Here is a 72089-nt window from a genome sequence, read left to right as displayed (position 1 = left end):
AGAGGTTCATTCCAGGCAAAGAGAGTGTGGAGGTGGGAGGATTCTCCCCTACCCATATAGGTGTGGGGGAGAGGTGAAATTTCCTCTCCAACCCTTGGTGGAGGTGGTGTGTTAAGCTTGTGGCTCTACTCGCTCATCCGCTTCGACATAGTGGTTCCCCTGCTTTTGCAAAAAATACAGTACGTGGAAGGATATATAGCTGGTTCGAGACCTGTGCGCGTTAATGCTCCCGAAGGCCCCTGCGCGAAGGGTTAGCTCTTGAGCGAAGCCCTAGGCTGCTGATTCCGAAGCCCAGGCGCCAAGGGTTAGCCCTTGTGCAAAGGCCCAAGCCACCGCGTGGAGCCGCTCACCCCGCGAAGGCTCACGAGCGGTGACGAGGCCTTCCAGTTCGAAGACCCATGCTCTTGGGCGAAGGCTGTGTGTCCGAAGGCCTATGCGCGGAGGCAAAGCCCAGCGAAGGCCCAAGCGCCAGGTGAAGGCTATGTGTCCGAAGGCCCATGTGCGATTGCCAGAAGCCTGGCAAAGGCTTACGCGCGGAGACGAGGCCCGAGGAAGGTCCACGCGAGGGCAATACTCTTTGTTCGAAGGCCTACAAGCGCGGTGCCCGGCAAAGGCTCACTTGCTCTCTGGAACCGGAACCCCACGGATGGTGCCAACTGTTCGAACGATGTCCAGCTACAGTACCAAAGAGGTTCATTCCAGGTAAAGAGAGAGAGTGGAGGTGGGAGGAATCTCCCATACCCATGACCCCTTGGGTCCTTTATATAGGTGTGGGGGAGAGGTGAAATTTCCTCTCCAACTCTTGGTGGGCTACAAATATTACAAGGTAGCCATTGAACCTTAATATGGGTTGTCTTTCTAGTGGGTCTCTTTGTAGGCCTGGGCCTTTTCCCCAACAACTGGTATATATGCATCTAGACATCTAGTTACTGAATTCCAGGTGTTAACAACAGAAGCCATGGGTTTTATAAGTGAATCAATTCAACCGTGTAAACAGTTTGATCTGCTTCAATTGGTTCTTGGTAGGGAGACACAGTTCTGTATAGATAGGTCGCATTTAGATTAACCATTAATTTAGGCTGTCCAACGTCTTTGTACATAGTGACAGTGTTGTCTGTCATGCAATTCTGGCACTTGTACAGATTTCATGGAAGCAGCTGGAAACTAAAGTAGAAAAAGGGTCCTCTGAACTTTCATACCAACTAGTATTTGAGGTTTGGACAAGGTTAACTGATTGTGTTTTCTAGCATCGAACTGATCTGCTGGGAAGATTAGGAAATGCAACTGCAAAGTCCAAATATTTACACACTTCTCATGTTCCTTATACGCTTGTTCTTCCTGCAATTTGGGAATCTTTTGCCTCACGCACATTATTTTGTTGTCTGCTTGTTTAAATAGCACATATATGGGCTTCTTTAGTTTTATAGTCAACTTTGTTTCCTTAAAAATCGAATCTTTCATGTCACACTGATTTGACCTTACAATCTGTTATATGCTTCTATTACCCTGACCTAATTTATTGTCTTCTGCGGTTATACATTTATGCCTTTTTTATGCCAATTTTGTTCAGGGGTTTACAAATATTTAATATGGCATGTCTGTTATCCGGTCAATTGAATTGATGAGGTTGATTTGCTGTTGCAGCTTCCGCCCACCAGTGTACCAGTCATTGTGAGAGAGTACCGCAAGGAGAAGCTGTGGATATAGGCACACTGCCGTATGATAGCATTTTTGGTGACTATTGCTGCCTAACTGCGACGTGTTGATGTTTTGCACTATCAGCCTCAGAGGTTGTTTAATTGGTCTTAATTGTTTTGTTTACTAGAAATGGTTCAGCCAGTTTTGCGATCACTTGTATGACTTGTTAACTCCATGAAGAACTTTTTAAAGATTCAACTTAAATCGAACTGAATTCTAATGACTGCGATCTAACTCCTCCAAACTGTGCACAAGTGTTCATGGCTTAGCTCCTGATGAAGAGCTCGGGTTGAGCTCATACCAAGTTGTCGTTGCTAAAACACCTCACCCAATTCATCACCACCAGTTCATTGCTACCCTCAATTCATCACCACCAGTTCATTCCTGCCAGCTCACCCTAGCCCCGTAAGGTTTCACATTGTTGACCTAGGGAAGCTAAAACAAAGCATACGACTTGCCTTGAATGTACTGGAATTTTCTGCCAGTAATGACATGTTCAGACCATAGCATTCAGCATAATATAGCCTAGCTACAGGGCAAAATGAACAAACAGAAAGCTTTTTTTTTGGCAGCAACGATATAACTCGACAAGGCGAAGACAGTCATCCTATTGGCATATGTGCTCGACAGCAGCCACGATCTGGGCAGGCTGCACAACGGTCGCATCCTCCAGGGTTGCAGCGTATGGCGTCGGCACATCCTGTGAGGACAAGCACATGATGGGGGCATCAAGGTAGTCCCAGAAGTTGTCAATGATGGCCGATCTCAGGCTGGCGCCAATCCCACCAGTGCGCATGCACTCCTCCACAATCAGCACACGGTGGGTCTTCTTGATGGAGTTGCCAATCGTGTGCAGATCAAATGGCTTCAACGACCTGATGTCAATGACCTCAGGATCGTACCCTATGTTCACTAACGTCTTTGCAGCCTGCATCACATGGTACCTCATACGCGAATATGTGAGGATAGTCACATGCTCGCCAGGCCGCACCATCTCAGCCTCCTCCAAGCATAGCACATATTCCTCGTCAGGAATTTTCTCCTTCAAGTTGTACAGAAGGACGTGCTCAAACAGCACCACAGGGTTCTCACTCCTGATGGCAGCTTTCATTAGACCTTTAGCATTGTAAGGAGTAGAGCAGGCAACCATTTGCAGGCCAGGGATTGACTGGAAATATGACTCCAGCCGCTGTGAGTGCTCTGCTCCAAGCTGACGACCAACACCACCAGGGCCTCGGATCACAATTGGGATTTTAAACTGTCCGCCAGAAGTGTAATGAAGCATGCCACAATTGTTTGAGATCTGGTTGTAAGCAAGGAGAAGGAAGCCCATGTTCATGCCTTCAACAACAGGCCTCAGCCCTTTCATTGCTGCTCCAACTCCCATGCCAGTAAATGAGTTCTCAGCAATAGGGGTATCAAGGACTCGAAGGTCTCCAAACATCTCAGCCAAACCTTTTGTCACCTTGTAAGAACCACCATAATGACCAACATCCTCACCAAACACACATACTGTTGGATCCACTTTCATCTCTTCTATCAAGGCCTCGCGAAGAGCCTCAAACAGCAAAACCTCATGACTGAAAGAAAAGGTAGATAAATTAAGAATTTGCAGTCGAGCACAAAAGAACTCATATTTATCAAAGATCAAATGCAGTCAACAATAAGTTGAACTGTCAGACTTACATACTTTCAGTTCAATGAATAGATGTAATTGAAAGACAAAAACTTGATTTGCAGGGGATATCATCATTATGAACGGGGTAGCCAAATATTATTCTGGTTTAGAACATACTGCTAACTCTGCATGCTGATGTGTGCTGAATGTGTATTGTACTTTGATATATCTCAGAACAGGTTAAATAATTTCATGCAATGAGCAAACTGTAGGCTACGAGTTAAGAACTAAATCACAAAAATCCTTCCATGGACTCCAGTCTCCCACTGCTTACAAGTTTCACTATGGCTGGCACCTATAAATTTGGGCCTGAGATGGTAAATCTTTCTCCTAACTTGGGGAACTCAGTAGTCAACAATATACAAATGTTTGTACGGACTTCTGACACAAAATTTAGTGTGTATAGCTTTAACTCTTAACGATTGGGCTGGTTCTAACCTCGACCTAAGGCAAGACCTAAAGTTATCAACTGAGATAGTGAGATTATAACTTGGCTGAGCAGGGGTTAATCCCTTCTCTAAAAAAAGATATAACTTGGCTTGTACCATTTTCCATCCCCCTTGCCATTAGCACAACCAAGCAAAGCAAAAATTTAACCATACATCCACAAAAGCTATAGAACCAACTGAGCAGGGACCGGCAGTCCTATCAGCATCCACTAGCAACTAAATGCACCATCTGTTACAATGAAGGATGCACACTGGAGTAACTCACTTCTAGTAATGATACACGCAAAGCCACTTCTAGATGGTTAACTCGTATCTGAGACAACTACCAACTCATTGACAATGGCTCTATGGCGATCCCACATAAATAAGGGGTTGCCACGTTTGATACCAAAAGTTAACCATCTAGAACTTGTATCCCTCTCCCAAGGCCTCATGTCACTCAAACAGATGGATTGTTGATGCAGCCAATGAAGAACGCATGGTAGCCACCAAATGAGGATTGTCCACATGCAAATCACCATGGGCTGTATGTCTCACACAGAGGTGACATGACTCCAGAGTATGACAGATTCTGGGGAACTTTGAACTAATTTAACAGCCATATATCATGTATTGCAGAATGAAAGCAACTAATTGCCACGTAAATGCTAAATGACTAGATCTACTGGATCCTGGAGAAATTAGTATATTATATGGTTAAATGGGTAGATTACGATCTGTTCTGACTATTGCAAGAATCTTGTACCGTTTGCATAGGAAAGGCATAAAGGAAAGTACTAATAACTTAAGATCTCCACAGAACATTCTGATGATTTTCTACGGTGCCTAGCTCTGGCGACTTCGATACCCCACTGATTGCCCAGGTGGGCCTATCAACATGTGTGGTTATTTGTACTGGTTAATTTCAAGAAGAGATTACGTGGACTGGGAGCAGAGGAAACAAGTAATAGAAAATCTACAAGAAGGAATAGTTGGTTATAGATGATTGACCAAAAATATAAAAACAAGTGCAACATCACTCCATTTGTCCTGCGTATATTAGACGCAGCTTCTTTTGTCAGGGGGGACGTTCACATATAAAACAACTACGTCGTGGTAACCACACCTAACGCACAAAACTACACAGCTCGGCGACTACGAATCAAGTCCAAACTGGTGCATGGCAATTGCCTATCAGTCAATCACCACAGGTGAGAAGGCGTACTACAACCTACAAAATTCCATATCACCTCACGTAAACTGAGTGCTGGTTTTGTGTGGATCGTGAAGCATCAATGAACTTAGGATACAGTTACACATCAGTATATCAAGGTAAATTTGCTACATTCAGTTTTTACCCGTCGGACTTGGAGGCTGCCGCGCTCGAGGGCGCATCCGCCTTCGCCTGCACAACAAAACACACGCAACAAAACAGAGTAGTTCAGTACACCAGCAGAGGCCAGCGCGCGCCACAGGCAAGGTAAGAAACTGAGTTCAGCGCAGGGGCACGCAACCGCAACCGCCGCACGTGCCACAAGCCTGCCGCGTCCTGCCCGCGCCGCCACCGCCGTCGCCACGCGCGCGCTCCTCGAAGCTGCAGCAGAGAGCACACAGAGCGTAAGCACAAACTCATCGGGAGATCCAACGCGGATCCTGCGCGCGGGAGTGCGCACCCGTGGTGGATCTGGGGCCGGAGCAGGGGGCGGCGGCCGGTGCCGCGGCGTGCAGCGAGGATGCGGCTGCCATTGGGAGGGTCGGTGCTTGGGATCTCGGAGCGGAGAAACGGTGTTGGTGGCGGTGGGGTTTGGGTTCCTATAAGGAGAAGGGGAGGTGGGGTTTGGTTGGGGCGTTGGGGCGTAGGCGTTGGTGGTGGATGAACGGAGGCGGCGGCGGCGGAGAGAACGAGGTGTGTGTGGGGCGGAAGGGACGAGGACAGGGAAGAGGCGGGGGGAGAGACCGGTGATCCGTAGGATTCAATTTAAACGGTCGAATACTCCATAATAGTTCAATCAGAAATTAGGCTCCATTCGGAAATCGGAACATTGTAAGTCCCTCAGATTCTATGGCCAACACCACATACTGAACTTCTCTAAATTTATATAAAACTACTACTCACGGAGGCTTTTAGACTCGAGACCCAACGCCATCTGCAACGGAGCTTAGGGCTCTTGGGAACGCAGCAGTGAAAAAAACGTAAGAATAGAAAAAAATATAGGAATAGAATATGATAGCAGGTGAAAATAGAGAATTAAATGTTAGAATATATGAGCTTAGCTTGTTATATGTGTATAATTCAAAATAAATTTTAAAGGTCTACTCATGTTAGGGAAGTGTGGTTTTTTAGTTCCACGTTGCTAGTGGATGTGAATGAATGCTAATTTAAAAGAGTTTCTCTCCTTCAATTATTTATCATGTGTGAAAAAGCATGCACACGCTCGCTCACAGAGGGTCCGTTAAAATCGGGTTTGTTGCTTACATAGCTCTAGCTTTATTATTTCGTTTCATTCTTTTTGTTATGTGAACAAAAGGATAAATATATGAAAATCGTGTCGGTTAAGACTCTGATCGTGGCGGCGTAACCGACTCCGGTTGTGATGTGTTTTAACCACGCGACTCTCCCTCTATATATATCTGACAGCCGCCGTACAAAAGATAGACGCGAGTTGCAAACACGCAATTAGGGTATTACTAATTTCTCTCTTTTGCACCATCGCAAGTAGTTTACTCCATCCTGCTACACCGACATGCACCGACGAACGGGAGAGCAGGTCTTCGAAACCGTCGCCCTTGGTATCCTGCATCGAGAGAAGGTAAATAAGATTTTTGGAAAGCGCTCATCGCGACTGCTCATGATCTGCTTCCTCTACATCATCGTGATCTACTTCGACTACTTCGTCTTTATTATCGCCTATTGGATTGACATCACGGTGACCTCTGCATCGACTACTTCATCTTTGTTATCATCTACTGCATCGTGCATCGACATCACAAAGGCGTCTGCATCTCACACTGCCATCTGGTACGTACGCAAATCCTACTCGAACATCTAGTCGAGTACTGCTGATCGAGTACCTAGTAAAATATCTTATCGAGGACATACTCTAGTCGAGGTTTGTTGGGACTTATCGAATCCTACTCGAGGCTAGTCAAATTTAATCAGAGCTAGTCGGAACATAATTGATATTGATTTTTTTCATCTGTTCTTGTTTATGCTATATTAGGAATTAAATTAATTTTGAAAGTGATATTATTCCTAATATTTTAAAAACTTTATTGTAGACACTTTGATTTAACGATGGCTGGTTTTATCGATACACTGAGACTGGATAAGTTTACCGGTGTGCACTTTAAGAGATGACAGATCAAAGCCACTATGTAGCTTACGGCTATGAACTGCTACTAAGTTGCATTTGGCAGGTCTGAAAGAACTCTTTCCTCTGATGAGAAGAAAAAGTTTGAGAAAACCAACACTCTTTATAGGATATGTTCTTAGCGCTCTTACTGGTTATCATTATGATATATACATGCACATAAAAAACGCAAATGAGTCGTGAGACGGTGAGAGAGTGCTCGGATACAACAACGTAAGCATTTGCTCTGGTCCGAAGAGAGAATGATAATGAGAGAAAATCGAAATACATGCGGATGTATTGCCTTTTTTTTACGGTTATAATATAACACATAAAAAATAAACCCTTACAACATGACTATATATTTTATCATTTTAAAGTGGCAAAAATGCAAAGGAGATAACATACGTCGGTGTATTTACCAAAATAGACAACAGACCGGCGTATTTGCAAATCTAGCACCTGTATTCAGCACTCAAAATTCGAAAAGTTAATTTTGGAACCTGAAACACCGAAAAAAGACTGGTCCGACCGTATTCGGCATCTCAGGTGCCGAAAATGATAAATAGTATCGTATTCGGTACCTCAAGTGCCGAAAATGATGAATAGTACCGTATTCGGCACCTCAGGTGCTGGATACGACCTGTGTCGTGCGCTGCGCGAGAAGCTAATCTTAATTCATGATTTTTTAGTAAAAAAATAGTCTAAAAATTCTAAACGTTTTCATGAGAAAATTAGAGATCACTAGCAACCCATTTTAATTGGTTTGATCCAAAAATCCTAACCCAATATTTAATTAAAATTCTCCAAATAAGCCAACTTTTATAAATTCTAGTAATATTTAATGCCTCAAATAAATTCTCAAAAATCTAGAAAATTCACTAATATTCTTCTCATGTGATGTACTAATTTATAAAAAAAATTCAACCCTATGTTATTCGGTGAAAAAGTGAATTTCTTTGTAATGCTCTATTTATATGCAATTTTATCATTTTATGTGATATTCTCTTCTTAATTCAATTTGAATAAAAATAATTTAACATGCACAAAACCTTGGTTCTCATATTAATATTAAGCTTTTGTAATGCCCCATTTATATGTATTTTTATCATTTCATATTAATATTAAACCTTGTTTGAAAGAATTCTACAAGGTAATTTTGTAGTGAATTAACGTTGGGATGATACAAATTCTAATTTATCGAACATTAATAGTTGTGAAAAACAATTATCATATAACCCGGCATATATATTACATACGCTGATAAACCTTACATTTGATATGAGTTTTTTCGTCGGTGTGTAAATAGACACTAACCATAAAGAGATGACGACAACAAATATTAGCATGTACGGTACGCCTAACGACTAACTTAATAGCGTGCCGCTGCTATACCTAACATACCTTAGAGAATGAAAATAGACCGGGTTACAAACGATGGTCTCTACTGAGTGCACCTGGGATATTTGCCCTTCCTCAGAGCATCGGGACCCGAAGCCTTAGCACTACGGACCCTCTCCCGCTTCCTTTCCCTCTCATCCTCGCGAGCTTCAGCCGCGGCGTGCTCCTCTGTTGCATTCTTTATGCGCTCCTCCTCCTGACACTTAAGTCTTAATTCCTCATGCTGTTGCTCGTACTCCCGGTGTTCGTACGCTTCCCTCCTCCACCGCATGCTTATTTGGACCCACTGCCTTTGGTCGTCATTTTGGCGACAAACAAATGTTCGTGCCAACAAGGATGATGATGAGTTGGGCTATGAACCTCGCATCAATGGCGTGGCTCACATTCCTAATAGCCTCTTCGTTGCATGTATGTGGATGTGTCTACTGATCACAAAATAGTTCTCGTATTTCGGCTTATGTGCTCGTACGAAGTAAGGACAAATTGAGTGTTTGAAACACCTGACCTCATACTTGTGGTCCCTTTTTGTCATTACAGCATAATTGCTAATAAAGTGAATGACCTCCCCCTGTTACAAAATTGTTGTCCGACCTGGATGTCCCTATTATGGTATCCCTAGTTAGATAAGATGTTATATTTAACGACGGCACAATCCAGCAAACCAGCACCACGAAAGTACTGAATCGCTGGTACCGGGTCATCATTGTCAGCATCTTCTTCATCCCCGCTACCACCGGCTTTATCATCCATGCATCCTGCATCTATATCAGAATAGCCCACTCTAGCTCCATCTCTACTGGAATTGCTCTCCCCGACATGCCCTCCATCCTCTTTATGCATCACCTGTTGGTCTGATCCTTTCACATTACTCACTGCATCACCATGCAACAGTCATGGCATTATGTTTACGTACACCCACATATCAAAGTTCTACTCCAATGTCTTGCATGAGTACAAAGCCCATATGTTGTTCCTTCTCATCTCGAACAACATATAGACAATGACCAAACTGTTTGAAATAACTTGTGGCCACACACCTTTTAGGACAATAGTATGACATTACTAATTTACACGTAAAAGGCTCATAATATGTGATTTCAAGTCATCTAGGTCATTATGTACCTCAACCGAACTCTCTATGTGCTGACAGTTTTTAATTGTTACGAGTCTCCCGTGCAAAACTGCGTGACATTCTCCATAATAAATATGGAAACTCATAATGTATCTAGTAAACAAAGGCACATCTAATAAAATTACTACTTATATGTTTGCAAGATACACATGCTAAATATGTAAGTAATTAACTATGCTAATTAAATCATCATTATTGAATTAAAATGAAATAATTAATATTCAATATTGAATTAAAATATTATTTAAATTAACATGAAAGTTACATTGAGCAAATATTTAATCTCATTATAAATTGACACTGCACTATTAACTTATTCATAGACTTTTTTTTTTACTGAGTGAGCTGAGTTGAGGTGCCCGAGTTTTTTTGACTAATCAATTTTGCGCTAATTACTATTATACAATCTACTAACCTAAGCAAATAATTACTATTACATAACAACATGCTAATTACTATTATACAAATTCACGCTAATTACTATTATACTACCTAAGCAAATAATCAGATTCATATAATCAAACTAAGCAAATAATTGAACAAATATAATTGCCAGGTTAAACACTCTAATTACTATTATTGCTGCAATTACTAATTAAAAACATAATTTAAGTACTTATTGTATCTCGCGCTGCTGCTCCTCCTCGCCTCGAGCTGATTCTCCTCTCCCCGCGCTGATGCTACTTCTCACCTCGCGCTGCTTCTCCTCTCCTCTCTATGCGCTGCGCTGCTGCTTCTGCTCTCCTCTCCTCCTTTGCGCTTTTGCTCTCCTCTCACACTGCAGCTCATGCATGCACATCAGCTCTTATTTTATAGCGAAGAGTGGAGACAAAAAGTAACAGCGACATGACACGATTTGACCGGGCGTTGAAAGCAGGGATAACAGCATATGCGCCGAAAGCATGCACATCAGCTCTTATTTTATAGCGAAGAGTGGAGACAAAAAGTAACAGCGACATGACACGATTTGACCGGGCGTTGAAAGCAGGGATAACAGCATATGCGCCGAAAGCAGATAGGTCGTATTCGGCACCTGAGGTGCTAAATATGGCACTATTGCATATAAATACAGGAAATATTCAGCACCTTATGTGTCGAATATGGCACTGTTGCTCATATTCGGCACCTGGGCCCATGTTTTCCAAAATTTAAGTATCAAATATGAGTGCTAGATTTATAAATCTGCCGATATATTTTCTCTTTTAGTAAATACGGTTACATATATTATCTATTTTTTTATTTTTATTTTTTAAAGTATATATTGTCTCATTTAGTTAATAAATGAGTCGCACGTTTTTCTTTTTTTCAAACTTCCTCTCCATAAAATATAATGCAAAGGATATTATTTTTGAAAAACAATTCATATAAGGTCTTAGAATTGTCTTTGATTTTTTTAGAATTTTTTTATGATTTTTTTTAATTTTTAGGGGTTTTTACAACAAAGTCAAATTTTTAAGGATTTTTTTTAATAAAATAACTTATAGAAAAATCAAAATTCATGTGACTTTTAAGGAGTTTTTTTTATTTATTCCAAAAGTAAACCCTTATAACACGACTATATATCTTATCATTTTAAAGTGGACACGGATTCTCTAACATATTAGATGACTATTGTATGTCGGTTGGTATATAAGTTCAGACCCTATGTATCGGTGACCGTGCAGAGTACCATACAAGACGTGAGAGGATCCGTACTGACTACTATTTCAGCAGGTGATTCCAAGGCGAATGGATCCTCCAGTGAGCTACATATATAAGGTTCATTTAATTCAATTTTGGGGCCAATGCGCCGGGCTAAGCGACGGCAAAAAGTTGTACTGACATGTCACTTCTGGTCTTTCTTACACTGTTAATGCTCTACGGTTTGCACTTTAGGTGATACTTCCGACAAAATGTATAGCTATGCACGTGCTGGGTAAAAAATATCATTAGTTGTTTCTCATCTTCTCAATCTTAGGTGGTAATGACATGTCAGTTTGATCCTCACACTATCGACGAAATTTTTAGCCATGCAAGCGTCGTACTGAGTCGCAAACATTGTCGCTCTGCTTCGCATCTCTTGGCTGCCATCAAATCTAATCCTCCGACTCCCCTCTGAACCCTTTGTCCTACACAAAACTATCTCATATTTGTGTTGTCAGGCTGCTGTTCTCTTTTCTACAACGACGAACTTGAAGATAGCTAACTCCAAGATAATTCTTACCATACAGGCAAATCCGTTATCATAAGTGATGGCAAAAATATTGATTTCTGGAAGGATAGTTGGTGTGAACAGTCTCCTCATAAGTGCATGTTTCCTTAGATGCGCCAAGTTTGCAATTAGCAAACACCAGTGTCCCTTTTTGGCCAGAAGGGCATGTGCTATGCTTATTCTCTCTTTTTTTAAATACCGGGCGGGATTCCACAAAGAAGAACTCAAACAGTTGTTATTTGTTGGTGCGGAGGTCCTCCAACCCTCATCACCATCCCTGGCCGTAGCAAATTAGCCATTGCTTGTAGCACAGCCGCTTCTGAGTCGAGGTGGATTATTCCGTAGCTGCGAATAGGACTCATTTGAAAGAATCATTCAGAAGTGTTTTGCCCTAACCAATCCTGTGTGCCACTTAGAGTACTTTGTTTTGTTTTATGGTGTCTAAACCTTCGCTAAGTTCACTACGTGAAAAATACGAAGTTCACTACGTAAAAAATAAACAAAGTAGATATAAAAAGTGACAGGTCGTAATATGATGCGTCACTTATGATAATAGTGACGAGTTGTAGTTATGATAGTTATAGGTGATGGGTCACGGTTATGATTCACCACTGACGAGTCATTCTAACTAGTTATTAGTAATATGTCAATTTATAACTTATTATTAATGACAAATCCATCAGTGACGGGTCGTTTTAGACCAACCATTAGTGACGTGTGACATGTCACTAATGACAGTATTCTTCTTTTTTTTCTCGTGTTGTACCAATGACTTCATTGGTGACGGGTTAGTAGCGTCACCAATGACTTATGACATCAATATTTTTTATTATTTTTTTATTTTTCTCTTATTTTTTCTCACCTTAGCAACACCAGAATAGAAACTATTGTATATTTCTGTTGTGCTTTGATGCAAGGGATGACAGTTATGGACATAAACATGTGTTCCAAAAATAGTGCAGAAACTTTAGAGGGCGAGAACTCAATCTTCCAAGCCGAATTTAGCCTAAAAAAATTTCCAAAACCGACATAGTCGTAAGCAATGGATGTAACTTTTTCTGTAAATGTTCGTAAAGTAAAAAAAAAATCGAATGATCCACTCATTAGTAATGGGTCGTCCTATGCCAGTCATGTTCGTAAAGTCATCAGTGACAGTCGTTCTAAACCAGTCATTAGAGACGAGTCAAGTTGTGACCCGTCACTAATGATAAGGTTATCAGTGACGGGGCGTCCTAGGCCAGTCATTAGTGACGAGTCATAACTTGACCCATCATAAATAATCCACTCGTTAGTGACGGGTCGTCCTATGCCAATCATTATTGATGGATCAACTTAATCATTATTGATGGATCAACTTGTAATCCATCACTAATGACTAACTTCAGTCACTAATGATAGTTCGCAAATATTTTTATTTTTATTTTATTTTTCTCTTACTTTTTCTCACCTCAGCAGCACTAGAAAAGGAATCATTGTACATTTCTACTCAAGTTTGATATAAGGTGTGACAGCTATGGACACAAACGCACATTCCAAAAACGATGCAGAAACTTTCGAGGGTGACAACTTAATCTTTCAAGCTGGTTTTTGCCTCAAAAAATTATCCGAACCCGACAAAGTAGGGTAGAAATAGATGTAACTTTTTTGGATATCTGTAGAGTCAAAAAAAACATCAAAATCGGAATCCATATGCAAAAGTTATGCTCGTTTTACCGAATGCACTCCGGATCACCTATCAAATTATAACCCTCGACGAAATTTTCCAAAATTAGTCATTAGTGACAGGTCATGGTTATGATGCGTCACTGATAACTTTCGGTAAAGAAGGTTAGAAGGATGAAATATCCAGTTTCTATCATAACTACATGATAGCAGATGTGGTAAGTTGGCTACACACACGAGGAGGAGGTCACGGGTTCGATTCCCATAGAATGCTAACTTGAAAACAATGTGAAAAAAGCGTGGTTTGTGAGGCATATGTGATGGGCTTGCGTTGGGATGGCTCAGGTGAAAAAAATATTTTTTTAACTTTTTTTTTGTCAAAAAATACAAAAATATTCATCGGTCATTAGTAACGGATCAAGATTACAACACATCACTAATGTTCAGTCAATAGTAACGGGTTACGGTTATGACCCGTCACTAATAACCTTATTAGTGACGGACCATCACCCTTTACTAATGACCTATCATTAATGACACGATAAGAGTAACGAGTACAGAACCTATCACTAATACCAATTATCATCCGTCACTAATAATTTTTTTTCACGTAGTGTGTTACACCATATGAAATGTTTTCTACTATATCCTAACCATCTAGTGGTTTAGAACATAACTTTAAATGTTCACTGTGAACTGCAGTACTATAAACTTTTAAAGAGTACGTTATTGTATCTAATCTAAGCTCCAGAATATAGGCATGAAATCAAATTCTCTCCATTTTAATTTGGGAAATTTGTCTATAGGGCACTAAAAGAGTGTTGTTTGGTCTTCAACACATCACACTTGTCGATTTTACCTGCCAGACACTAAAAAATATGACTTAGTCTATAGGACACCACAGTGAATAAAATATTCATTTTCAGCTAATGAGGAGAGAGAATAGTTTGAAAATGACACAAATACCCTTGTTCGTTGATGTCATAGCAGGGGCGAAGCCGGAGGGGAGGCTCTCGGCGGCGGCTCAGAATCGAGCGGCGCAGTGGAGAGAGGGTCGGGCGGCGGTCCTGCCCTGCCCGACGTGTCCATCACAAGTCGCCGCAGGTCCTCGCTGCGCCATTATTGTTGTTCTCAGCCCCGACGGAAAATGCCGCTGCGACAATTGGTTATTCTTGCATCCGGTGAAGTTATTTCCCCTCTCTTTCCGGCATCTCCACTACCTCACCCACCTTTTGCCCCACTTGATTGCAGCAGGACAATAGGCATCTTGTCCGGTGCCAATGCGCATGCAACGTCGCCGGCCCTCTCCGTCGTCTCATCGATTCGCGGTGTCTCTGGCCAATTTCCCCTTGCATACAACCGTTTGGGTCCACCGCCGCCCAACCTCCTTGACGCCGCTGCATCAGATTCGCCGCCTTCCCGAGCTCCACAGTGACCCACTGATGTTGACGTCGTTGCCCTCTTCTCGTGTGCCTGCCCCAGCGAGCTTGCGCCATGAAGACCTTACAACCAGCGCGCACGAAGCGAGGGTGGGGAAAGCTGGCCAGGGCGGAGGGATCTCCGGCGGTGGCTTGATGCACGAGCGACGGGCGGAAGGACGTGCGGGCGCGGTCGGGACAATGTGCGTGCAGGCGGCAGAGGGTGTGGGCTAGCGGCGCGGCGCGTGCAGCACACTCGGCGGCAGCGCGCATGCGAGCGGCAGCGTAGGTGAAGCAGCGGCGCGGTGGCAGCTGCGCGCGGAAATGGCGCGTGCGAGCGGTAGCTTGCACCGTGGCGGGTTTAGCTTAGCGCCGGGTGGGTTGGCGCGCATGAGCAGCATGGCCAGGCAGGATGGCGCGGGCGACAATGACTTTTCACTCACCTTATGAATATTTTATTCGTTGCGGTGTCTTGTAGACCAAGCCACGTTTTCGTAGTGTCTGACAGGAAAAATCGATGAGTTTGGTATGTTGGAGACCAAACAACACTCTTTTAGTGCCCTGCAGACAAATTTCCCTTTTAATTTAGGTGCCACAATAATGCATGTCCTCAGTATATTAAAGAATATTTAGTTATAAAAGTTCTCTTTGTTGCAAACTCCTCTGAAAGCGTGAGTATATGTTATGACATCTCATAAAGATTATTAAAAAGAAGCATCCAAAAAGCACCATATCGTCTACAAACTTCCCAACCATTTCATGTGAAGTCCATGGAATATATTTTTCTTACTTCTCAAAATCTTTCCTTACCATGAAATTCCAAGTGTCCCATCCCCAAAAAATTATTTTAACAAAAAAAAAATCTAGAATACTATTAAGACAAAAGCAATGCATACTTATCAGACTATACTCTAAATTGCAAGAGTATAAATAGAATTATCTAAAGTTTGATACTTTTAGTAGATGCTTTTAGAGAAAAGATATTTATGTGAAAGAAAGTTGAGATATTGCTAACATGCAGGGACTAAAGTATGCTACATATACAGGGGTGAGTGACACTTATGTAGGCAAAGAATAGGCTATTACAATGCACGTAGAGGTTTAAGATACTAGTTGTTTCTAGACATAAGCACTAATAAGAACATCCTAGTACTTCTATTTCACTATTGTGTTCCTAGAATTTTCTACTCATTCTTTGCAAAACAAATTATATTCACAAGTTATTTCACAAGAATGTACACATGCAAAAACCAGTATACCAGTATGCCAAGTGCCACCTACAAGCATCTTCTATCAGTAAAATGCACAATTAGTTCCAAGAATGACCTGGCTCGCGTGTTATTCCAACTCAATCTGAGACAAATGTCCTAATGAACAAAACTACCCTAGTCCTATCTAAGGAAGTCCAAACTTGAGTTACGAAATCAAATCTAACTTAAGCTTAGTCGACTTGTAGATTCCTATGAAAACAAGAACCAGCTGAAATGTTGGTACTACGTAGTATATGTGTAATGGATCTTGAATCATCCTTTTGTTTTAAACCGCTTTTAACACAGTTACAATTGGCAGTAGCTGAGATGGCACGGTGGGTTGGTACGGTATTACCCGCCGGACTTGCAGCTCACCGTGACCTGTAAATCCGCCATCCCCGGCACGCCAGAAACACATGTGCCACAAGCCCGTGCCTCAGCAACGCGCACGCTGCTCAAATCAGGAAGGTGTGTTTGATTGAGTGAATCAGAGATGTCATTTTAGTATTAAAGGTGTTTGTTTGAATGGATAGATGAATAGAGTGGTCAGCAACATGAAATATATCCTAAGGATGCTGAAAGGGAGATCGAGCAAAACGGTCGGACCGAGCTATCTAGGTTTAAGCTCGTTGTATGTACTGTGTTCAGGTTTCTCATTTAACTCTCGATTTTATTTTAAGTATCAAAGTAGTCTAAAAATTCTAAATATTTTTAGAATCAAATTAAAGCTTATTAGCAACCTACTTTAATTAGTTTGATAAAAAAACTGAACCAATAATTAATTAGAATTCTTAAAAAAAACCTTACTTTTATAATTTTTAGTAATTTTTAATGTCTCAAATAAATTCCTAAAAATTAGAAAAAAAAACACCAATATTCTTCTCATGTGATGCACTAATTTATAAAAATATTTTTAACCCTATATTATTTGGTGAAAAAATGAATTTCTTTGTAATGCTCTATTTATATGCATTTTTACTATTTTATGCAATATTCTTTTTAAATTTAATTTGAATTCAAATAAATTCAAACATACATAAATTCATCCAAATGCTGCATAATCAAGGGGTAATTTACCAAAATATCATCATAACCAACTCAGTTCATCCAATCCATCAAACTATACAGAAAACCGACTCATCGTATCCACTCTAATACCATCAACCAAATAGAAAATCGACTTATTCCATTCATTTTAACTAAAAAAATGAATAATCACATCTTAAAAAATAAAGATAATCCTATCCTATCTAACCTTATCTTCTAACCAAACTCACTGAAAAGGCTAGCCTCGCTTGCACTAACCGTAACTGTAGCGATTCCGGGGCCTGTAGATTCCAAGCGCCGGGGACGAGTGGCAACGAGGTGATCGAGGTTGGGGCTACGAACTTAGGTTTGGACCAGAGAGCGGAGAAGAGGAGGTGTTGTTGGGTGTTGTGTTACGAGTAGATGGTGTGTTCGGTGGAATGTAGGTGGTAGTGTCGGCGACGAGGAGGAGCGAAGGGACAATGAGGAAACGGAGAGGAGATCGAAGATTATTGTAGAGATCCGTCACCTATTATCTATTAGCTGTGATAGTTAAATACCTGATCCCAATCTGAAGCGACATAAGTGATGGGTTGTGTATCTGTTTACTTTGTTCATTTTTCACGTAGTGATTGTAGAGAAAGGCAGCGGGAGTAGGGTTTATGCTTCCTATTTTTGGGAAAATCAATACATGACTTTAAAGATGGCTCGAATTTACTTTTTTTTTACAGAGAGGCTTAAATTTATTTTGAGCGCGCTTGACGGTAGACACATCAACACAAATGAACTTTGAAGAATAAACATAAGAATACATATGTCGCTTTTTGGTTTGTATGGATGGTCTCTAAGCCCAAGAGCAAATATATTGACACACGTCAATCATCTTATAGATCATTTTGTGTAACGTTACTTAGGATTTTAGTGATGTGAAGAGAGAGTGGAGTGAGAGAGAATGTCGTTGTTTCATGAAATAATAGTCTCTTAGGCTAAAATTTAAAACTGTGAGAATACACCTGCCATACTCTATAAGTTATCATTGCCATACAATTTATAATATTAATTTGTTGCATACATAAGTTAAGAAATTATAAAATTATTAAAATATTCATTAAATCGGCTCAAGATTATATCTAAATGTATGAGGTGAGCTGTAAGACTGCACCGAGGGCTGAGGGTGTCAACATGGAACCCACCCACCCACTGGCTCGCCAGCTGATGCATTTCGCTGCCTCAGCCTGCCGCACTGAGGAGGGTGAGCTCTGAGCTCTCGTGCACTCGCTCGTGGGCGCCCCCGCGTGACGCGCCTTTCGAAACCTCAGCGCCTGCCAAGGCGAGACGTGGAGATAGAGCCAGCCCTGCCTACCCATACCCGATTGCCACCCACCATCACTGTACTGTACCCCTGCGGCGCAGTTGCAAGCAATGTTCACCGTGCGCCCGACTAATAATCCAAGCCTATCCTGCCCGTCGATGCTTTTCATATAAATCACATCTTTGACTAGACTAGACGAAAGAGAACGAGTGTGCGTGAGTGGAAAGTGGAGCTTGTACAGTGCCCGATGTCCTTGCATGCGGTACTGGAGCGCCACAGTCTGCTCGGTCGGATCTCTGCATGCGCCAGGGCCCAGGTCTCGCTGCAACAACTGCACGTACGGGTCAGGACGAGGGTAAAATCCGAAAATACATAACATACGACGCAGTCTTTACTCAAAATAGATAATATCGTATTTATAAACATAGCATTTATATTTAGTATCTCGTTTATAAAAAATTCGATTTTACTATACAAGTCATAAAAAAAGTAGACCCAATAATTTTTGGCACCGAGATGCTAAATACGGCACTGTACACTATATTTGTCACCTCATATGTTAAAATAAACTGTATTTGACGTCTGAAGTACCGAATAAGATATATAATACCGTATAAATACCGAGTACTAGCCACTGCGGTGGGATGTACGAGACGAAGGATGCACGGCTGCGTGCGCGAAGAAAGCTAGAAGGCTGTTGTACGTTTACATTTATATATTTTTATTTAATTCTTATTTTATTTGAGAGTATAAAAATAGTTTAAAAATTCTAAATGTTTTTACGAGCAAATTAGAATTCACTAGCAACCCGTTTTAATTAGTTTGATCATAAAAATCTGAGCAAATATTTAATTAAAATGCTCTAAATAAACCTATTTTATATATTCTAGCAATTTTTAATGCCTCAAATAATTTCTTAAAATCTAAAAAAAATCACTAATATTCTTCTCATATGATGTAATAATTTATAAAAATATTTTCAAGCCTAGGTTATTTGGTGAAAAAGTAAGTACTTTGTAATGCTCTATTTATATGTATTTTATCATTTCATATGATATTCTCTTTTTAATTTAATTTGAATAAAAATAAATTCAAACATGTACATAACCTATAATAAAGGGGTAAGTTCACCAACAAATTATCATAACCAACTCAACATTATCATTGTATACACAAAGCAAGTGTATAATATATAATAGAATGCTTAATAGATGCATGACAAGAAGCTCAGTTATTGTGTTGTTTAATCAATTAGTTGTGTTTTCTTTGTCGTTGCTTGCTGATTGTAATACAGTTCTTGAACCTCTCAGATTAACATTAATTCTCTTTTTGCTGTTCTATTTGCTTCATTTCTTTATTGATTCTTTTTTCTTGCTTTGAGAGATGGCATCATCATTTGCATGCTCCTTATTTGATTATTTAAATTTTAGATATATCATTTGCCATATTTAATTGATAAATATTAAACTTATCATATTACTATCTTTTTTGAAAACATAAATGTAAATATATATTTGCAATTTATAGATTCTATATTTCGAAGTGTTTTACTTTTCCATCTTAGTAGCAGTTATCAATCTATCATGCATATATGATTCAATCTGAGCATAATATTTAACAATTTGCCTACAAAATAGCAGTAATTTATAGTGATCAAGGAGACAAATGTACATTATATTTACAAATTTTAGGCTAGCATAGTTCCTAACTCTTAAAAAAAATATATATATAAGGCTAGAAAAGTGTATAAGGGTGCGTTTAGTCGGTGGGATTGTATAAGCTGAGTTGATTAGGATGATTTGTTATTAACTTACCCCTTGATTATACGTTTTATGCATGTTTGAATTTATTTTTATTCAAATTGAATTAAAAAGAGAATATCACATAAAATGATAAAAATGCAATAAATAGAGCATTACAAAGGAACTTATTTTTTCACCAAATAACTTAGGATTAAAAATATTTTTATAAATTAGTACATCATATGAGAAGAATATTAGTGAATTTTTCTATATTTTTGAGAATTTTTTGAGTACTAAAAATTGCTAGAATTTATAAAAATATGTTTATTTAGAGAATTTTAATTAAATATTAGCTCGGATTTTTTAAATTAAACCAATTAAAACATGCTGCTAGTGAACTCTAATTTTCTTATAAATTTTTTTAAAATTTTTAAACTATTTTTATACTTTCAAATAAAATAAAAAATTAAATAAAAATATATAAACACACACTTACAAGAGCTACTAGCTTTCTTCGCGCATGTAACCATGCGTCCTCGGTCCCATACATCCTGCCACCACTGCCAATGAGTATTTAACATCTAACATGTCGAATATAATACTATACACTGTATTTAGCACAGAATATAGTCCGTTTTCGATATTTGGTGTGCTGAATACGGTATATAGTGACGTATTCGGTTATACACCGTATTTGATATCTCAAATGCTAAAAATTACCAGGCTCATCTTTTTTCGGTGCCTCGCGTACCGAAATTAGGTTTTCGGTAAACGAGATGTCAAATACACATACTAAATTTACAAATACGCAAATATATTATCTATTTTGATCAATATAGTACTATATGTTATCTATTTTTTAATTTTTGCCGTCAGCACGACGACCAGTACCGCAACTGTTTGTATCGACGACCAGTACCGCAACTGTTTGTATCTTACCAGGATACGTAGCATAAAAGCCAGCCCGACGTTGCCGTCTCGCACGAACATGCATCGACGGCATTGCCGGACGCGATTTGTGACACCCGCACACTCGGGTGCGTGACAAGTACTCGCACGATTAAGAGACCGGTCTGTACCATATCTCACGTTCTACACGTTACACTAGCGCCTGTTTGATACGCACTAGTTTGAGATTTCGTACATAATTCAGAGACAAACAATATATTAGGCGCCGGAAAAACTCCACACTTTGCTTAAAATATGTGGGACAAAATATGGCTACGACCAAAACAGGCTCAATTTGGACGTTTTCCTAAGCCAACCCTAAACTTGCTTGCATCTAACCTGTTTTCCTGGCAAAAATTCAAAAATAGTCGATTGACGTCTCCGTATTTATTAAAATAGACAACATATCAGTGTATTTGCAAATCTATCATCTGTATTCAGCATCTCAAATATCAAAAAATCGATTCTGGTACGTGAGGTACTGAAAACTCCTGTATTCGACACCTAAGGTCGAATACGGCATTGTTCACCATATTCGACACCTTAGCTGCCGAATACAGGCCGGCCCTGCTCATGTCATATCGTGTCACTACTTTTGGTGCGCTCGTTCATGTTATTTCGCTTTTGTCGATTTTCTAACCCACAAGCTATTGTCCCCGTGTTAATTAGCTAGCCCATGCGTTGTCGTGTTTTGCTATAAAATGAGAGCGGGCTGGTAAGGAGCTACAGGGCAACCAGAGAGGAGACGAGCAGCGCGAGCAATGGAGGAGAGGAGAGGAAAATTAGCAATACAGCGTGTGGAGAGGAGAAGCAGCGCGAGGAGAGGAGTAGCAGTAGCATGAGGTGAGGAGAATCATCTCAAGATGAGGAGTAGTAGCGTGAGTTACAGTAAATACTTAAATTATAATACTTGCAGTAATAATAATAATTAGAGTACGTAAATTGTTTAATCCGTCCAATTATATTTGTATAATTATTTGCTTAGTTTCATTATATAAATTTGATTATTTGCTTAGTTAGTGTAATAGTAATTAGCGTGAATTTATATAATAGTAATTATTTGCTTAGTAAGAGTAAGTGATTGTATAATAGTAATTAGTATGAATTTAATTAGTCAGTGTAGTTAGATTATTTAATTAGTTTAATAATATGATAGCATATTGGTGAAACTTTGTGCTAGTGGTGGCCAGTGCATACATACTCTCTATATGTGTAAGTAGTGTGTCAGTGTAATGAGAGGAAAGAGAGAAAAAGAAAGGAAAAATAAAGAGTGAAAGATATAAAAAAAATTATAGAAAGATTCAAAGAACTTAAGTTGGACAGAAAGATTTGATAAAAATCACAATATATAAAAAAAATTATCAAATTGATTTTTTAATTAATAGTGGTGTACGCCTATTTAATTAGTATTTTAATTCAATCTATTAAAATAGTGGTAGTATAAAAACTTCTACCCTTAGTTAAAGAAAAAAAGCAACCATGAAGTCAAATAGAACATGTTTTTAGTGTCTTCTACTCACTATAGACTAGTCCCTTTCTCTCTTCAGCTCACTCAGTATAAAGAAAGTTATGAATAGGTTAATAGTGTATTGTCAAATGTGAGCACTGAAATTTTGCTAGAACTATAGACATAATAGTATTGACCGTAAAAAGGAGATAATCACCTGGGTTAAAGGCGACATGCTGGTGCTTCTGATTTTTGAAAGAGTAAATGTGGTGTAAAGGAGTCTAACAAAACTAGCTTTCAAAATAGTTTTGAAGTTAATTTATAATGAGATTGAATATTTGATCAATATAACTTTCATGTTAGTTTAATTAATATTTAATTAAATATTAATTATTAATTATTTCATTTGAATTCAATATTGATGATCTAATTAGTATTGTTAATTACTTAAATATTTAGTAGTGTTAACTTGGCCATGAAAGTGCAAACTTTACAAATAATCTGATCATGACATGAGAACATGCCCTAATGAAAGTAAACTATCAGGTCACTATGGAACTATAGTGTATTAGAGTTATTGTATTGTAGTTTGTTGTTTGAAGTTATTCGCAGTCATAATTTATATTCTAAATTGTTATTCACTTATTATTTGTACTATTTACTTTGTAATATATCATTTGGTATTGGCATCACATACGATGTTTTTTTATTGAACCATGAAGTTTGTTATTCACCTATTTATTGGACCATGAAGCTTATAATATATTCTAATTTGTTATTCATATACTTATTGAACCATGAAGCTTGTAATATATTCTAATTTTTTATTTACCTACTTATTGAACTATGTAGCTTAAAATCATTGTCATGGCTTATGGTGATCTTCCCGAGCTTCTTTAGCAGCGGTACAACGAGAAGCATAGGGGACGAATGATTTTCATAGGGCAGTAGGTACCATGATTATATGTGCCTTTTAATTGTCACGATAATTTGCTACTAACTCAGTACATGTATTAGATACCTTTTGCAATTGGTTCTGTTACGAGTCCGGAGTGTCCACACGATTAAAGAGTTAGACCATCGATTTTATGAGACACTCGCATGGGCAGGGCTACTACATTTTGCTCTCATGATAGCTAGAGCTCCCATGGTGGACGGTGGTAGGACACCTCTCCTGCCAATTGAGGAGCCACTGCTCACAGGTCTCGTCAACTGGTGGCATCCTGAGACGCACACGTTCCACTTTTCTTTAGGTGAGATGGCCATAACATTGAGTGATGTGACCATACTAACCGGGCTGTCAATCAAGGGAGGCCTATTAGTAGTTTCACGACCAGCAAAGGAGCAGTGAAAAGGTTATGTTGAGGACGGGTAATTATTTGTTGTGTAATGCATTTCAAATATTGTAGTGATATTCAAGTTTCATTGACTCTTTGCATCTTGTAGGTTTGGTGTGTAATATGACAAGAAGGATGTTATCCTCTCCATGTCCTGAATTCATGGGCTGTCACAGTTCGGTCTATACCCACCGGATACGAACGAGGCTACAGTTTTATAGTACTATGAGGTGTACTTGTACATCCTGTTGAGAGACATCATATTCTGCAACACGGCATGTGATTATGTCGTCCCCCATATTGTATGGTTAGCGAGTCAGCTCGCGTCACATCTTTATGAGCAGACATCTTACAGTTGGGAATCTATTATGCCGGCTCCCACGTATAGAGGATTGTGTAATGCAACCCAGCGATCAAAAAAGAAGGGATCAGTTATAGGCTGCCTATAACTCTTATAGCTATGAAGCTAGGAGTACCTCCCGGTTTACCGGCCTTGAGTGCTCAAGAGCTAATATCCAGTCCCCATCTCCAATGGCATTGCAGATGATATGAGGTCTACGATAGGGTATATGTGGATATATGCCAGGTTGAGATGGAGTCAGCAGCAAGACTATGGTAGCTAATCCTAGGTGATCAGTGATTTAGACGTCCTTAGCGTCGATCTCGTGGAGTGGGATCCATGGTGTATGGCACGAGTGGTCGAAATTACGGCCGGAGGGCTAATCGCATCATATTGTTGGCGTGACTTGGACTTATGGATGACCAAATTCTTCTTGTTGTAAATGAACAACATAGAAGCATATTCTCCTAAACGTGTACAGAGGCAATTCGGGTACCAATAGGTGGTGTCAGTACCTCCCCCACGAGACGCCGGTCGGGCGCACAAGTAAGTATATTATTGTAGGTAGTATTAGTACCTTTAGTGATCCATGTTAATAGATTATAATTGTTTCTGACACATACAAGAGGAGTGCATAGGGGGTGGAGACATGCGGACTGGGCATCCGTGAATACCGAGCACCTACAAAGGTGGACAGAGTCAGCCATGATGGATGTCATCGTTCCTGTTGGACAATACGACGACACCACGTACTGGGAGTACCTTTTGTGGTACCGTTCGGGCACGCATGCCACCTTACTTAGCGAACTTGTAGAGTCGGGCCTCAGACTCTTCCTTTAGGATCGTGCTCGCCTTCTTCATGTTGTGGTAATTGATGCGGTACTTATAACAATTTTTATTCGTTAAACCCTTGTACTAATAACAAGGCCCTCATCTTATACAGACTGAAGAGGCGTACGAGATGCATACGCAGGCAGAGCAAGCTTGTGGGGAAGCAAACGGGCCATCAACACAGAGGGATTGGAACCCTCTCCGCGGCTACATAAGGATGAGAGGATCCCGCTTCCTGTCTACTATACGTGGTCTAAGTAGTTGTGCCCGTGTTAGAGGGAGTATGACCTACCAACCATGGACCCGTCCTATGGCTCCCACAGCACGCACTCATCTAGTGCCCTTGATGAACCCATTTAGGCACAGTCGCGAGAGGCACCTTTTGCTTTGGACCATCGCGAGGAGTGCACACAGACTCATGCGCTCGAGCAGTATACATTGGGTTCACAGGCCCCACAATGGCCACAACCTTCTCAGTCTACGCTGACACCTTTGCCTACAACATCGACTCATCACGAGGATGTCATCGATTGCACGTAGCAGACGCCTAACTGGAGCGGCACGCATGATTTTGACTGGGCTGCTACAATGTAGGCTGCCACAATGTAGGCCGCCAGCTTCACCAAGCTCCTCAGCGCACATTATCCCCAATATCCTGATGCACCTGGGGGTTCACAGTGGTACTAGCAAGGCAAGCCTTCAGAACACGTTTTAGGGGCGTCCACACTGCCGCATGAGGATCCTTCTTCATGGTACATGCATGGCAGAGTTAGTGGGCAGGGGTCAGCGCATGCCACTGGTATGAGAGCCACACATCCACCAGACGCATACACTCCCGGGGATTGCGTGCGGCGTCATCGTCGTTGAGTCGCTAGTGCAGTTTTTCGGTGCACTTGTACTTGTTAATGACACATGTATTATTTACTTTATTGTCGTAGTCATTCCTATTATGTATTATTCATTGTATTGTTAATTTAATTATTTTTAATTTATGTAATGTTTATTAAATAAGTATAGCACATAATTTATGTAATATTTGTCAAATAATTATGATATTTAAAACTTGTTTATTTTTTCTTAAATAATTAGAGATTCGTGCTTTGGTACAGAGCCATAACGTTGCAGTGAAGGATCATTAAATCTATGACAAGACCTTTGAGTACAAACTTTCTATGGACTCCTACAACGATCCATATAACACTTAATGCTTCGTTGCAGTTTGTGCATGAAGGGAAGGATGATCCCTTCAAGGAGAGCAACCTAATCCAAGTCGTGACCAAACTGCATGCAATACCCTTTTATTCTGCGTTAACTGCTCCGCTCCAACATATAACCACCGAGAACCTTAGTACCCTCTTGCACGAGCAGCATCAAACGTATCTCAAGGTGTGCGAACTGGCTGACCATCCTTCTGTTTTAGGTTTCTCTATGAGGCAAAGAACGATAATGATGTTGCTAGACCAATATGCATCCCACATTTAGGTTCGTAATTTTCTATGTGTCCATCCTACTTATCTTTTTTCCATTGATTTGAATGCTCCTCTTTTGCGTTAGACGTTCCCGGAAGACACACAATTGATCAACAAAGACATTATAAAGTTCTTGGCGATGTATATGCTCTTCGGTGGGGGTGTCATGCCTGATTCACGTAGAAGACGACGATGGTTAGTAAACCTAAGAGGTACAGGGGCACCCTCTACTACTCATCCAGAAAATGACGAGGGCGATGAGGATAATTATTTCATACCCCTAATGCCTTGACGTTCAGCAGCAATACAGGTGAAGGTTCAATGATCCCTGCAAGAGGACATTCACGCAACATATCAAGATAGCATACAACCGATAAGGAAATATGACTTGCTACTACTGTGATAGCTCAAGATGACGATGACGACGATGATTTCATGCCACAACAATCCCTCCCTTCGAGGCCTCCATCTCTGGAGGAAATTGATAACCCTGAAAATGATGGTGGATTTGTTGTTACCCATCCTTACAACTTCCCATTAACACATCGGAGACGACAACCATCTTACCCTAATAGCATTAGCTGGCGTAGCTGGCATTCTTCCGCTAATTTGCGTCGCCACTTTTCTCTGTCATCTTGAGATGATCTAAGTATTCAACATGTATGCACTATAGACTATGCAAATAGCAGGTATAACTATTTATTTTGTTTACGAACTAGTTATGAACTATTTGTCTAATTAATGTGATGGTAAGTTTATAATATAATACCCAAGCGCAATTCTTTCCAACATATGAAAGCTATTTGTGAACTCAAACTTAAGACATGCCAATGTATCACCAGTACCTCGGGGACTAACATTAATTTCAACTCTAAAATCAACAATGTAATTATATGAACCGTTCAACCTCGGGCTGTGCTTGCATTAGGTTGAATGCTTAAAGCTAGCTTTAACTTTGGATTAAGATCAAATGGATAGATGTTACTTCTACACCCACTCAAAATCAACAGTTTTCATAGGGAATGCTTTGATAGGATTCTATACCTCTATACAGAGGCAACAATAACTCATTGCTAAACTTTTGCAGAATGAAATGATCACACCAAGTAACAGCTTTCACAAGGAATCTCTGACAAGCATCCATGTCACAACTTTTTTAACTTTCACAGGGAATCCTATGCTCCAACCCCCAGTCAAGCCCATGAACCAGCCCCCAGCCACCATAAATAACCCCACCCTCATCTATGGATAGACCATTCATTCCTTTCAACCAAGTAGCTTAAATAATCCTAATTAATGCAAATAAGTGGAGGATTCATTAAATTGTTCTCAACTACAATATCTTCCTTAGCTCCACCAATACCACCCAAGAAACATTAGGGGATTTTCATCCCCTAGGGTGTCGAACCGCTGATGTGCTTCTGTGGCGACCCTTGTAGGCTTCGTGAGCCTCGGAACCTCTCCTACACCAATGGTCTACGCTTCTTCATGTGTGCCAACTACTAGTACGGCAAGCCTCGACATAGATCGTACGAGTACCCATCGATATAGCGATGTATATCACTAATGTGACACTTTTCGTACGATTTCATGCACTGTCTTACTAATCTACCCTCTTATTTTATTTGTCTAGTTTCTTCCACCTATCTATGACTTCATGAAATAGCTGGACATGGAGCAAAATGCGTACCAGAAGCGGTGGGTCTACACGAGCATATGATGGAGGAGGAAAGCGTACGAACGCCAGGAGTACAAGCAACAAGAGGAGGGACTACGACTCAAGCGTCAGGAGAAGGAGCATATGAGGAAGACAACCAAGGAGCGCGCCGCAGCTGAGGCACGCTAAGCAGAGAGGGAAAAGAAGCGGGAGAGGGCCCATCGTGCTAAAACAGAGAGCCCCGATGCCATGCGAAAGGACAAATATCATAAGTGCACTCAATAGAGAGCATCTATTTTAACCTAGTCTATTTTTATTCCCTAAAGCATGTTTGGTTTAGTAGCAGTATGCTATTAAGTTAGTCTTTAGACGTACCATATATATCAACATTTGTTGTCGTCATATTATGGTTGGGATCCATTCATGCATCAATGAAAAACCCCATATCACATGTAATATTTATCAGCGTATGTAACGTTTATATTGGGTTATATGATAATCGTACTTCACAACTATTATTGTTCGACAAATTAGATTTGGTATCATCTCGACGTTACTTTTTTAAAAAGTTACCTGTACAAATATATTAAATGAATAATAAAATGTCGATAAAATTACGTTGAAACAAATTTACACACACTCACTCATCTAGTTCATTTCTTTATATATCCACCGTGTCCTGATAAAACTAAATTGTGCTACTGCACTCTATTCAGCCCTATTATCAGCAGTAGATATTACACTCTATACAGAAAGACGATATGAAATGACACACATTCACTTATCAGGTTCATTTCTTTATTTATTCACTTGTGTCCTAATAAAACAAAGTTGTGCTACTGTATTCTATTGAGCCCTGAAATGACACACGATAAGACACGACATGAGGAACGAAGCAGAGTTTATCTATATTTGGCACATGAGATGTCGAATACGGCACTGTTCACCGTATTCGACACCTGCACCTGAGGTATCAAATATGGTTAACAATGCCGTATTCAGCACCTCAGGTGCGAATACAAGAGTTTTTGGTATCTTAGATATCATAATTGATTTTTGATATTTGAGATACCGAATTCAGATGCTAAATTTACAAATACATTAATATATTATTTATTTTAATAAATATGGTAATATTTGTTGAGTATTTTTTTAGATTTTAGCCGTTTTCTTAACTTGCTTGCATGATCTGCATCTACTTGTTGATGCCTCTGCTATCGTACTACTAATACTATGCGTCTGCGCCAAAGTACGAGACACAGACACAGGCGCCACAGTGCACGTACCCAGCCGGCGTTTGCGCCATGTCTTTTCCCCCACATTTAATCCAACTGAACACGACCACCTGATCATGAGTCCCGCCATAAACATGCAAACTCTCATCTTGATCTATCGCTGCCGCACACGCTCACCACTAACCCTGATCACGTATTGACCCCACCGCCATGCCGTTTCGCTCTCTGCGCATTGAGCCCGACGTGGTCCCTCTGATTTTATCAGAGTCGCGTACATGCATTATCTTGTCCACACATCTTTCGTCGTTTTGTGCAGTTCAGCCACTCGCCGTTGTTCTCGGAGTTGATGACATAGTGTGCCAGTCGATCAGCGTTTCATGACAAAAATAAAACAAAATAAAGCACGAGAGAGAGAGAGAGTTCGTGCCTCTCTAGTCATATCATAGTAGTACCTCATAAAGCTAGACCGGATGGCCTATCTCCCTGCCTCGTTTCACTATACCCCACTAAGGGTAGCAAGTACATGCACCAATGGCGTCCTCTGTCTTCTCAATGTCCATCTCCCTTGTCCTCCTGCTCCAAGCCGCGGCCGTGCCCACCGCGCAGCTGGGCGCCGGGGACGCGCCAGCGCCGGAGCTGCCAAGGTCTGAGCTGGCGGCCATCTTCCGTGTGATGGCCGACCTCCTCGGGGACCCGACGTGGCCGCAGCTCCACCCGCGGCCCTGCACTGACACGCCGTGGCCGGGCCTCCAGTGCGAGCTCGCGCCCGACGACGCGCGCCGCCTCCGCGCCACGCGGCTCCACTTCGGGCCCGACGTCTCCACCCCGCCCTGCAGGCCCGGGGCCAGGCTCGACGCCGCCTCGCTGCGCGGCCTGCCCCATCTCAAGACGCTCTCCCTGTTCGGGTGCTTCGCCACCGGCGGCCAGGACCAGGCCGTCGAACTGCCGCCGGCGCTGTTCGCGAACGCGTCGTCCCTCGAGCAGATCGTGCTCAAGTCCAACCCTGGGCTGACTGGCCCGATACCTGCGACGTTGAGCAGCCAGCGGAGCTTGCGGGTGCTCAGCCTGTCGCAGAACGGCTTCCACGGCGGGATCCCGAGGGAGCTCGGCGGCCTCGCAGCGTTGCAGCAGCTCGACCTCAGCTACAACAACATCACCGGCGAGGTACGTATATGTGCGCGAAATGGACATGCATTACCTCAAACGAAATGTCGCTACGCGTTATGTAATCATTTTTGTTGCAGATACCTGAGGAGATTGGAGGGATGGCGAGCCTGACCATCCTGGACCTGAGCTGGAACCGAATCGACGGTGGCGTGCCGGCGACGCTGGGGAAGCTGCAGAAGCTGCAGAAGGCAGACCTGAGCTACAACCGGCTCGGCAGCAGCGTGCCGCCGGAGGTCGGGTCGCTGCGGGAGCTGGTGTTCCTTGACTTGAGCCACAACGGGCTCGCGGGCCCACTGCCAGCCTCCCTAGCCAGGCTGGGCAAGCTGCAGTACCTGCTGCTGCAGGACAACCCCCTCGGCACGGCGGTGCCGGCGGTGGTCGGGTCGCTTCGTCGGTTGCAGGTGCTGGGCCTATCCGGGTGCAATCTGACGGGGCCGATCCCGCGGGGAGCGTTCTTCGCGGCGCTGGACAGCCTGACGGCGCTGTCTCTGGACAGGAATCGGCTGGACGGGCCGATCCCGGCGAGCCTGGCCGCGCTGCCGCACCTGGGGCAGCTGAACCTAAGCCAGAACCGGCTGGCGGGGGAGATCGCGCTGCCGGGGGAGTTCGTGGCGCGGCTCGGCAGGCGGCTCGACGTGCGGGGCAACGACGAGCTGTGCCTCGGCAGGGGGCTGCAGGGGAGCGGCTACCTCGGGGCGCCGCCCTGCGTGGATGGCGACGCGTCGCCGGCGCGGGCGGTGGGATCAGGTGCTGCGGCGGCCGGCGTTGGGATGGCGTGTCACCTTCTTGTAGTGTTGCTTCTGGGGTTCCGGTTGTGATGTGGTGTTAACTCTGGACGGGGATGCGGGTTTTCTTGGCAAGTAGGAGTGGTTGACCGTTTCCCGTCGTCTTCCCGCCAATCCTAGTCGCGACGTCTCCGTGCGTACCTGCCCGCGCGCCGTCGTGCACTCTTGCTCGCGGGGCGACCTTTGCCTTGCCGCCTCAACCACCGGTGAGGGCAACGGCTCCTTTCCTGCCGTCCTCCAAGCCAGAGTTCCTCTGATCTCTACTTGGATGTTGGGATCTTGAATTGAATTTTTAGGAACTTTTGAAGCTGAAAGCTTGAATTTCCGAGGTGATCGAGAGTGATTTTTCTGAATTGGAAGTTTTAGTCATGAAATGCAACTGCGACGATAGCAAAGATATGATATCCGACACGAATCAATACAACCAATGGCTAGGCCGTAGCGACTACGTAGCTACAAATAATAAGTAGGATTAAAGGCACTTCAATTTAGAGCAAGAATTCTCTCGTTAATACAGGGGAAAAAAATATAATAACCCCTACTTATTTTAGCGGGGTTATATTACAACATTATTGATGAAATATAGAAACCATATATCTATTATTGTAACTCTATAACAATTTCAGAACATTGTGATAGAGGGTTATATTACTTCGACATATTTCAATTGAGATCAAGTTCGTTCGTGCCTGTTATTGAAGACTATTAATTTGGATTAAGTATTGTCAATTCAAAATTCTCTGCTAGCTGTCTTAAACTCTTGTGATTGGAAAGGATCCGAATGTCAAAACAATTTTGACATTAACAACGAATTTTTTAGGTTTTCCACTTGAGATGCTTAGAAGTTTCTTCATTTAGCACGTAGGGGCGGCAATGTCCATGGCGATGCTCCTTGATTGATTATGTCTAGAAACATTAAATGTTGGAGTGGGTAATGCAGTGGGAATGAGCTCTAGTTGGCTCCAAGCCATGACTATGAGTGACCGTAGGAAAAGGGAAGAGAACGACAAGAAGAACAAAAAAAACACAAAAGGACAAAGCACAATTGGTCGCACACTAACCAGACCAGATGTGGATACTATGCGACATAAACTAATGATCCGCTTCGACTAATCCGTTGTCTATATGGTCCCATATTGAAGGAACACTGCTAAGTATCCACACATACTATATAGCAACCAGGCTCGGCTTGCTGGAAAAAGAAAAAAACCTCAACTGTAGTTAACAAAATTAACCTTTTTCTAGTGTTCCAGGTTTTCAAAACAAAACTAAGGCGGCAATATTAATTGCATGACAGCTAAAATGAACATAGAAATTTCAAGTAGATTGGTTTATTTTTCTAGGATCAGAAATTTCAAGTTGAAATGGGAAGCATATAAACCCCTGCTCCCCCTCTCGCTCTCTTCAGTCTCCGCTTCCGAACCATCCCTCCGCTCCACCTCCTCCTCGCCGCCGCCACCGTCTCCATCCCTCCACCGCAGCTACCCACATTCCTCCGAATCGACCCTCTCGTCGCAGTACAACACAGTAAAACCGCCGCCTCTCCACTCCCAGGCCGTAGCCGCAGGCCCCTAGCCCCAATGGCGGTGGCCTCGTTGCCCGCCGCGGCCCTGGCGGCCGCCACACCGCGCGTGGGATCCGCTGGCCCCGGATCCGCAGCCTGAGGTAGGAATAGCACGCTCGAGTCTTGCCTGCTACTGGATTCGATCTGATTTACGGGCATTGTGTTATCCGCAGCGGTGAGGGGAGCGTGCGCGTTGCTGCCGGTGGGGGTGGGTGGCCACGTCGGGTGCGGCGCGGCGCGGGCCGGCAGCGTGTGCCTCCACTGCGGTTGTGTGCCCTGTTCTGCTTTTCATTCGAACTTGTATCTACAGGTTCGCTGAACTCTGTTTCCGTATGCAGGGTAAGGTGGATTTTCAGAGCACGGCGGCCTACAAGTCCGGGCGGTAAGGCAGTAAGATTTTAACACGCATTTCTTCGCTGCGCTTTAAGTGGTTAGCGATGCTTCATTATCCATACACAACCAAGAAATCAATTGGTTATTGCTCTGAGAGGAACCAACGCAATCGACTCGACTCGGCTTAGGTTAGATTTGATTTTAGTAACTTCAGTTCGTACTTTATTAGGATTAGTGTAGTTTTTGCCACTTAGGACTTATTGATCTCAGATATGAGTTGGAAGCAGGGAGGAGTATGCAAGCTGCAATATTCTGGAACAAAGGGATTTAACTGAAAGCAGATGCTTGTAGGTGGTGTTTAGCTGATCCAAAGCCTTTGCGGAAGTAGGTTTAAGTGTAGCTTGGGTTTGGTTGTGTTAAAGGGGAAGGGGATTCATGGTGCATGCATGGCAAGTACTTATCTCAGTTAGTGACCAAGGTCCTGCTTGCCTCAGCTCAGGTCAAGCAACTGTTGTCAAGATATAAAGCTATAGACACGAAGTTCTGTATTCAAAGATTTGTATCATGTGATCTACGAGGTTTCAATGTACAAGTACGAATGAGATAGAGATTGTCCCCATCCGTTCATCTCAAACTCCAAATAGTGAACTTGTAATATGTGCGCGGGCTACTGAGTCTATGGACATGATGATAAGCCAGAACTTTTGGTAGGTAGCTAGCCATAGCATGAACTAGAGACTGACTGACTGAGCGTGGAGAATCCTAATAGAGTTATATGGGATGAGACAAACATGGGGATATTGTTTCTTTCTAACGATTAGTTTGGGAAAAACGTTGTGCAAGGAAAACTTCCAAGGGTAGATGCAAAATGATGACCAGAAAAGCAGGTAGGACAATGAATTTGGCCTGAATGGGTCGATATTAAGTTTGCTTCTTTCTAGCTTAGACCTTGGGTTATGACAGAATGAGTAAGTGATAACATTTTTAGAGCAAGTAACTTGATTGTGTGAATGTTTATGTGCTCTTGATTCCTTTTTCCGTATGATCTGATTAAGCATTTTTTTTTTATATCTAGATGACTAGATCTAAAATTTTCGAAGGTGACAATAGGTAATGATGTCACCTTCTCGACATAGTACCTTGACTTACTTATGTAAATTTCTGATCATGCCTTTTTGTTAGACACATACTCTGAGTACTGGATAAGGCTATTGTCATGCCAAACTTGTGCTCATAGTTTTAAATCTGTTAAGACAACAATTGATCAGAAGTATCTAGTTCTTTTGATAAACCATGATCTGGAAATATGGTGCTTCATTCTGTGATATTAAGGAGAAAATACTGTCAGATTGCCTTTTATTTTTTTAATTATAACATTTGATATCAGTATAACTTTTGCGAAAGTTCAGATAAGGGAATACCATAGTATATTAGAATAAATTTATGCAGTTTGCCCCTGGCAACTTCCATTTCTTCAGGAAACTTCATCTGAGTTCGGTTAAGGTGTTGAGGACATGTGAATTTCTCTTACGAAGGTAGAGATGACATGTCATAACGTAAAAACTAGAAACTAATTATGTTACGGCAATTTGTTGCATTGATAACTGGATTTCCCTTCAAGTGTTTATCACCCCCTTATTAACAATTTGGGGCCTCCTGCATTCACTTTGATTTAAAGAGTACAGGATATCCTCTCATGTCAAGTTATCAACATTGTCTGAATGTGCATATAATTCATTAGCTACTTCATAACTGTCCCAAATCTACTCCAGTTTGGTAATTTTTTATTGCTTTGCTATTTGCTAGTGATGAATGTCTTTCAATTATAAAGACACGAAACTGCACTGCAAAATCCAGTGAGTCGTGCTCCCAAAGAGAAGCCCCTGGGCTGTTCTTTTGCCTTCACCATCTCCCTAATTACACGAATTGTTCATTGAATATACATGACATAGCTAACACTACATCTCTACTCCCTCCTCTCGCTCTCCTTGCAAATCCACAATATCTTAGGCCTTATCAGTCGTAACATATTGTTACAGTGCAGAGTATGGCTTCCGAGATTCAGCTCTTGTCCTCCTTCATTGCCATTACAGCTTTTGCCTCGCTCCTTCGCCCTTGTTCAGCCATTGAGTTCCATCGTGAGCTCTACAGCTGGTCCACTGGCATTGCCACGTGGTACGGTGATGCTAATGGCGCCGGAAGCGAAGGTAATAGTTGTATAAAATATCTGTGCATCTCAACAGTCACCATATAAGCTCCGTTCAAACTGGCGTGTAGCTTGAATAGCTAATCTCTGATGCATGCATGTCTCAATTACACGCTTTGTAGGTGGTGCATGTGGGTACCGGTATGCTGTCGACCAACCACCGTTCTCTTCCTTGATTGCCGCGGGCAGCCCTTTCATCTACGACTCTGGCAAGGGATGCGGCTCTTGCTACCAGGTGTGTATCTTTGTTATTGAGGCCGCATGAATGCACCCAGCCATTTGACATTTGGAATTGTTGATTCATCAGGTGGTATGCTCTGGCAGTGAAGCTTGCTCTGGTTACCCGGTGACTGTCGTCATTACCGACCAGGGCCCTGGCGGAGGCCCATGCCTGAGCCAGGCAGGCGACGGCACGTGCCTGAACGAGGGAGCCCACTTCGACATGAGCGGAACTGCGTTTGGCGCCATGGCAAAGCCGGGCATGGCCGATCAGCTCCGCGCTGCTGGCCTCCTCCAAATCCAGTACACCCGGTACGCCATTCATTCATGGACAAAGGGCATGCTGCACTAACATGGCTGCTTGCAATGAACTGTCCAATGCCCCTCACTAATTTTAGTTGCATTTTGTTTCGACGCATATACGCATATCCAGTGTGCAGTGTGAATGGCCTGGAGTAGACGTAACCTTCTCTGTTGACTCCGGCTCGAATCCGAACTACCTGGCTGTGCTCATCGAGTTCGAGGACAGCGACAGCGATCTCTCGTCTGTTGACATTATGCAGACTGGTGCTGGCGCGACGGGGCAGTGGGTGCCGATGCAGCAGTCGTGGGGTGCGGTGTGGAGGCTCGATTCCGGGTCCGCTCTCCATGGCCCGTTCAACATCCGCCTGACGTTCAACTCAGGTAGGGTTCTAGTCGCCAGCAACGCCATACCTGCTGGGTGGAACGCCGGCGTGGCATACCGGTCAGGTGGCGTGGCGGTGACGAGGGCCAGGCCCAGAGGTGGTGGCTGCCGGGGCTACAAGGCTGCCGGAACATTGAGGGGATTGGTGTATCACCTTGTCCTGTTGTTTGTGGTTTTGGAGTTGTGAATTCTGATGCAATGCAGCTTTGGTGGTTTTGAGGTTGCGAATTAGGGCTACCCGGATTGATTTAGCTGTGTATTTTCTTGTAGCTGAGGTTTGAGGATAAATTACTCGTAGTGTTGTAGACATTTTTGTTGTCATCGAGTTAGCAATATCTTAGTATTACTAATTAGATGCTCCTTTAAGAGCCTCCATGTCAATCCTCATGATCTGCGCTAGAGCAACAGAAATTCTCAAAAAAAAAAAAAAACATCCGACCATTGATTTATTAGACTTTAATCATCATTGATACAATAGGCATTAGATCTAATATATTTCTAAATTACTAACCTTTGCCATTGTAAAAATTTAACCTAAAGTCTCCTTAATATGTGTTTCTAAATTACTCATCTTTGCCATTACAAAAAAATAACCAAAAGTATACCACTACTTGTTTCTAAATTACTCAACTCTGTCATTATGAAAAATCTAACCAAAAGAACCAAAATATTTACTTCTTAATTACTCATACATACCATTATAACATAATTAATCCAAAGTGTTGCCATCTTGCAAAGTTCCATATGCTTTTCATCTAAATATTAATTTAGATTTCTCTCTTAGTTACCCTATGGAGTCCGGAGACAAATAAAAAAGAAAGGAAATATAATACCATAGATAGCCACACACATATTGACAAATACCATGAATGTGAGGAAAAAACAAGAAAAATATATTTCCGCAAGATTCAGATTCAAATGAAGATACTAAGGAAATGTGGTCAATATACACACATCAATCACATCTATATTCTAAATCATAGGTATTTTATAAAGTTCTATTATCCATATATTTTCTAAATATATTTCTAACTGTGCAGGCACAAGGGTTAACGGACTAGTGGAAACTAATCAGGCTGGACAATTTTCCTTCCATGTAAATATTTACGTTTCATGAAACTGACTGCGTTGGTTAAGCCACTAACTCTGTTCATAAGATAATGCAGAGATATTTCTGATTCTTTCTTCCCCTTATTTTCATAGGCATTTGCTCTGGAGCGAAGGTTCACTAGGTTATGACAATATTGAGTTGACATTTGCAGATTTCAAGTCGAGAGTTACAGATTATAGATTGAAAGTTTAGTCTTTGAACATTTTGAAATACAAACTGGGAATTCAAATTCATGCGGAAAGATGGAATTTGATAGTTTTGAAAGCCAAGTTAGATAGTTTGATACTTGAAAGTTTCGTCAGCTGTAAAGTGTTTACCAACGTTCATTACATAGAACCTCCCTTTCTTCCTTTCGAGGCGATTAAATCACTACCAGTCCCTTCTACCTACTTTTTATTACCATGTGTGAGAAAATTCCTTTTCTGGCAGAATAACTGGCGTGAGGAATAATGCTGGCTTTTCCTTCCTCTTGATCTTAACCTTGCTCTTGATCCTGCCCTGGCCAATCCATCCTAGATATTAGCCATGCTCCAGCAAGCAAGAAGTGGAAAAGAAAGGAAGATGGATGAGCACATCTTGACCTTGATTTGACCACAAATGTAGCAGGTCAATATGAAGTCCTACCTCTGTATGTAATGCTCATGAGATTTCCAATCTGTTTTCCGCCTTGGTTTGCTGAACTCATAAGATTGAAAAAATTGGGGAAGTGCCACTTTAAGTGGGTACTCGGTTTAAAAGGTAAAAGTGAACTTTTCGCTCACCGTGGCATTATTGAAGAATTCCTGAGCTGAGAGGTAATTTTTTTTTTTGTTTTAGGCTAGGGTAGCCTGTCCGTTCTCCAACAGTGGTATCAGAGTCATCTTGCGTAGTTTTTGATCTGGATCGGTCACATATAAGAGATATGTGGTAGAAATAGATTTGATCTATTCTATTCTTGTGATCGGTTCATGTGATGGATCGGTCGATGCACGTTTTAGTATTAATAGGATCGGATGAGGTGCGAGTCGATGAAACCATATGACCACAAGATTAGCTTGATCTTCCACTTAGCCACGCGTGCGACTTGCTCCTACCGGATGGAATCACCATCGGGGCTAACAGCGCACGCAATTTCATGGTTGGAAGAACAACAGGTCGAGGTTGTATGTGTTGTCGTCGTTTCTTGAAAACCTCATGTGATGATCAATATGATTGATCTAGTGGAAATTAAGGCATTGTGAATGACCCAGAATCGGCTTGATAAGATCAATCTAATGAGATTTTTATAGCGATTTCATAGCGGGACCACCGTGATGTCCGAGCCTAGGGATTTTAAAGATAACATGTTCACGTCGTGACATTAGAATTCGATTATACCCTTAACTCGTTTTTGCAGAGAATGTTGTGACTGGTATGACCTTGTTATGTATGTGATGCATGTGTGTAATTTTCATGGTTTGCGTGTCATGGTTAATTGCAGCCCAAGGCTGTCATGTTATTGTATAATAGCCTGCGTGCCAACTTATGATATTTCTTTATCTCATATAATTTGTCTAGTGCTATTAGGTGTAGTAGACTAGCACATATTCATGGAGACTCGAAGCATGATGACTCGAAAGACGGGAACCGTGGCAATGGAGATCACCATGTGAAGAGGTCATACTATGTCATAGTTAATATGATTGCCTGTGATATTTTTATGTTCCTATCATACTATTCTTTCATGTTTTATATGTGGTGAATATGATTACCATGATAGAATAGCTTTCCTTAGAAAAATTAAGGGTAATTGATGCCTTTTCAATAGCTGCATCTACATAGGTTTTGATTATTGTGTGGTAGATCTGCCAAAGCAGGGTGCCATCATTTATCTTAACCAGTTAGGGTGGATGTCGGACATCTACACGCATATTGTTGGTTTACTTAACAAGCTATCAAAACGATTTTGGGCTTGGGGCATGGTGTTGGGTGCCAGGGCATTCGATGCCACCCAACAAACAAGAGTCACATAAAGATGTGATTAGCAATGTGTTGCTTACCTAGGTCACTTAGGTTTCTAGCAGTGATGCCAAAGCTCACTAAAACTTAGTTGAATATGGATCTTGTTCCATTGTATTGCGTTTGAGGAAAACAGTTTTAAAACATACAGTGGGAGTATCTTCTGATAAATTGTTTATTGGAGGATACACACAAACATAGTGTTGAAGCGTTGCATATATTTTATTGTAGATTTTGGAAGTAGTTCCACTTACAATTACGGATTAAATTGTGATGATTGATATGAAATTGAACTCACTTAATGATGCAAAGGATGTGTTCTAGAAGTTCTTATCCTGATGAACTAGCTCAAAGGTGATATCTTGTAACTCATGGAGTTTATGAGAAACATTGTGATTGCCACCTTATGACCACAGTCTCACATTGAATATGACTTCAATATGATTGAAGGGCATATTGCATTATGTAGAACTGAGGTTAGCCAAAAGATACTTGATCGTGAAAGCCTCACTTGTTTACAAGTGTAGAAAGTGGGGCATTGGATGCCAAGTATAGCACTAAAAGGGTTGTGAACATGTCATGATAGTTCAAAGGGAAACCGAGGATTCTTGGAAGATCTCGAGAAAAGGAAGTGTGACTTCTAGCCCTAGATACCAATGATATAGACTTGGATCTTACCATTTTCTCTTATAACTATTGGGTAGTTGATATTAGAATCAAACTAGAGTTTTTGGCAAGAGGTGAAGTTGATATGTGCATCGGCAATATAGCAAATGGTTGTTGTTGACCGATTGGCACAGTAGCTTCGTTATTATCCTCGGAGTTTTGAATGGAATAATTGTTATTCCGATCTTAACTTGACTATGACTATAAAATCTGCTTTAGAAGTAGAGGATTGTGGACAAATGTTGTTTAGCTTTTTAGCAACTTGGTCTAGTCATGATCCATTGGTGAATGGATTTTGAGGATATGTGAGTCTATAACATTGATTAGCCCTATTTTTATTTGGCTAAAAGTGGTTCTTGCTACAAATCTAAGTCCTTTGAAAAGTTCAAGGAGTTTCAGAATGAGATACAAGATCATACGGGCAAGATAATTATATTTTAGCTATTGGATCATGGAGTTGAATACTTGAGCCATGATATGATGGTCATCTAAAGCAATGTGGAAGTGTTTCACAGTTGACTCTGCATGACATGCCATGAAATGGGTGTCTAAACGGACAAACCGTACTTTGTTGGACATTGTTTTGGTGTGTGATGAGCCAATCTGATCTTCCATTATCTTTCTGGGGTATGCTCTAGAAATTGTTGTTTTCACGTTAAAGGATTTCCACCTATGTTTATGGAGGAGATGTCATATGAGATATGGACTGGGAAGTATCCCGTGTTATCTTTCCTTAAGATCTGGGGTTGTGAGGCCTATGTAAAACGTACGACGTCTAATAAGATCACTCCAAAAATAGATAAATGCTTCTTGTGGGGTATCCTCGGGAAGAAGGCAAAATGTTTGTGGTCCGAAATAGTGTTCTTCTAGAAAAGAGTTTCTGTTGAAGAAATTCAGTGGGAGCACGATACAACTCGAAGCAATTCGGGAAACTTCGGAAAGTGTTTCAGCTCCTATTGAACCTCTATAGATTTTACAAGATGTTGTAAGAACCCGTTGTTGAGACACTAGCCCATGGTAGTCGTAAAAGGCATGTCACACACTTGAAAGGTTCATGTGCGCTATGACATATTGTTGTTGGACAATGATGAGTCTAAGACTGATATGAAAGCGATGGTGGGACCAGACTCTAAGAGATGGCTTGAGATCTGGATTAGAATCCATGCGAGAAAATCAAGTTTGGAACTTGGTCGATCCACCCAATGGTGTAAAAACATATTGAGCGTAAATGGGTTTGAAGGAAAATGGGTAGACGCTGAAGGAAATGTTCGTGTCTGCATAACCAGATTGGTGGTGAGAAATTTCATGGTAATTCAAAGTGTTGATTATGATGAAACATATTTCCCGTCGCATGCTAAAAGTCTACCGAGATCATCCTAGTGATTGCTGCATATTGTGATATGGCAAATGGACATCAAAACGGCTTTCCTCTATGGAAATCTAAGTTAAGGCTTGTATGTGATACATCCAAATGGTTTTGATGATCCTAAAAATGCTAGGAAGCTATACAAGCTTTGATAGTCCATCTGTGGATTGAGGCAAGCATATCAGAGTTGGAATTTTCACTTTGAAGAGGTGGTAAAAGGAGTTTGACTCTATCAAGAATGAGTAAGAACCTTGTGTTTACGACAAGCCTAGTGGGAGCATATTTTTTCTAATATTATAAATATGTATGATATATTATTGATTGGGAATAACAATCCTATGCATTAAGTTTCTCAAATCTTCATTGGAAATGGTTTCAAGATAAAATTGTGGGAATAGGGCATAAAGATCTATATTGATAGATCAAATGAGGCCTATATTGACAAGGTATTGAAAAAGGTTCAATATGCATGATTCCAAGAATGGTTTCATGCCAATGTCATATTGTGTTAGTTTTTGCGAGACTCAGTGTGTTGTGACACTTGATGAGCAGGAAAATTTAGATATCAATCACAAGTCTTGTTGATGGTCATCAGGAAAAATCATCCTCTAGTACTAGAGAAGAACGAGGATGTGACCATAGTTTTTGAATAAAAGGAAAAAGGGTCATTGTAAATGATTACATCGATGCTAGATTCGAACAAAGGAACCATGGTGTGAAATCTGGTTATATGTAAATAATGGAACGGTGAGCTAAAAATGTCCTATGCAAGAAATGTTGCCCACTATACAACAATTGCTAAGTACATCACATCTTTTGAAGTCGCAATTGAAATTGCTTGGATCAGAAAATTGGTTTCTGAGTTATGTGTGGTTTGCAATGTGTTCAGTCCAATGGATCTCTATTGTCAATAGTAGACATATTGCTCGAGCACTGGGAGCATTGGTATCACCATAATTTCGAGCATGTACTTTGGCATGCATACATCATTTCGAATTGAATGAAGAAGTGATGTAAATATATGCAATGGGTATTGGATGCCTATCGGAGTGGATCCGTTAGCTTGTCTTATCTTACAGGCTGAAAGAAGGTGCACTATCGAGCAATAGGTATTGAATGCCTATGTGATTGGCTCTAGTGCAAGAAGGAAAGTTTTGGTGATATGCCGAAAAGGCGATCATGGAGATGATTGTATCGCTTCTATGTTTGTGTTGTCTTGAGTAATTTGCTACTCTATTCCTTGAATGACCATTATAGATATTGATCAGCAAGTGCGTGACTTGCTCATGATACTCATTGTTTGATATCATTCTAAATGGTCCCTGGTTTCATATCATCATGAGGAACAATGATGATTCACAAACTAGCACGTGTATTGATTGATAATCATGTTTCATGGATCATATATATGGAGATATCAAATCAATAATGCGGACACATGTTAGTGAACATGGTGTTGGACAGACCCACCTCGAGATACTGCTGGGATAGTTAAGTGAAGTGCCATCAGTTATAGTCTCGAATGGTGTACCTGCAGAATCTTTAGACCTGAGATCGGCATTGATTCCCAGAATGTGTAGTAACACACTTAGGGGCTTCCAAACGCTGCTCCATAACTGGGTAGTTATAAAGGTTATTTTCGGATATGTTATAAAGCATGTCATGGGGTGTGAGCGGTTAAGATGGAATTTTCCCCTCCTACTTAATGGGAGAGATATCTCTGGGCCCCTCGAGGTAGTTGGATTGTGAAAGTGCATGGCCATGCCAATATGATTAAGAGTTAATCATGATGAATCCACTACTTGATTGAGTGAATGGTCGAGCTATCACAAGGGTGGCACGAATCTCGCCTTGATCTTGACTGATATCATGTGGCAAAGGGATTGGTGCATGAGTATATCAAGGTTCAGCCGATATGATCTTTATGTGTGCTTAGGAGTCAATATGTGCTGCTAGGTACCGCTATTAACTTGCAATTCGGAAATAGTTTCCGGGTAGCTGCAGTTTACACATGAACCTAACGGGTCACACACTTAAGGGGATGGAATTTAAAACTTCCATGAATTGACTCTAGTGCAAGTGGGAGATTGGTGATATGCCGTAGAGGCGATCACATATGTGGATTGGATCTGCGAGTGGGATTTATATGATTAAAGGTCCATTACGGTTTAGAGTCATAATGGGTTCTAATGTGATTAAAGGTCCATTAGCGTACTCTATATAAGAGGAGGAGGAGCCGTGGACGTAAGAGTTGATCCCACCACAAAACCCTGGCCGCCACCTCTTCCTGAACTCCCTGCGAATCCCTAGCCGGGCGCGCGGTGCTAGCACATCGGTGTACAGTGTTCCATCCCTATACGTGTGGATACCGTAGAGATGCTGCTGCTATTGTGGCGTTAATCTTCTTGGCGTGAAGATCGCAACGCTGTACATGCTCTGTGGTCGATAAGGTGATCGACTACTTCCTCTTCGTGATCAGGGAAGTGATCAAGGCCTCCCGTCGTGGTCGCTACTTCCTCTACGTGGTCGAGGATCACACATCGAACACTCGGAGTTGGTCACAGGCTGCTCAAAGCTGGTCGAGGATTAGTCGGCGTTGGTCGAGGAGCATGAACACCTGCTCGGAGATGGTCGAGGAGCACGACCACCTGCTCGGAGCTGGTTGAGGAACTGATAGAGAAGTTGTTTGAGGAGTTTGACGCGCATGACGTTGGATCGATCTACTCCAATTCTTCTTCCGCTGCACTGCGCGTCAAGCGGTAATGATCTATGATCTCCTACTAGCATAATTTCCTGAGTGAATGCGGTAGCCTGCCCGTCCCCCAACAGAGACATCACTGCCGGCTCATATAACCAGCTAGTAGTTATGAACCTTATCACTACCGGTTCATAAGCCACGATGAGTGATTCTTCCCGCATGGCTTATGAATCAGCAGTGATGATCCTTATCACTATCGGTTCATAAACCACGATGACTAATTCTTCTCGCGTGGCTTATGAACCAGCAGTGATGCCTCATCACTGTCGGCCCATTAGGAGCCGGCGGTGATGGGCTGGCATAAAAGGCTAGTTCTGTAGTAGTGTCTTAAGGTTGAAGTTAAGGTTAAGAGATAAGACTCTCTTTTTATTCCTTTTTGACTAATCTCATCTTCCCTTCTTGTTATTCCCTTGCCGATAATCTCTTATGTAGTAGCAAGAAGCCTGAAAGTGCTCAAGGAACACAAGATCCACCAATCGCACCACCACTAACCGCCGCCACCTCCTCGTCTACCACCAGAACATGAGTTCTTCCTGACCTGGTGATAGTGGTGAGGGAAACGAAGATGATGATCCAAGACCCAGAGATGGTTCCTGATGCTGGTGTGGTTGCTAATCTAGCGGACCCTTCCTCTAGTTCTCCAACTACATAGCGGGAGGTCATCGCATCAAGCCATGCAGATGGTCGCGAGCTACCAAGCTGGCCAAAAATTGTTGATAAATTTGTCAAGGCTCCTGAGCCTACCCTTGAAGGGGATGATGCTTCAGATGTCATCGAGGAGGCTTTACCTTACATAGAAATCTTTAACCAAAATGAATGTACTTTAGATGTTTTGTGACGTGTTTGTTTTTTTAGGTCATCATAAACCGCGTAGCTTCCCTAAAGAAGTTGCACATTAGATGTGCCTACCTTGCAGCTAAGGCCTCAGACTTCTCTACTAGCGTGCTTCAATGACTACGTCAAGAGCTGGCAGAAAAGAAGGACAAGGTTGCTAGCCTCAAGAAGGAGATCACCAACAATGACACAACATACACACTCGAGTTGGAAACTATAAGAGTGTCTCTAATTAGTAAGTTCTTGACTATATCCTACATCAGATATCTTCTCAAGAGGCTTATCTATTCATGTTGAGATTTCTTTTCTCTCAGCCCTCACCAGGGAGAGCAAGGAGCTATCTACCACTGTGAGAGTGCATCAAGAGGAGGCCACAGAGGCTAAAGTCGAAGTCGCAAAATTCTGTTTGGTCATACACATAATGTTTAAGTTGTTCAATGATGCAATGGGATTGATGAAGCAGCAAGTTGATCCTCCTCTTGAGTTCACTCCATAAGGGTACAACTACTGGCTCGAGCAGCTTGGCGAGAAGCTCAAAAACCTTCTTTCTACCTTTTATGAGTAGAGCATCAAGTAGATGAAGGACTTGTCACTTGAGTGTGTGTCTTCTGTGCTTGGGTGTATCCAGAGCCACTTTTCGGAGGTCAATCTCTCTCTTATAAAGGGTGAATTTAATATTGGAGAGACCGCTGCCCAAAAGATGATCCATGAATGGTAGCCGCTAGAAGCTGCATATATAGATGACATTGAATTTCAAGAAAACATTTGACATACCTTGTTGTAATATGTTGTCCAAACTCTTCTTTTGATTTTTCTTGAATTATGCTCATCTCCTTAATAGACTTAGGGAAAATAGTTGATCAAGGCCAAAATAAGAGATAATTAACTAGCCCTTGAGAAAGAAACAAAAATCAGATGCATGCAAGGAAACAATACTTATTATCATGAGACAATTCTTAAAATGTTCGATCTTTTAGTAAAGAAGAAACTCTAACATGTAGCTCTCAAGTACTCGAATAGGTTGTGTACCATCATCTTCAAGCGTTACAGACATGGGATGCTTGTGTGTTGTTTGAGTATCCAAATTTAACCATGTACTAAGTACTCGAGAACTTTTATGCCAATGTTCTTTTACCTCAAAATCAACCAACAATTTTTCAAGAAAAAAATTTACTGAAAGCATATATTACTTCTTCCCTAGCATCCGACTGTCTACTCAAGAAAAACTCAAGTAGGCTATCTAAACCAAGAAACAACATCAAAATAGATGTAGCCCCTGATTATCTCATTGAGATGGAAGCTTGAAGAGGCGGTCAAAGCCAAAATACCGGTAGCCCCTACTGTGCGCTTGAAGATAGCTTAAGTGGACAATCAAAGTCAAAATGGTGTACAAATGTATATAAATTTGTATATTACAGAGTCAAAATGGTGTACAAATGTACATAAATTTATAAAGTACAGAGTCAAAATGGTGTAGCCCCTGGCTGTTTACTCGGATAGTAGCTTCGAGTAGTCAGCTCGAGTTAAATCGCTCAGAGTATAAATATGGCACATCACATTACAAAGAAAAAAATTTCTGACTAGCCCTTGGTTATATTTAGGATGAGATTCTGAAACATCAAGTATATGGAACTCGGATAACCACAACATTGAATTCATAACGAGGCCATAGCCAGGAAATGTTAAATGTACTCAAAGTTTTTGACAACCATATATATTATATTAACTCTGAAGGAGTACCTAATACAACGACTCGATACTTATGCGTAGAACTTACAAAGTTGATTGATGTTACAGGAGTTGTGGATGACTTCTCCGTATTGCCAACCTGACCGATCCTGGACGAGTGACTTTGACAACTCTGTAGGGGTCCTCCCATTTGGGGATAGCTTGTTAAGCCCAACCTTATTTTGTATTTTCATCAGAATTAAATCTCCAATGGCGAGTTGTTGATCCTAAACATTATGATTGTAATATCAGTGAAATGCTTGCTGGTTTTTGGCAACTTGTACCAAGGCACAACCTCTTCTTTCATCAAGAATCGATATCGTCCATCATACGATGTTCATGCTCCTCTTCTAAAAAAGCCTATACTCGGGGAGATCCTAAACTTATCTCTAGGGGAAGGACTGCTTCGGCCTCATATGCTAGAAAGAAAGGTGTCTCACTCGTTGTCCTGCTAGAAGTGGTGCGTACAACTGATAATATTATGGGTAACTCTTCGACCCATCTACTAGATTTCTTATGTAGTCGTTGGTAGACCTGAGTCTTAATGCCTTGTAGTACTATCCCATTGGCACTTTTGATTTGGCCATTGCTTTCTAGATGAGCTACAAAAGCAAAGCATATCTTGGTCCCTAGCTCTTCATAGTAATCCTGAAATTTTTGTGTTGTAAACTGAGTGTTATTTTCTGTGATAATTTGATTTGGAATCCCAAATCAAGTCACTACATTTTGTATAAGGAAGTTTTTGGTAGCACCTGCATTGATCACCAACAGAGGTGTGAAACCTCCAAACACTTTTGGGAAGCCCTAGGAGATCCAGACCTCACGTAGCAAAAGGCCAAGACAAAGAGATGGTTTGAAGTGCCTGAGCTGGTTGGTGAATTTGTTGGCCATGAAATTGGCATTGGATGCACTTCTTGACCATTTTGCTCGCATCATGGAGGGATGTGACCAGTAGAACCCTTGACTGAAAGCTTTTCTGACTAGAGTTCAGAAGGAAGCATGAGCACCACAGATTCCTCCATCTATTTCAACGAGTACATTTTTACATTTCTACTGAGTGATAAACTTCATCAAGACTCCACTAGCGCCTCATCGATACAAGTTGCCTTCCACTAGGATGGACATTCTAGCTAGCTTTACGGGAAATTCTTTCTGAGTCGGCACCCTCCTCGTGAATGACTCGATCCTAAAGATAAGCCTGGATGTGATCCATTCATGAATCTTCATATTCAAGTGATGCTATCGCATCTAAAAAGTCAGACAATTCCTCTTGTGTCCTCCCATTATCTGAGTTAGCCACAAAGCTATCCCTAAATGGGAGGGTCCTTACACAATTGTGGAGGTCACCCGTCCAGAATAGATCAGGTTAGCAATGGAGAATGCCGAAGTCATTCACAACTCCTAGAATATTGACTAGTTTTGTAAATTCTACGTATAAGTATAGAGTCGTTATATCAATGTAACTCCATCTGAGTTAATATAATATATATAGTTATCCAAAAGTTCAAGCATTGTTCACATTTTTCAGCCAGGCCCTGTTACAATTTAGTTGAGATTATCCAAGTACCACATACTTGACGTTCCACAATCTCATCCTGAATATAGTCGAGGAATAGTCAGAAAATTTGCTCCATAATGCGATAAGCCATGTTTAATATATGATATTATTTTAACTCAAAGCAATTTAATTCGGACTGTCTACTTGAGTTTTTTTTCTCAAGTAAACAGTCGAGGGCTACCTATTTGACTATGTATTTTATCATTTTACATTATTTTGACTCTGACTGCCCTCTTAGTTTTCTTCCAGTGAACAGTTAAGAGCTAGTACTATTTTGACTTCAACAGTCTCTTCGTGTTTCCATCTCAATGAGATGGTCGGGGGGCTACATCTATTCTGGTGCTATTCTTTGGTTTTGACTGTCTACTGGAGCTCCCTCCCGAGTAAACAGTTAGGGGCTAGGGAAGAGATAGCATTATTTTTGGTTTTTTTCTTGACGAGTTAGTTGGTTTTGACATAAAGGAATTTTGGCATTAAGCTGTTGGGTACTTAATGCATAGTTAATCCAGATACACGAGCAACACGTGGACATCTGTTGTCTGTAACTCTTGAAGACGAAGGTACAAGACCTGTCCGAGTACTTGAGAGTTACACGCTACAATATAATGTCCTCTTCACTGAAATATCAAAAGCATGTTTATCGAGAATCATATCAGAATAACAAGTATTATTTCGCATGCATATAGTTTTCGGATCTTACCTAAGGGCTAGTCAATAATCTTTTATGTTGGCTTTGATTACTCATTTTCCCTAAGTTTATTTAGGAGACGAACATAGTCAAGGGAAATAAAAGGAGATTCCAGCGAACATATTACAATAAGGCATGTCAAATATTACTATGTAAAAAACAGAAAAAGATACAAAATTAGTAAAAAATTTAGTAAAAGTCGTAACATCATCCGTCATCTGATGATAATAGTGATATAATATAGTTGTGATCCGTTACTAATGATGAATCATTAGTAACAGAACATCCTAAGCCAGTTATCAGTAGCGGATCAAGTTATGATTCGAAACTAATGATGGCTTTTCAGTGACGGGTCATCCTAGATCAGTCATTGGTGACGGATCAAGTTGTAACCCGTCACTAATGACGGTATTTTTCTTTTATTTTTCTCGTGCAGTACTAATGACTTCATTAGTGACGGGTCACTGTTATGATCCGTCACCAATAATTTATAGATGAAATAGGAGAAAAGCCTGAAAGCCTAATCTTGATGAGAATTGAAATGTGACAAATGAGCATTTAATTACAATAAAATATAAATATATTTGAGCCAATCATAATCAACAAGTTGCTAAATTCAAGTTTGTGAAATGTAATAATTTATCCACACATAAACAGTATCAATAACATAACAAAAGAAAAGAGGGAAAAATTTGTGATGGTAGAGATGCATTATTAGATCTTTTGGTGTCTTTATGTGATTGCTCATGAAAACTGCCTGAGGAAAGAAATACATATTTCAATACAGCAGGAGTATTTAACAACTTCAAAGTAAATAGTTTTAACTTCAACAGAATCACACAAGGCTTTTTAGAGAAAATAGCCAGCCAAGTTGTTCTATACTCACTAATGACCAATATAATTCAAATATATATTTTTTATTTTTCTCTTATTTTTTCACCTTAGCAGCATTAGAATAGGAACCATTGTACAAACACATGTTTCAAAAACGGAGCAAAAACTTCAGGGGATGAGAACTCAATCTTCTAAGCCGAATTCACCCTCAAAAAATTACTGAACCCAATGAAGTGAGGATGAAATGGATGTAACTTTTTCTGTAAGATGTCCGTAGAGTAAAAAAAAAATATCGAAATCAGAGTCCATATGCAAAAGTTATACCCGTTTTACCGAAAGCACTCTGAGTCACCTATCAAATTACGATCATTTAGATGAGATATTCAGAAATTCATAAAATATTTATACAAATTTAGATGAAGAAAAAATTTATATGTACATTATAGTCGACAAAATTTAACAAAATCAGTCGTTAGTAACGGATCAAGATTACGATCCGTCACTAAAGTTCGGTCATTAGTGACGGATCATGGTTCTGACCCATCACTAATCAGTCATAGGTGACCTGTTATGACCCATCACCTATGACCTTCGGCAAAGAAGCTTAAAAGTATAAAGTCTCCGATGTCTATTACAACTACGTGATATGTGAGGTGGTAATAGAGCTATGAGTGTAGGGCTGGACGAAAAGCTCGAAGCTCGCGAGCTAGTTTAGCTCGTGTCTGGCTCGACTCGGCTCGTTCAAAAATCTAACAAGCCGAGCCAGAGTTTTAGCTCGTTTAGATAACGAGCCAGCTCGCGAGCTAAACGAGCTAGAGCCATCGTTTGCATCATATGCTCCCTTTCACTATGGTCATCAGTTTACTCATTGGTCATTCATCTTCGATGGAGAGACTCCTCCCAAACCTACTTAGCTTTCTATTGGTCAGCTCCATGTTACGATGCAGCTCTTATCTTTTTTTCTTCTCTCATCGATCATTCCTTCAGGCTTTGCATGTATAGACAGATATGTGAGGAACATTGTTTCATATATTTTTTTGAGGAATATTTTGTTCTAGTAGCAGAACATATATAGGTGAATCTGTCTGCTATTTTTCTACATGTAGGTTTGAAAAATATTTAGGAAAGATTCAGCTTGCAGTAATTATACATCTGATTAAACTATGTAAAGAAGTATTATACTTGTAGATATCATTGCTATTGTTGTACGATTTTATCGATGCATTTTTAGTGGATGTTTATATTCTTTTATTATAGTAATAAGCTACTCTCTTAAAAAAACAGTAACGAGCTGCTCGTGAGCCAAATGAATTGAGCCGAGCTATCTTTTCTGCTCGTTATATTAAACGAGCCAAACGAGCCGAGCCCAAATGAGTCGAGCTGGCTCGTTATCTAGCCCTATACACTTGCGAGGCGAAGTCGCTAGTTTGAGGCCCACATAACACATATTGAAAAATAGTTTAAAAAATAGTGTGGCTTATGGGCATATGCGATGGACCCTGCGTTGGCATGACTTGAGTGAAGAAAATATTTTTAATTTTTTTGTGTCCAAAAAATAGTTCATCGGTCATAAGTGATAGATCACTGTTACGACCTGTCATATATGTTTAGTCATTAGTGACGGGTCACGGTAATAACCCGTCATCTATAGTTTTATAAGTATTGGGTCGTAACCAGTTACTAATAACGACTCATCAGTGACATATTCAGAGTAATAGATATGAGACCCATCACTAATACGAATTATCACGCCAACGGGACTCCTTTCTACTCTTTTCTCACATTGTGTGTTTTCTTCGAATTCTATATTATCTATGTACGTGGTTGCTGGCGGCTAGCACTCTTAGATCATCTTCCGGGCTCCAACCTCTCCAATATTAAATTCATCCTTGATGAGGGAGAGATTGACCTCCGGGAAATAACTCTAGATACAACCAAGCACAGAAGCGACACATTCGAGAGCCGAGTCCTTAATTTGCCTGATGCCCTGATGCTCTTCTCACGAAGAGTAGAAAGGAGATTCTTTAGCTTTCCACGAGTCGGAAGCTATACCCTTCAGAAGTGAATTCAACAAGAGTGTCGATTTGCTACTTCATCAGTCCCATCGCGTCATTGAACAACTTTGCGGTTTTGGCTTTTACCTCTGTGGCTTCCTCTGAGCATTTATCATAGCGGCTGTCAGGATCTTGTTCTCCATGGTAAGAGCTGGGAAGAAAGAATAACACCTAACCTATGTGAGCAAGTTTCTTGAGAGGATGCCCACACTTGGATCTAGTTAAGAACTTACCGACTAGGCACTCGTTTGTTGTCGTCAACTTGAGTGCATATGTTATGTCTTGTTGGTGTTTTTCCTCTTGAGGCTCGCTACATTATTCTTTTCTTTCGTCAACTCTTGTGTAGTCGTTGATGCTCGCTGACGAAAAGATCCAAGGTTCTAACCTCAAGGTGTATGAATAACACGCTACCCGAGCAACATGTTTTTTGCCTCACCTTCACAGAACCACACGCTGTGATAGATAATCATCGAACCTTCAATTCCTAATAGAAAAACAAGCACAATCTTAATTGAAATGTCATATTTCTGTCTATGTTTGTTGCACCTAATCATAGAAAGGAAGAGTATGAGATCCTCACTATAGGAGTATAACATATCTAATATTAGTTCAGAATTTTGAGTCTATGGTTTATATAGGTCTCATAGGCCAAAAAAAAAACCTCTTTAAACAACTTGGACTCTATTTGCCGTCAGTTTAACATGGAAATTATTGTGCAACTGAAAGGAAACAGAGGCGGGGACTAGATCCGTTTCGTGGGCTAGCAAATTTGCTTTCCAATGAGTACTCGTATGCCTAAAATGTACTCCGTACATGAGAGATATTGGGTTTGTCTGGCTTTGACGTGGCGAATCTGAATCAACTTTAAACTTTCTTATCTTCAATCTCCGTATTTTGGACGACTTGAATTCATGAATAACTGGAAAAGGAAGTCTTTTAAACATATAAAAAGTCATGATATAGTTGGATATCATCTTGAAGTGCTTTCTAAACCACGGACTCCCCATGTTCGGCTATCTTCGTGTGTCACCCTGACAGTCTGTGCACCTTCCAATGAAAGAGCCATTTCTCTTAGTAGAAAGCTTCGAATCGCAAGTAATTTGATTCGTAGTAAGTAGACTTGATACTCTTTTCAAATATCAACTTGTAGGCTTTGGAACCTTCTGTATACTCTATCGAATACATGTTGATAGAATACGTTTTTCCTTCATTAACTCACTCCTAGCTCATAACTTCATAAACTTGATGGACATAACTGCAGTGCATGCCAATTGAAAACATGACAGATCTCCATTTGAGTCAGCGGCGAAGCTAGCGTCAGAGGGAGGGGGGTGCACGACTCTTTACTGTTCATCGGAGCTACAGTAATTTACTGTTCATCAAAGCTAATTTTAGTAGTATTTTTGAATAGGAGGGGGGGGTGCATATGCACCCACACCTCTCAACCTAGCTTCGCCCCTGATTTGAGTTACCTTCCCTATTCTCTCTTGTCGAAAAGGTGCATAGTTACTGCTAACCCTCATCACTAGGCATCCCTCTAAGGCCAGCGAACTGCACTGGCGAACCCGAAGCAACCTCCCCCAACCCCAACCCATCAGCGAGTTCCAAAATTGATGTCGACTTAGAGGAACCGCGATTTCAATGGACTAGAATCTTATATAAAATGCTCTTCGTTCTTCTAGGCCTCATCGACGGGTGAGGCAAGCACACCTAAAACCTTTGGAATCGACGGCATGGTACAGTACTATGGTTGTCGCCTGGCATGCATGCAAGACAGGAATCATAGTATAATTACCGAATATAGTTAGTTGCAGCTTGCATGCTGTCTATTTGATTGAGCGGAAGTAAATTTTATAGGATACTATTCAGAAAGATCCTCGTGAGATCTTATCTATATCATCTATTCCGTAATCTAATAACTATAATGAAGAGGAGAGAGAGTCTTTCGTAAAACTATGTCTTATAGGATTTACTTCCTGATTGAGCTTACCTCCATTATCTGCACGACGGTGCTAGGATGTGATGGATTGACGCACGTTATCGGCCCGGGGTTATTCAAAACTTCTAGCCGTCCCACATGTCAGAGGCACACGCAGCATAGAATTCACTACCGGAGACGGCTTCTTTGCCGAGTATCCCAGACTTTGCCGTGTGCTTTTTATCGGGCACTCGGCAAAGAGGCCATTTGCCGAGTGCCAGAGAGAAAGAACTCGGCAAACATCTGGCACTCGGCAAAGAGGCTCTTTGCCGAGTGCCACAGATAAAGAACTCGGCAAAGAGGAAATTTGCCGAGTGTCATTTTTTGACACTCGACAAACCCTATTTTTTCACTTTTGAGCAAGTTCGTGGAGGCTATTTGGCGAGTGCCAGAGAAAAAGAACTCGGCAAAGAGGCTCCTTTGCCGAGTGTCATTTTTTGACACTCGGCAAACCCTAATTGTTTTTTCACTTTTGACCTCCAAACTTTTTCTGCAGTCCTCATACAATACCTGGTACTCCATGTTCCAATGTGGCACATTTCTCGGACTTTTTCTATATTTCTTTAATTTATTTCAATTAATTGAATTTTCTTGGATAATTCAAATTATAACTGCTAGTCATTCGAATAATGAAAAAAAATGAATGGAAAAATGATATTCATGTTATTTAGTATAATGTGAGGCCGTATCCAGGAACAGACCACAAATTGCGAACATCTTGTTCACGAAACATGACCACGAACTTGCGGGCGAGTTGTTTTTAAATTGTATAAAAAGCAAACGAAGTCCGAAAATCATGAAACTTGTCAAGATGTAATGATATCATATGTGGAGGCTGTGATAAAAATTTGAGAAGGTTTTGCACAAGTTGTCACGTACGATGCTTGTAACCGTTGCAAACCGAAGAAGTTTATCCAGGTTTCTTCGGAGATTCTTCGGTTTGCAAGCATCGTACGTGACAACTTGCGTAAAACCTTCTCAAATTTTTATCACAGCCTCCACATATGATATCATTACATCTTGACAAGTTTCATGATTTTCGGACTTCGTTTGCTTTTTATACAATTTAAAAACAACTCGCCCGCAAGTTCGTGGTCATATTTCGTGAACAAGATGTTCGCAATTTGTGGTCTGTTCCTGGATACGGCCTCACATTATACTAAATAACATGAATATCATTTTTCCATTCATTTTTTTTCATTATTCGAATGACTAGCAGTTATAATTTGAATTATCCAAGAAAATTCAATTAATTGAAATAAATTAAAGAAATATAGAAAAAGTCCGAGAAATGTGCCACATTGGAACATGGAGTACCAGGTATTGTATGAGGACTGCAGAAAAAGTTTGGAGGTCAAAAGTGAAAAAACAATTAAGGTTTGCCGAGTGTCAAAAAATGACACTCGGCAAAGATCCTCTTTGCCGAGTGCTAGGACGTCTGGCACTCGGCAAAGAATTTCAATTTTTTTTTAAAAACCCCCTCTTTGCCGAGGGCCAGATCGGGGGCACTCGGCAAAGATTTTTAAATTTTTTTAAAGAAAACCCCTCTTTGCTGAGTGCCAGATCGGGGGCACTTGGCAAAGGGGGGATTTAACCCCCGGCCGGCCCACGCACCGCACACACGCAAAACCTCCTCGCCGCCGCCCGCGCCCGCGCCAGCAGCCCCCGCCCCCGCGCCCGCGCCGCCCCCGCGCCCGCGCCGGCCGCGCCCGCGCCCGCCCGCGCCCGCCCGCGCCCGCGCCGGCCTTGCCCGCCCGCGCCCGCGCCCGCCCGCGCCGGCCGCGGCCGCGCCCGCGCCAGCCGCCCCCGGGCCAGCGCCGCCGGAGCAGGAGGAGAAAGAGAGGAGGAGGAGGAGAGGAGGAAGAAGGAGGAAGAGAAGGAGGAGGAGGAAGAAGGAGAAAGGAGGAAGAAGAAGGAGGAGGAGGAGGAGGAGGAGAAAGAGAGGAGGAGGAGGAGAGGAGGAAGAAGGAGGAAGAGGAGGAAGAAGGAGGAAGAAGGAAGAAGGAGGAAGAAGAAGGAGGAGGAGGAGGAGGCGCCTCAGCCGCCGTTGCCACGTCCCCGACGCCTTGTCCACCGGCGCCCTGACCCCTTCACCACCGCTGCCCTACGACGCCCACTAGGTATGCCATTCGTCGTCGTCGTCGTAGTATTACTAGTAGTTGCGGTATTTGTAGTGATGGTATTACTTGTGCATGTCGGCCATCGTGCCGTTGGTTTTCTTGCAGGTTTTGGAAACCTCACCGTGCAGGGGAGGTGCTGCCAAAATTTTGTATTGACAGTTTTATGTTTCTTTTTTTGCAGAGAAGAGCCAGTTGGAGCGGCACCGGAGTACCTCGGCGACCCCGATCGCCTTCCTTGCCGCTGCGGGTCTGCCTGCACCGCGTCGCCTCGCCACTGCACCGACCCGCCACGGCCCCGCTAGCCTGACTCCACCGCCACCCTAGGTATAACCCCTCTTTCCGTATCATGGTCGTAGATCACGTAACCCAGTTAGGCGTCTCCCGTTCGAAAGAGATACGGTTGGAAATATGCAGATATTTCCATATCTAAAACCGTATCTGTTTCGAATTGTCCACGTTTTTTGGACAGCCCGCGGATGCGTAGGTGGGGTTAGTTTCCATGGTCTGCTCCGATCCGAGACAGAGTTTCGGCATCATCTCCCTGTTGTTCTCCGGATACACACTCTCCCTAGCAGGACGTGTATTTGGAGAACAGCGGGGAGGTGCTGCCGAAATTCTGTCTCGAATAGGAGTAGAGCATGGAAACTAACCTCATCTACGGATCCTCGCGTGGGATTAGGACCTATCCTCACCTATTAGATAGTAGGAACGTCGTGTAGATGCAATTGATGTTTATATTACTCGCCGCTATATATGTTAGAGGATGGAGGACCATGAGTGGATGTACACGGGCCGCGCAAGTCAGGGTCAGGTCAGCAATGAATGGATTGACAAGACCGATGCTTTCTTGGAACGGGCATTTGGCGTGGCTGCTAAAGGAGCGAGTAAAATTTGCTGTCCCTGCAGCAAATGTGCAAACAGGAAAAGACAAACGAAGAAGGTCATGGGGGAACATCTTTGGAAGAATGGATTTACGGCGGACTATACCCGGTGGGTCTACCATGGTGAAGCTGATCGTATGAGAGAGGAGGTGGTGAGACCACGCGTCGAGGATTATGATGCTGATGCCGGGGTAGCAAACATGTTAAATGACTATCACGAGGCACAGTTCGCTGAAGGACGTACGGAGGAGGAGCCAGAGGCAACCGCAAAGGCGTTCTACGACATGTTTGCCGCGGCACAGAAACCCCTTCACAGTCAGACAAAGGTTTCTCAACTGGATGCCATTGGACGCATAATGGCTTTAAAGTCCCAGTATAGCCTGAGTCGAGACGCCTTCGATGGTATGTTGACAGTTATTGGCAGCCTGCTTCCGGAGGGTCACCTTCTGCCAAAGAGCATGCACGAGTCACAGAAACTCCTTCGTGCACTTAAGATGCCGTATGAGCAGATACATGCTTGCCCGAAGGGGTGCGTCCTATTTAGGAAAGAATACGTGGAAGCAAAGTACTGTCCAAAGTGTAAATCATCTAGGTTCCTGGAGGTAGATTCTGGTGATGGCCAGAAGAGGCAGCTTGACATTCCCGTGACAATCCTACGGCACCTTCCGTTCATACCGAGGATCCAACGGCTATACATGACCGAGGAATCCGCGAAACAGATGACATGGCACAAAAATGGCAAACGATACAATCCTGACAGGATGGTACATGCATCCGATGGTGAAGCATGGACCCACTTTGATGGCATTCATCATGAGAAAGCTAAAGAGGCTCGTAATGTACGTGTTGCGTTGGCAACAGATGGGTTCAATCCTTATGGAATGATGGCTGCCCCATACACATGTTGGCCCGTGTTCGTTATCCCCCTCAATCTCCCCCCCCCCCGGCATATGCTTTCAACGACAGAACGTATTCTTGTCGTTGATAATTCCTGGACACCCGGGGAATAATATGGGTGTGTTCATGGAGCCAGTGATTGATGAATTGGTCCGTGCTTGGGAGGAAGGGGTATGGACATACGACCGAGCTACAAAGAAAAACTTCAAAATGCATGTTTGGTACCACTACTCCCTGCATGACTTCCTGGCGTATGGGATATTCTGCGCCTGGTGTGTTCACGGGAAGTTCCCATGCCCAGTATGCAAGGAAGGTCTGAGGTTCATTTGTATCCTGCTTGAGCTTGCAGGGCCAGAGGGATGCGTCTATGTGTGCCGAGTTGAGACAGGTTGCCGATGGCTTTGCCTATAGGGTCAGGTCATTTTCTGGTTATGACGTGAATGGATATCGCTTTCGCACAACAAGCTACGAGCAGAGTCGGCCCAATCGAAGAACCACAAGTTCCGGAGTTTTTACGCCCGGCGTTGATGAGGTCGAGTATTATGGAAGAATTGAAGAAATATACGAACTCAAGTTTCATGGTTCCAAACCTTTTAATCCCGTCATATTTAAATGCCATTGGTTTGATCCTGAAGTAACGAGACGGACATATTGTAATCTTGGGCTAGTCGAAATTCGACAGGATTCCGTCTTACCAGGAGACGATGTCTATATTGTGGCCCAACAGGCCACGCAAGTTTATTATCTCCCATATGCGTGTCAAACCATAAGGCATCTTAAGGGTTGGGATATTGTGCACAGGGTATCGCCACACGGTAAAGTGCCTGTCCCAAATGATGAAGATTACAACTTAGACCCAAACACATATGACGGAGAGTTCTTTCAAGAAGAGGGACTAGAGGGGAGGTTTGAGATAGACTTAACCGAAGCGATCGGAATGGAAGTAGACAATGAAACGGTTATTGAAGAGGACGTTGGAGATGAGGTGCAAAATGTGAAGGACTTACAAATGCTTGAGCGATTACATTTAGACAATGACAATGGCAACATTGCTCATTCGGATAGTGTTGATTATTTCGACATGATTGATAGTGATGATGAGACTTATGATCCAGCTAATCCCGATCATGAAGATTATTTCTAATACATGTAATACTATGTTATTTTGTAATTACGTTTTGTTTATTTTGCATCTCTTTCTAAGTACTTCTTGTTTATCTGTGCTTATTGGTTTACTCTTTTTAATTGCAGGTGATTGAACAAAGATGGTGGGCGGTGGGATGAGGAAGCTAACGTCCTTGTACCGAAGGACAAGGAGGAGCAGCTGCAGGAGGGAGTCGTCGCCTGCCGCCCCGTCGCGTGAGGAGGAGGAGGAGGAGCAGGTGCCCCAGGAGGACGCCGAGGCGCAGGAGGACGCGCAGGAGGAGGCGCAGGAGGACGCGCAGGAGGAGGCGCTGGAGGACGCGCTGGAGGAGGCGACAGCAGGGGGTTCCGCTTCCTCTAGTTTGTCGAGCGTCTACTTGCGAGGTCCCGCGAGCCTCCCTCAGCGACCGATACCTCGTGAGAGACGCCCGCTGATTCGACCCGAGGGGGAAAAGTAAGTAACTTTAGATGTTATCACTACTTTATATGATATGTTGAATATCAAAATAGAAATTGGACGATTGTTAATCACTTGGGCAGGAACTGGACGATTGTGGCGAGTGGAGGTGCTCACACACGCCAAGTCAATGGCATCCTCGGTCTTCTGTGCAAGGAGCACTTCCCTGGCCTGGTTGAGTACACCGGAGTGACGGGGCCGGCCTACTCGTTTGACCACTACGCCGCCGCCCCCGATGCTGCAGATCGGGCCCGCAGGGTATTCAACAACAAGGCGGAGCGGGTGAAGCAAGAGCTGTGGGTAAGTCTTCCTCGCACTACATTGCTCAATACATCGTATTTATTGGACATTCTTGAAATAATGAATGGATACCTCGTGTTTGTATGCAGGATTTCTTTAGATGCCAGGACGGACATGAGGCCAGGGCGGATGCGGTGGCTACCAAATGCTGCAAAAAACTCGTCGTGGACATGCATTACGAGGCGCGCATCCAGGCTGTCGTAACTTACCACGGGACCGTCGTTGGAACGAAGGTCACCAAAAGGGACGCAAGAACCATGACGCTGACCCGGGACCAGTACCTGCAGGTAAATACAGAACATTAATACTGATTCCTTTTGAGATTAAGTAGGCTTAATTTCATCTTCTGATATGTCATGTACTTGATGGCCTGTAGATGATTCCTTATTGGTGCGCCGCGCATCCCCAGTGCTGGGAACAGATGGTGGACAAGTGGTGCTCACGCGAGTGGGAGGAGACGCACAACTTGTGCCGGGAGCGGCGTTTGATGATGCCAGGTGTAGCACACCATCAAGGCAGCCGCAACCTCAGTGGATACGCACAAACATGGGTACGCGAATTCATTTATTTATTCTAACGCTCAATTCTGCATGATTTCTAATCATCTTGCTGTTTTTCTCGCAGTCGGCGTCACATGGTGGCCAGCCTTGCTCCATCTTCAAGGCATTTGCTATGGCCCACAAGGGCAAGGCGACGTCCGACGTCGACTACAACCCGGAGGACGGGCCCGAGGCGTACAGCAATGCGACCGTCCACAACCGCCTTAGTGAGTACACATCGATGTCAAGGGAGGTCCATGGGCCAGAGTACGATCCGAGCACCGAGGACCTTGATGGAGAAGTCGTCATGAGGGTGGGAGGAGGCAAGAAGCATGGGCGATACTGGATTGGCGACGGCGTAATCGACTCGGCCGCTACTCCCAGTCTCTCCCAGATTCGAGCAAGCAGCACGAGCACGAGCCCGGCCATACGACCTCGGAAGGACACTTCACACCACCGGGTGGAGGCACTCGAGGTTATTCCTGGTTTATTCGTCGTTCATTGGTTTTTTCATACCTTTCCTTTGCATTATTGTAACATTAGGGTGAATATATTGTAGGCCCAGCTGGAACAAGAGAGGAGGATACGGGAGCAAATGCAGGCGACGATGGAGAGGGTGGAGGCCGAGCGGGAGGCCGAGCAGCGGAGGATGGTGGAGATTCTTCAGTACATGCAAAGTATTGGCGCCGCTACTGGTGTAGCTCCGCCACCTTCGCTATTCGCTCCACCTCCACCTCCTCACTATTCTACTCCTGTGAGTATAAATGTTTTAGTTTGTATGTTCATGCTTACGGTCAAACCTAGTGGAGTATGAAAGTTTTATTCATGTATGGTATATATTTATCTTGTCTCACACATGCAATCTCTTCTCCTTTGTGCAGAATCAATCGGCGGCATCGAACGATCCTCATGCTTCAGCGAATCCTTCACCAAATCAGTTTCATTGACCATCTTGGTGATGATACTTGTGGTTGTTAATGGTACTTCTATTTGCAATTATGGTTGTAGATGATGGAGCACTTGGATTACTTGTGAACTTATTTGTGATATATTGTGAGACATGTGATGTTTGTGATATATATGTGGTGTTGCTGATATATATGTGCTGTTGATGATATATATGTGATGTTGGTGATGTTTGTTATATATATATATATATATATATATCTGTTTGTTTGGATGGGATGTCAAAAACAAATAAAAAGGCTGTTTTCAGCCACTTTGCCGAGTGCAATGGCCATGACACTCGGCAAAGTGACAACATGCTTTGCCGAGAGCCACGGTCCAGGCACTCGGCAAAGATGGCCTGTTTGCCGAGTGTCCTCCAGGTGGCACTCGGCACAGACGCCACCTTTGCCGAGTGTTTGATTCACTGGCGCTCGGCAAAGAGGAAGACTTTGCCGAGTGTCAGATTAGCACTCGGCAAAGCCTTTGCCGAGTGCCCGATAAAGTGCACTCGGCAAAGAGATCTTTGCCGATAAATTTTTTACCGAGCACCCTTTGCCGAGTGTAGCACTCGGCAAAGCCTTTGCCGAGTGTATATCGTCCTTTGCCGAGTGCCTGAGGCACTCGGCAAAGAAGCTGTCTCCGGTAGTGATTTCAGCATAGCCATAGCTAACCTAGAAGCACAGGGCCCGGTCCCATCGAGCAAGGCTAGCTGCAGAAAGCGAAGCTCCCCTGGTTTTAGAGGGGAAAGCGAACAAATCGTCAACGACGCAACCGAAGACATGCATGGTGAGATCGACGAGACCAATCAGCTCATCCCAGGGAACACACAGAAACGCCAAGAAAAGAGACATCACTTCCAAGGAAGAACTGGTCACCAATGAAATATATACGTACCCCTCTGATACTATATATAGCACCAAATCAAGAAGCCAAGGCAAGCACCCAATTAGCTCGCTAGCATCTGATTAAGTAGCAAGGTAGCAAGAAGCTTTCAAGGGAGGCAATGGAAGGAGACAAGAAGGCGAACGGCAGCGGCCGCGGCGTGGTGCTCCTCAACTGTTTCGTGAGCCCGTTCGGTAACCGCATCCGGATTGCGCTGGCGCGCAAGGGCGTGGCGTATGAGGAGAAGTCCGAGAACCTTGCGGCCAAGAGCCCTCTGCTGCTGTCCTCCAACCCTGTGCACGCCACGGTCCCCGTCCTCATCGTCGACGGCAAGGCCGTGTGCGAGTCCCTCGTCATCATCGAGTTCATCGAGGAGGCCTTCGCCGGCGTCGACGAGGCGCTGCTCCCTTCTGACCCCTACGCCCGCGGCCACGCTCGCTTCTGGGCCTCATACATCGACACCAAGGTCCACCGATCGATCACTACGACTCACTTAATTGTTCAGTATGCACGTCACCTTAATTTGACTTGAACGTGCATACATGCATGCACCATGGATGCAGCTGCCTGCGTGCGCGCTGCGGGTGTGGCAGTCGCCAAAGGGCGCGCCGGCGGCGGTGGAGGGGAAGAAGGACATGGTGGCCGTGCTGAAGACGCTGGAGGCGGGTTTGGGCGGGAAACCCTACTTCGGCGGGGAGGCGCTCGGGTACGTGGACGTGGCGCTGGTGCCGTTCGCGCCGTGGTTCCTCACGTACGAGCGGCTCGGCGGGTTCAGCGTCGCCGCGGAGTGCCCCGCCCTCGCGGCGTGGGCGGCGCGCTGCGTCAGGGAGAACGAGTGCGTCGCCAAGTCGCTGCCGGAGGCCGAGAGCGTTTACCAGTTCGTCTGCGGCATGAGGAGGCACTTCGGCCTCGACTAGGCAGTTCGTCGCGGCCGGCGAGAGCTGGCTGAAAAGCCTGTAAATAAGGAGAACTGATATCAGTTGGCGCCAGTACGTCTCGGTTTTAATTTGCACGTACTACGCGTGCATGATTGTGCACGTTATCAATTTGCGTACGTATCTTGGATGCACGGTCCATGATTTTCGTCACCACTTTTCGTTGCTAGCTTGGCTATGTTATGCATGTCGTTTGATGCACTTGTATTGTATTTGGAGTTTCGATATGCATTTCTGCTGTATTTTTCTTCGATGGCCTGTTTTGTGGTGGTTGATAGTAAATGATATTTCATCGGTTTTTAGTAGAAACTCACACACGTCACCTACACGCGTGCACCGCGTTCGCCTAAAATCCTCAAACGCGAACGGGTGGGGGCTCGCCACAACGACCCCACCAACTAAGCTTGCTTCGCAATGATTTTTCATCGTTGCTGCGCCCGTATAGACACCAACGATCGATGTACTAACTTCGTGCTTATCGAGCCGAAACAGTGTTTTAGAGATTTTGCTTGTTGTTTTATGTACATTTTATATTGGTGCTGCTGTGTGCACGGGTGTCCTCTCTCTCATGTAACAGTAAATCGATAGGAATTGCTATTCATAGCTCATATGAGTTTCCAAGAAAATAATAATTTGCTGCGTTCGCTATTCTTTATTAGTGCCTGGGTTCGGTTTGTGATTGTCCCCGTTTCAGATTCCTCTTTTCTGTGCAACTCATTTTTGTTAATTAGAATTACTTTATGCAATCATTTGATCAGTGTTATTGAATCTGGACAAAGAAAATAGTCAAGATTCTACTATATGTATAATCAGGATAAATCATATACACATAATGACATCATAGATGAATAATTATAGCAAAATATCTATTAATTTCATGAATTATTCAAGTCTTACAAAAGAACGTTAAGGGTCAAAATAGAAAACTACAACGAAAACTAGATAAATCTTCAATTGCTCCTTGGTGATTCTACAAGCAATCGATTGAAAACACCTGATCATAGAATATAACACCATCCTCGATGTACTCTGCATAGTCTTCTTCAAATAAGTATGGGTACATGTCGTACTCTGCAAGTTATGGTAGAAATAATACATTATGAAAGCTTAATTAATTCCATAACGGCATAATATAGACATGTTTGCATAAATACAATATTTATTTAGAAACAACTTTGAAAGAAATAAGTTAAAAACATGAATACTAAAATAACATCAACAGGCTAAGGCTCCCACCACCTTGCATTATCCAGGATTCTAACTACCCAACTATATCAAAGAGGTCCAACCACCCAACCATGGTTCCCACCACCAAGATTTGCCAAAATAGATCCAACATCCAAATACTAATCATATGTGGCACTTCACGCTAATCTTGACCGTGAGCACGACTGATTAATCATTTTACACTCTGTAGAGATTGTACACTTTACCCACAAGTCATGATCAACTCATCCATCCGTACCTTACACACTTTCTATGGTATGCACTGAAAGATCACTACAAGGCCGTTATGAATCGAAGCATCTTTCAACATGTGTTTGCCGCTAAGATTTCACCGTTGTAGAAGTACACCCTCCACTCTAGAAGCCCCCTCTTGCGCCTATCACCCTTCCCTCCCTGTACTCTCATTTGGCCTACACTATGTTGAAAGCATTGCAACTTAATAAGCTAGGTCGCGCTCATAACTTATCTCATAGTTGTATTGTAAAGCATGGTCCGACCGCACCATAAATCAGCCCTTAACTAATTTGAGCAAAACTACCACAAACCCCGCTCTCATGCAACCTGCACCAATCTCAACCATCCACTAGCTCTCCTGCTACTCAATTCCTTCCTCAAAGTCTTAATCTTGAAGTCTCATAAACTCTTTGGAAACATTAGTGTCTACTCATGATTATGCAAATAAAACGAATTTGAATAAACACCAAAATACAAATAAAAACCTAAATTCACAAATTTAACATAATAGGATAGATTATGAATTTAGATTAATTATGGCGAAAGAATGACTCAATCTGAAGCTAAAACGAAGGAGAACGAGCTTCCAGAAGATTAAATCAGGATAAAAAGGAAAAGAGGATGGGATATTCCCATGGATATTCCCCTGGAATATTCTTTTCGATTTTCTGAAATTATTTGCTGAAGTAAATTCTGACTATGATATTAGCATGATAGCATGACATAATTACAACATCAGTGGAGAAAGAAAATAAAGAAAAATAGAGGAAAGGCTGACTAGGCAGGTTTAGCTGGCGTGGTGTTGACGTGGATTGCTGACGCAACACTGACAAGGATTTTGTAGTGGTGGCTAGGATCAAAATGAAAGGGTATATTCAATCTAATCTCAGCTGTCGATTTAGATCGAGCGGCTGGGGTGTACTCTGAATGGTTCTTACTCGTCGACGGTGGCTTGGGCAGTGGCGGTGGCAGGGACGCAGCAGAGGGTCACCGACGAGTGATCGGAATGGTGCTAAGATGCTCAGAACACGACGATGAGCGGCGAATAAGAGAGAAGAGGTCACGAAGAACTCAACGGAGGTGTTTTCGTGTGTGGAGATGGTTTGTAAGAGATTGATGACGGCGAGAGGCAGCGGCAGTGCTTGGTGGCTATCGAATAAGCGGGTTTGGTGGCCGGTTGTCAACGAGGAGCGGCGGAGAAGTATCCTCGTGAGCTCGTGGAGCCTAAGGGCTAGCCAGTGGAGGCAAAGATGACTCGGCGGTGAAGATGCAGTATGATGGAGCTCCTCACCGAAGTTGAAAGGGGGGGGGGGGGGAGGGCTCTCAGGTGGCGCTCGGCTAGTGGAGAGGGGATGAGGAGGCGAGTCCGGGTGGGGTGAAGGTCTACGGTGCCAAAGGGGGTGCTTTTTATAGGGGAAGGGGCCTTGGAGGTGGGGCTAGGGTTTGGCCGGCGAGCGGCAGTTGGTGAGCTTAAATCCGATCCAATCCTGTCATTTAAATGTGTTTGGTTGGGGATAGAAGTCGATTTGTGCATGGAGGAGAAGAGTGAATCGCAACAGACTTGTTTAGGATGTTGGATAGGGACGAGAGCCATTGTGGAGGCAGATTGTGCGGCAACCGGCTTGCGGAGTTCGAGCTACGACGGAGGGGATTGATGGGGGTGGGAGATGACATGCGGGGTCGGGCTGTCTGTGAGAAAGTGGGAGCGAGGTGGCGAGCACGCACACATGGGCTTGGCCCAGAAGGAAGGGAAGAGAGGAGGGTGAGGTAGAGATGGGCTCGGCCCATCAGAGGAGAGAGGGAAAGCGCAAAGCGATCGGGCCAGGCCTAGGTGGAAGAGGAGATGAGTGAGGGCTGAGAAAGGAAAAAGAAAAAAGAGGGAGAGGATGGGCTCAGCCCATATGGAGATGGGAGGAGAGTCCGAGAAAGATAGAAAGAGATAGAAGGGAAATGGGTTGTGCCTAGAAGGAGATTGGGTTTTGGCCCAATGGTCTTTTCCGGGGTTTGCTTTGATTGGGATTTATAAAAAAAAAATAGAGGAAAGAGAAACAAACTCAAATAAAATAGCATTTGCACTCAAATAATTCTTAGAAATTTTTAATATGCCCTAGAAAACATATGAAACCTAACAAAATCATATTTAGCTTATTAAAATCATTTGATATTTCATAATTAATCATCGCTCATAGTTAATTGTTGTAAAAAGTTTCAAATTTTTAGGAAATTACAAATTTGTTAATATTAAGTATTGACATTCACTACAGTAGAACACACCATCAGTGGTGGTTTAAAATCGCATCAATGAACCGTCATTGATTATTCGGCACAGAAACTAACCATCGATGCCGATTCGAGCCACGAATCGGTCGAGATGGGTGGACTGGGAGCAAAAAAACGAAACGAGCTGGCTCAAAATCAAGCCAGCTTGGCTGCTGGTACCGCTATTGTTGCTAGCCTCTGCCTCCTCCTCATGCTTGTCGCCCTAGCCATTAGGGCGGCGGGCGTGAGGAGGAGGCGGAGGCGAGCGGCGGGCGTGAGGCGGAGGCGGAGAAGGAGACCAGCGCGTGAGGAGGAGGCGAAGGCGAGCGGCGGGCGTGAGGCGGAGGCGGAGAAGGAGACCAGCGGCAGAGGAGGAGGCGTACAGGATGTTGCAAGAGACATGCATGCGCGCTAGCAAGATGTCTTGATGTCAGCATCATGCACATATACTAGCCAGAGTATCTCAACGGCGGCAAACACAAGACCAACTGGAATACAACAGAGGCTGTTGTCGCGTATTCGACCGCTGCACTCGACGCCATCGCCACGTGCTCGAGGCTATCATCGCCAAGTGCTCAAGGCCGCCGCCGCCGCGGCTCCCGCCTTCCCGACGCATATTTGGCCACCGCGCTCGCTGTCGTCGTCGCACGCTCGAGGCCCCGCGCACTCCATTGCCACCTCCACACTTGCTCGGCCTCTGCCGCCTCATCGCTGCAGCACACAGTCGCTCGGCTGCCGCACCGCTGCTCCACGGCGCAGCACCCGCTCGGCCTTGGCCACCTTACCGCTCGGGCGCCAACCGCTCTGCCGCATGAGATCTAGGGGCGTGGAGCAGCGGTGTAGCAGCTCATGGCATTGGAGAGAGAGAAACTAAGAGAGAGATGGAGGAGAGGAGGAAAATTGGAAGAGATAAGATAGAGAGAGGAGGGGATCGATAAGGCATGGATAGAGCCCCTATGGCTATACATGTGCCTGTGGCTCCCGTGAAGAGATATTATGGTAGAGAGAGAGGTGGACTCGAGCCAGACGGGCAAAAACTAGAATCCATAAATGTTTCGGATCCGGGACATGCATCACTGCCGGTTCTATTAAAAATCAATAGTGATAACTTTTATTACTAGCGGTTTTTATGTTTTGTTACAAACCGGCAGTGATACTATCAGTGTCGGTTTTGACTGAATCGGCACTTATAAATTGATACTTATGGCTAGTTCTATAGTAGTGATTCCAAAGTATGAAATTTTAGGGTGTTACATGTATTGGATTCTGATTCCTAAAAGAGTTTATGAGAGAAGGTGGGAGCGGTTTCAGGTGACGAACATCATTTTGGGTTATTCTGATTTATAGATTATGTTAGTATAAAAGCGAGAAGCGGTTCCCTTGGTTTCTTGCAGGAATAAAAACTTAATTGTCTGTTAGGAAGAGTTTTTCCGATTTCTAGACAGAAACGGGATCCTAAATGAGCAATTTCGTATTTGTAAGGTATGGTTGGAGATAGTTGGAGTGGCGGATCCAGCGCTCTGATTTGAGCGCTAGAAACTCAAGTACTCAAACAGAGTTGTGGGCCAAGATCTGTGAACTTTAGGCCCAAAAACCAAACTGTAACTATCCTGGTAACACATTGCTATCTATTTAAGTGCAATAGTTAAGAAAAAACCTATATGGCTCACGCTAATCCATGAAAATAGGCACCCAAGCATTTTTGGCAGGTTTTTATTATTATGTTTGTAAATTTGGCAGGTTTTTGTTTCCTTCCTAATTCCGCCATTGTAATTCGTGCCCAAAACATTTTTTTTAGAGTTCAAGGGCCAGAGCCCCGGTCTCACTTGCATAGCAATGGACAACATCGTTTACAGCATAGTTTGTAAAGTATACAGCTGTACTGAAAAACAAAACTGAACAACTAGTAATAAATGATGTTATTCTGAGCGGAATGATACCAGGAATTTAGCTGAGTATTGATAGAAATTAAACTCATCTTAAACATGATTAGCCCTAAAAACAGATACATCTTAAGCGGAAGCGTGAACGCATACCTGAATTCGGTGATGCCATCCTTTGTTAATCAGTGAAGTTGAAGAGCGTGAGCGTGTCGGTGAGATGGTCACGGCGTGGACGACGTAGCTCGGTGAAGTCACGACGGCGGCCTTCGCTCCGCTGCCGCGCCCTAATATGATCGGCAGATCGTATGTATGTTTGGGAGACGCTAAACCTCACGAGATCGATGTCACCGTGAGGTGCCGGTTCCCCCTCATTTATATATATGCACAGCACGGAACGGGACCGCAACCATATATGGTTGGTTGCGCCACCGATCACGACACAAGGTGGGAACGGGACTCCCCTTTAGTCGGACGTCAGTTAGGATCTATTAGGAGTGGGGGCCCGAGATCATATCCAACATTCTCCCCCTTGATCGTAAGGCTATCATCATAAGCCCACTCAATGAAATGGTACACCAAGGCAAAAGATTACAGTGGCAAATTTAAATACCACTGAAACCCATAAACCTATAGTATATCACTCCATCTTGAAATGGAAATTTGTTATTCCTAATGGGAGTTGGTTTGCATTATGGTCCTCTTATCTAGAATCATAGGCTTTCCAATAACCCCATGCCGACAACATGATCACGAAAAATATGGGGTGGTAAGCCTTTAGTGAGCGGATCCGCAAGCATTGACTTAGTACTTATATGCTTGACACTTATTGTTTGATCCTGGATTCTATCTTTCACAACATGATACTTAATATCGATGTGTTTGGCAGCACCACTCGACTTGTTGTTACTCGTACAGAAAACTGTGGGTTGATTGTCGCAGTATAACATAAGTGGTTTTGAAATACTGTCGACCACTCTTAATCTCGGGATAAAGTTCTTTAGCCATACAGCCTGCCCGGTAGCCTCATAAAATGCCACAAACTCAACTTGTATCGTTGAAGATGCTGTAAGTGTCTGTTTGGAGCTTTTTCACGAGATAGCTCCTCCAGCGAGGGTGAAGATATAACCTGACATGAATTTCTTAGTGTCTACACACCCTGCAAAGTCTGCATTCGAATAACCAACGACTTCAATGTTATCGGATTCTCTAAATACGAGCATGTAGTTTTTAGTGCCTTGCAAATAGCGAAGGACTTTCTTAACGGCTTTTCAGTGGTCCGATCCTGGATTTGACTGATATCTGCCAAGCATCCCGATCACGAAAGCTAAGTCAGGGCGTGTACATACTTGAGCATACATAATGCTTCCGACAGCTGAAGTATAAGGAACCGACTTCATTTGATCAATTTCATATTGGTTCCTTGGACATTGAAATGTCCCAAACTTATCACCCTTAACAATAGGAGCAGGCGTGGTAGAGCACTTTTGCATATTGTATTTCTTCAGTACTCTATTAATGTATGTCTTTTGAGACAAATCTAATACTTCTTTGGACCGATCTCGATGAATTTCAATACCAAGAACATAAGAGGCTTCACTGAGATCCTTCATATCGAAATTAGAGGAAAGAAATCTCTTGGTCTCAAACAGCATATCCTTATCATTGCTAGCCAATAAGATATCATCCACATAAAGAATTAAGATGGTGAATTTTCCCCATTTAAACTTTACATAAATGCAGTTATCAACTTCATTTTCTTTAAAGCCAAAATTTCTAATGACTTTATCAAACTTGAGATACCACTGCCTAGACGCTTGCTTTAGACCATATATCGATTTCTTAAGGCGACATCCCAAATGTTCCTTGCCTTTCATGACAAAACCTTCCAGCTGAGCCATGTAAACATTTTCTTCGAAGTCACCATTAAGGAATGCCGTCTTTGCATCCATCTGATGCAGCTCTAAATCATAATGTGCTGTAAGCGCCATAATTATTCTGAAGGAATCTTTACTTGATACAGGAGAAAAAGTTTCATTATAGTCGATCCCTTCTTTTTGCGAGAAGCCTTTAGCTACGAGCCTTGCTTTAAACCTTTCGATGTTCCCCTTATTGTCGTGTTTGGTTTTGTAGACCCATTTACAACCTACTGTTTTGGCTCCGTCAGGAATTTCTACTAGGTCCCATACATCATTATTGCTCATAGACTTTAGTTCATCCTTCATGGCATTAAGCCACTTAGGTGAATGCTTACTCATCATGGCCTCTTTATATGAGTTGGGATCTTCTGCCTTCCCTATGTCATTAACATCCTCATTCATGTAAACAATGTAATCGTTCGAGATGGCAGGTCTCCTCTCACGCTGTGATCTCCTGATCGGTTCATTATGCACTGCAGGACCAGAACTGGGTACTGCAGGGGACTGCTGAGGCTCATCGTTAGATGTATCGTTAGGAATTTCAGAGATCTCAACAGGGGTGCACTGAAGTTAGTTTCTACTGAAGGTGCAATCACCTGGGGTACAGGGATGTAGGGCTCTTGGATCAGCGGTGTAGGAACATAAACCCGCTTTTCTTCAAGATCAACTTCCCTCTGCTCCAAGATCCCGTTCTCAAGAAACACAGTGTGTCTTGTTTTTACGAACTTAGTGATCCTATCTGGACAGTAAAAGCGATACCCCTTTGATCTTTCAGATACCCGATAATGTGACAACTAACTGTCTTAGGATCTAATTTCCCAATATGTGGATTAAATACTTTAGCTTCAGCTGCACAGCCCCACACGCGTAAATACTTTAAAGAGGGTTTTCTCCCAGTCCATAATTCATAAGGTGTTTTTGGAACTGATTTACTGGGAACCCAATTAAGAATGTGTGCGACTGTCTTAAGTGCCTCCATCCACAGTCCAACTAGTAAACTAGAATAGCTGAGCATACTTCGCACCATGTCCATAAGCGTGCGGTTGCATCGCTCAGCTACCCCATTTTGCTGAGGTTCACTAGGTGTAGAATATTGGGCTACTATGCTATTTTCCTGAAGGAATCTGGCAAAAGGACTAGGGATTTGCCTATATGGGGCATGCCTCCCATAATATTCTCCCCCGCGATCCGATCTCACTACTTTAATCTTCAGGTTGTCCTGATTTTCTACTTCAGCCTTAAATATCTTAAATTTGTCGAGAGACTCAGATCGATCTTTAATGGGGTAGATATAGCCATAACGGGAGAAATCATCAGTGAAGGTAATGAAAGAATCAAAACCGTCAACTGATGTCACAGGAAAAGGACCACATATGTCCATGTGAATTAATTCTAATAATCCTGT

General features: G+C 42.7%; 5 protein-coding genes across 5 annotated transcripts in view; 4 read left to right on the top strand and 1 right to left on the bottom strand.

Annotated features, from left to right (window-relative positions):
• LOC133912943 (uncharacterized) overlaps nt 1-1918 on the top strand; it is a 7503-nt gene extending 5585 nt beyond the window's left edge. The window contains exon 7 of the mRNA XM_062355934.1: nt 1645-1918. Within this exon, the coding sequence (XP_062211918.1) occupies nt 1645-1707 (63 nt within the window). The 3' untranslated portion in view covers nt 1708-1918. The remainder of the gene's footprint in view (nt 1-1644) is intronic.
• A 234-nt stretch (nt 1919-2152) lies between these two features.
• Nucleotides 2153-5775, bottom strand: LOC133912945 (pyruvate dehydrogenase E1 component subunit beta-4, chloroplastic). The gene is made up of 4 exons (XM_062355935.1): nt 5478-5775; nt 5319-5398; nt 5163-5209; nt 2153-3278 (listed from the first exon to the last, which is right to left on the bottom strand). Exons 1-4 carry the CDS (start codon nt 5548-5550, stop codon nt 2306-2308), a joined length of 1173 nt encoding a protein of 390 aa, XP_062211919.1. The 5' UTR covers nt 5551-5775; the 3' UTR covers nt 2153-2305.
• Nucleotides 5776-30083: 24308 nt separating this feature from the next.
• Nucleotides 30084-31537, top strand: LOC133910694 (receptor like protein 29-like). The gene is made up of 2 exons (XM_062353002.1): nt 30084-30716; nt 30797-31537. Exons 1-2 carry the CDS (start codon nt 30084-30086, stop codon nt 31535-31537), a joined length of 1374 nt encoding a protein of 457 aa, XP_062208986.1.
• A 1708-nt stretch (nt 31538-33245) lies between these two features.
• On the top strand, nt 33246-36934 carry LOC133912942 (expansin-B12-like). Its single transcript, XM_062355933.1, has 6 exons — nt 33246-33334; nt 33407-33450; nt 35441-35608; nt 35730-35842; nt 35915-36138; nt 36260-36934. The coding sequence occupies exons 3-6, from the start codon at nt 35449-35451 to the stop codon at nt 36696-36698; spliced, it is 936 nt and encodes a 311-aa protein (XP_062211917.1). The 5' UTR covers nt 33246-33334; nt 33407-33450; nt 35441-35448; the 3' UTR covers nt 36699-36934.
• Nucleotides 36935-62351: 25417 nt separating this feature from the next.
• On the top strand, nt 62352-63147 carry LOC133911173 (probable glutathione S-transferase parA). Its single transcript, XM_062353379.1, has 2 exons — nt 62352-62696; nt 62794-63147. Exons 1-2 carry the CDS (start codon nt 62352-62354, stop codon nt 63145-63147), a joined length of 699 nt encoding a protein of 232 aa, XP_062209363.1.
• The last annotated feature ends 8942 nt before the right edge of the window (nt 63148-72089 follow it).

Source organism: Phragmites australis, chromosome 3 (genome assembly GCF_958298935.1).
Source record: "Phragmites australis chromosome 3, lpPhrAust1.1, whole genome shotgun sequence".
Lineage (NCBI taxonomy): Eukaryota > Viridiplantae > Streptophyta > Magnoliopsida > Poales > Poaceae > Phragmites > Phragmites australis.
This window is presented reverse-complemented; position numbering and strand designations above follow the sequence as displayed.

What these genes read in the sequence shown, in the direction of transcription:
- LOC133912942 (XM_062355933.1), top strand. Translation starts at nt 35,449, where the DNA reads ATGGCTTCCGAGATTCAGCTCTTGTCCTCCTTCATTGCCATTACAGCT. An exon ending in TAATGGCGCCGGAAGCGAAG is followed by an intron (nt 35,609 to 35,729) that starts GTAATAGTTGTA and finishes CACGCTTTGTAG; the next exon opens with GTGGTGCATGTGGGTACCGG. An exon ending in CTCCAAATCCAGTACACCCG is followed by an intron (nt 36,139 to 36,259) that starts GTACGCCATTCA and finishes ACGCATATCCAG; the next exon opens with TGTGCAGTGTGAATGGCCTG.
- LOC133911173 (XM_062353379.1), top strand. Translation starts at nt 62,352, where the DNA reads ATGGAAGGAGACAAGAAGGCGAACGGCAGCGGCCGCGGCGTGGTGCTC. An exon ending in CCTCATACATCGACACCAAG is followed by an intron (nt 62,697 to 62,793) that starts GTCCACCGATCG and finishes CCATGGATGCAG; the next exon opens with CTGCCTGCGTGCGCGCTGCG.
- LOC133910694 (XM_062353002.1), top strand. Translation starts at nt 30,084, where the DNA reads ATGGCGTCCTCTGTCTTCTCAATGTCCATCTCCCTTGTCCTCCTGCTC. An exon ending in ACAACAACATCACCGGCGAG is followed by an intron (nt 30,717 to 30,796) that starts GTACGTATATGT and finishes TTTTTGTTGCAG; the next exon opens with ATACCTGAGGAGATTGGAGG.
- LOC133912945 (XM_062355935.1), bottom strand. Translation starts at nt 5,550, where the DNA reads ATGGCAGCCGCATCCTCGCTGCACGCCGCGGCACCGGCCGCCGCCCCC. An exon ending in CGGCCCCAGATCCACCACGG is followed by an intron (nt 5,399 to 5,477) that starts GTGCGCACTCCC and finishes TCTCTGCTGCAG; the next exon opens with CTTCGAGGAGCGCGCGCGTG. An exon ending in TGGCACGTGCGGCGGTTGCG is followed by an intron (nt 5,210 to 5,318) that starts GTTGCGTGCCCC and finishes TTTGTTGTGCAG; the next exon opens with GCGAAGGCGGATGCGCCCTC.